This window comes from Gossypium arboreum, chromosome 10 (assembly GCF_025698485.1).
Source record: "Gossypium arboreum isolate Shixiya-1 chromosome 10, ASM2569848v2, whole genome shotgun sequence".
Classification (NCBI taxonomy): Eukaryota; Viridiplantae; Streptophyta; class Magnoliopsida; order Malvales; family Malvaceae; genus Gossypium; species Gossypium arboreum.
Window position 1 is genome coordinate 112,492,632 of NC_069079.1, and position 71,835 is coordinate 112,564,466.

The 71,835-nt window shown below is 33.2% G+C and overlaps 6 protein-coding genes across 9 annotated transcripts; 4 read left to right on the plus strand and 2 right to left on the minus strand.

Annotated features, from left to right (window-relative positions):
• Positions 1-18,866: 18,866 nt before the first annotated feature.
• On the plus strand, positions 18,867-30,530 carry LOC108489096 (protein transport protein SEC23-like). 3 transcript variants are annotated; one of them, XM_053019877.1, is made up of 14 exons: positions 18,878-19,179; positions 19,307-19,382; positions 19,867-20,616; positions 20,687-20,860; positions 20,956-21,117; positions 21,271-21,413; positions 21,914-21,989; positions 22,069-22,244; positions 22,343-22,424; positions 26,841-26,918; positions 28,019-28,180; positions 28,302-28,565; positions 29,500-29,604; positions 30,276-30,530. In XM_053019877.1, the coding sequence occupies exons 3-14, from the start codon at positions 19,894-19,896 to the stop codon at positions 30,414-30,416; spliced, it is 2,286 nt and encodes a 761-aa protein (XP_052875837.1). In that variant the 5' UTR covers positions 18,878-19,179; positions 19,307-19,382; positions 19,867-19,893; the 3' UTR covers positions 30,417-30,530. The 3 variants fall into 3 exon arrangements, with proteins under 3 accessions (XP_017648862.1, XP_052875837.1, XP_017648863.1); XM_017793373.2 differs by lacking the exon at positions 19,307-19,382 and having other exon boundaries at positions 18,867-19,179; positions 19,862-20,616; XM_017793374.2 differs by lacking the exon at positions 19,307-19,382.
• Positions 30,531-31,263: 733 nt separating this feature from the next.
• LOC108489094 (uncharacterized) lies at positions 31,264-36,863 on the minus strand. 2 transcript variants are annotated; one of them, XM_017793371.2, is made up of 11 exons: positions 36,645-36,863; positions 36,227-36,309; positions 35,948-36,133; positions 35,687-35,798; positions 35,540-35,573; positions 35,234-35,271; positions 35,082-35,116; positions 34,814-34,966; positions 32,134-34,649; positions 31,773-31,850; positions 31,264-31,656 (listed from the first exon to the last, which is right to left on the minus strand). In XM_017793371.2, the coding sequence occupies exons 2-11, from the start codon at positions 36,283-36,285 to the stop codon at positions 31,583-31,585; spliced, it is 3,285 nt and encodes a 1,094-aa protein (XP_017648860.1). In that variant the 5' UTR covers positions 36,286-36,309; positions 36,645-36,863; the 3' UTR covers positions 31,264-31,582. The 2 variants fall into 2 exon arrangements, with proteins under 2 accessions (XP_017648860.1, XP_017648861.1); XM_017793372.2 differs by lacking the exon at positions 36,645-36,863 and adding an exon at positions 36,420-36,613.
• Positions 36,864-41,366: 4,503 nt separating this feature from the next.
• Positions 41,367-43,861, plus strand: LOC108487370 (60S ribosomal protein L10-like). Its single transcript, XM_017791691.2, has 4 exons — positions 41,367-41,579; positions 42,110-42,610; positions 43,221-43,303; positions 43,609-43,861. Exons 1-4 carry the CDS (start codon positions 41,570-41,572, stop codon positions 43,675-43,677), a joined length of 663 nt encoding a protein of 220 aa, XP_017647180.1. The 5' UTR covers positions 41,367-41,569; the 3' UTR covers positions 43,678-43,861.
• Positions 43,862-46,384: 2,523 nt separating this feature from the next.
• On the plus strand, positions 46,385-49,648 carry LOC108487015 (uncharacterized). Its single transcript, XM_017791215.2, has 3 exons — positions 46,385-47,194; positions 47,811-48,083; positions 49,166-49,648. Exons 1-3 carry the CDS (start codon positions 46,616-46,618, stop codon positions 49,433-49,435), a joined length of 1,122 nt encoding a protein of 373 aa, XP_017646704.1. The 5' UTR covers positions 46,385-46,615; the 3' UTR covers positions 49,436-49,648.
• Positions 49,649-53,649: 4,001 nt separating this feature from the next.
• Positions 53,650-56,941, plus strand: LOC108489026 (uncharacterized). Its single transcript, XM_017793261.2, has 2 exons — positions 53,650-54,002; positions 54,165-56,941. Exons 1-2 carry the CDS (start codon positions 53,882-53,884, stop codon positions 56,729-56,731), a joined length of 2,688 nt encoding a protein of 895 aa, XP_017648750.1. The 5' UTR covers positions 53,650-53,881; the 3' UTR covers positions 56,732-56,941.
• A 105-nt stretch (positions 56,942-57,046) lies between these two features.
• LOC108487496 (uncharacterized) lies at positions 57,047-59,591 on the minus strand. The gene is made up of 4 exons (XM_017791852.2): positions 59,290-59,591; positions 58,726-58,801; positions 58,194-58,320; positions 57,047-57,495 (listed from the first exon to the last, which is right to left on the minus strand). Exons 1-4 carry the CDS (start codon positions 59,401-59,403, stop codon positions 57,273-57,275), a joined length of 540 nt encoding a protein of 179 aa, XP_017647341.1. The 5' UTR covers positions 59,404-59,591; the 3' UTR covers positions 57,047-57,272.
• Between the last annotated feature and the right edge of the window lie 12,244 nt (positions 59,592-71,835).

Genomic DNA, 71,835 nt, shown 5'->3' on the forward strand with positions numbered 1-71,835 from the left:
GAAAAATCATATCTTGAGTTAAAAAACTCGAAATCAAGATCCGTAAATTTTCCTTAAATCTAGACTCATATATCTATTTACTAAATTTTTTCTAGAATTTTTGGTTGGGCCAATTAATACAGTTTATTAGTTAAAGTTACCCCTGTTTCAGGACTTAACTGGACTGACCTCTGTTTACTACGAACCATATTTCTCTTTGTGAAACGTTTATATGACTATGCCGTTTATTTATTCCGAAACTAGACTCAATAAGGATTCCAAGAATATAAAATACACCACCTAATTATTTTTGTACAATTTATGGTAAATTTCTAAATTTGGAACAGGGGATCCAGAAATCGCTCTGGCCCTGTTTCACTAAAATTCAAATATCTTATAACATATAATTCCTTTACTTGTTTCATTTGTTTTATATGAAACTAGACATACTAGCTTCAATTTCATATTTAATCCATCACCAAATTCAATTTCTATGATTTTTAGTAAATTTTCAAACTCATGTCAGTGTTGCTGCAATATTCTGTTTATGGCAAATTTCATCTTTTCATGAGTTTTTATGATCTAGATAACATATTAAACTTCCATGACATCAAATGTAACACCCCGTACCCGAGACCGTTGCCGGAGTCGAACACGAGGTGCTAACAGACTTAATTCCTTACTTAAACAGCTCATACAATTCATTTTTAAAATTTCCAGACGAGCTGGCTAACTGCATCACAGTCACTCTAAAAATCATATCTCGAGTTCCAAAACTCGAAATCCAATTCCGTAAATTTTTCCTGAAACTAGACTCATACATATATTTACAAATTTTTTTCTAGAATTTTTGGTCAGGCCAATTAGTACAGTTTATTAGTTAAAGTCTCCCCTGTTTCAGGGTTCGACTACTCTGACCTTCATGCATTACGACTTAGATATCTCCCTGTACAGGGCTTCAATACTTATGCCATTTGTTTCTAATGAAACTAGACTCAAAAAGGAATCTGTACATATAAAGCATGACTTCTAATTATCTCTGATTAATTTATGGTGAATTTCCAAAGTCAGAATAGGGGATCCAGAAATCGCTCTGGCCCTGTTTCACGAAAACTTAAACATCTCATAAAATACGGCTCATATGGTCGTTTCGTTTCTTTCATATGAAAATAGACTCATCAAGATTCGATTACATAATTTATTCATTATTTAATTCCATTTCTACTATTTTTAGTGATTTTTCAAATTCACATCACTGCTGCTGTCAGCATCTATTTTAAGGTAAATTTTACCTATTTCATAGTTTTCCATGAATCAACTAGTAATTTGACATACATTATTTCCAAGTATAATCATGATTAGCCATGACATACGTAGCACCAATAGGACCATGATTGGTCATTCCAATGGCTAATCATTACCAAACATTTCCACACCACTTAATAACCATATCATAAGACCATATATACAAAATGATCATAATGTTATACTCAAAATATACAAGCCATTTTCGCATGGCTATACGAATATACATTACCAAAAGATACTTAATTAACAACAAGGGTCAGCCCTATACATGCCATTATCAAGTTCAACTGAAGAGTACCAAAAAGTGGCTTAGATAGTGTGGATGACTTCGACTTTGACATCTCCGAGTCCGATAGCTGACGAACAAAATCTATAATACAGAGAATTTAAGCAACAGAGTAAGCGTTTCGTTGCTTAGTAAGTTTATAAGTAAGGAACTCATTTGAAACAAAAACACAAAAGAAATAGCATTCATAAGGATAAATAATGCCTATGCACAAGATCACGTATTCGTTTTAATTTACACTTTTATCAATAGGTTTATACATTCGAAGTCAAACTTAACTAAATTTCATTTGATTCAATTTCATGTAGCTCGAGTGAGCTATAGACTTCATATAATCCTAAGAAATGGCCGGAAGAGCATTATTCGATTATGTAATCACAACTGACACTGTACCAAATTTTTCCAATGTATATACGATCCATACATGGTCATATTAGGATTATGAGCACATTAATCGGAATTATTACGACAGAGTCGCACCTTTCCAAACATAAATACCTTCGGAATTTGGCTCGGATGTAACAACCAGCACAAATGCCTTTGGGACTTAACCCGGTTATAATAACCCGCACAAATGCCTTCGGGACTCAACCCGGTTATAATAACCCGCACGAATGCCTTCGGGACTTAACCCGGTTATAATAACCCGCACGAATGCCTTCGGGACTTAACCTGGTTATATTTTTTTTTTCCAGCTCATAACCTGCGGACCTTTAGTCCGGATAGATTCTATCAATATACATATCATCATTCACATTTCAACTCCAAAGTTATACTAAAATTCACATGTTCATAACACCATTACAGCTTAACTCCAAATGATCCTCACTATGAATCGCATACCCACATTAATTAATGAACAATTTTATTCAAGTGGCAACCAAAAATTTCGATTCATTTACCATATTCTTATAGGCATCTTTAATTATGTATACTAGAAGAGCCTACTTAAAAACTTACCTCGGTATATTGAAACGGTTGTGGATTGATTACTCTATTGCTTTCTCCTTTCCCCGATCTAACTTTGATCCCCCTTGCTCTTGAGCTTAATGAATACAAGTAGAAGTATTCAATATTTTTACCAATAATGTTTACTTGTTAGTCACATTCGGCAATCACATATCAAACTCATTTTACTCATGTGGCCGATTATACTTGGTCATACATACACATAATCAAAAATAAATTCCAAAATTTTCACATCATTTATGTACTAAGCCGAATTCACTTGCTAAGTTCATATACATTCTTCAATAATTCCTTCTTTGAACAAACACATATTCGGCTAAAACAATGAAAATTTTAGCAGCTTTTAATTTAACACCTAATCAATTATAACACCTCTAAGCATTCTTTTCATTTTACCAACTCTAACCACATGCATTACTCAAGCATAACATTTTCATATTCGGCAATAGTATCAAACTTAGTAGCCGATTCTTCCCACTTTGTATCTATGCACCTATTTGATCATTAGTTTAGTTCAAACACCCATACACCAAGATTCATCCAATTTAACATGAAACAAAAACCTAAATCCTCAATAGCTACTATGGCCGAAAGCTCTAGTCTTCCCAAAATCAAAATTCGTAACATGGGTTACCTAAAGAACTTGGTAACTAGTTTAATTTTATCTAAAATTTCAAGAATAAACATGAATTTCATACCTTAATGAAGACTTGAAATGGCCGAATGGCTCCTTTCCTCCCAACTCCCCTTCACTTTCGGCCTTTTGGAATGAACAAGGTGAACACTTTGTTGTTTTCACCCACTTTCTATATTTTCTTTTCATTAATTCATGATATTATGCCATTTAGCTAATTAAAGTTAATAGAAAATTCATATTTTATTATATAATTTGTAGCATGGCCGGCCACTACCTATAGTTTGGCTAATTTGACATGCAAGTACAAACACTTTCCAACATATATTAATAGGCCACTTTAGCATTTGCCTAGCACATTTCTAAATTTTCTCATACAAGTCCTACTTAATAAATTTCACATACTATATACAAAATTTAAGCATGAATTTTTCACACATGCATATTCATATATAATAAGCATCAAATATGACTGTTAATTATTTTTATGACTCGGTTTCGTGGTCCCGAAACCATTTTCCGACTAGGGTCAATTTAGGGTTGTCACATCAAACATGATCTAACTTAGCATTTTCCATGACTTATCATTATTAAGCATTTTCTCAACCAAATCATGGCCATATCACAAAATTATTTACACAAAATAGGTGTATTGCTATACATGCCATACTTAAGTTTTACAAGCCATTTACCAAAAAGAGTCCTTCGGATATTGTGATCGAACCTTAGACCTGTCCCGATTCCTAAACCGGCTTGTTCAAAACTACAGTGAATGAAAAGGAGGGAATAAGCATAAATGCTTAGTAAGTCATATGCAAATAACAAGTAACATAACAATACAATTATACCAAACAACCTTAGCATGGTATCACCAAAACATATATCACATTTCTAAACATCATTAATCATCTTACCGCCTTATCGTTGTTGTATCTATTTTCAACCCGAAGGTTAAGTACATACCTGTCCAAAGTGTCCATTTCACAATACTTACCAATACGTCACCTGCATCTTAAGTGTTCTTCCATTTCACTAGAAATTTTACCCGTTGAACACATCGGAATATAACTCGGATACATGGATAATTTGCACATAAGTGCCACATTTGTATCCAAGCTACCATGTAACCCGCCCATAAGTGAACTCGGACTCAACTCAACGAGCTCAGGCGTTCGCAACCATAAGTGAACTCGGACTCAACTCAACGAGTTCGGATGCCTAGTTACATCTCACGAACTCGGACTCAACTCAACGAGTTCGGACATTTCACATCCATAAGTGAACTCGGACTCGACTCAACGGGTTCGGATGTTCAACCATCCTAGTGGCATGTCACTTGTATCTTAATCTATTCCTAAGGTTCAAACGGGATTTTCCTCGAACACATCTCCTTGCCATCTTCCGTAAAATACCGAAACCAATACTCGGTAGCACTTTATATTTAACAAATAATACACTTAATTTGCATTTTATTTGAAAATAACCACAAAGCATATACTTCATGATAAAAATCAGCATATCATATATTTAACATCAATAACTTAAAAATAACAATTATGCTACCTTATTTACACATGAACTTACCTCGGTACAAAATTTTTAACAATCGAGCCTATTCCTTGTAAACTTTGTTTTTCCCTCGATCACAACTTGAATCTCATTTCTCTTGATCTATAATACCAAATTAATCTTATTTAGTACATACATTCATTAAAACAGTCCTTAATACGAACTTTGACAAAATTACCATTTTGCCCCTAAATTTTTGTATAATTACACTTTTGCCCCTAGGCTCGGGAATTAAACTTCATCCCTTATTATTATGTTTTATGACATTCTGATCATTTTTCCCTTCTATGGTAACATCAAATTCTCACTCTAACATGTATTTATGACTACTAAATATTTTTACCGATTAAGCCTTTTTACTCGTTTTTACTCAAAACCGTGTAGCACAAGTTGTCTAACAAAATTTAAAACCTCATATTCTGTCATAAAACACCAAAATACACAAATTTCACCTATGGGTATTTTTCCAAATATGAACCATAGGTTGAATTATTGTTAACATAAGCTAAATTGAGCTACCGGGATTTCAAAACATAAAAATCATTAAAAGCGGGCTTGAAATCACTTACTATGAAGTTTGAAAGTTGAAGAAACCCCAGCTATGGAGGAGAGCAAAATCGGCAGAACAATATGGAGAAGATGATCATTTTGGGTTATTTTTCCTATTTTTATTTCATTTAATATCCAAATGACCAAAATGCCCTTACTACTAAACTTTCCAAAAATTCCTTCCATGTCCTAATTTTGTCCATGAACTTAAAATTGGTCAAATTACCTTTTAAGACCTCCTAATTAATATTTCAAAGCAATTTCATACTAAAAACTTCTAGAATGCAAGTTTTGCAACTTATTCGATTTAGTCCCTAACTTTAAATTAAACTCGTTATGCCAAAAATTTCTTCACGAAATTTTCACACAATTATGCAATCATCTCATAAACCTCAAAATAATTATAAAATAATTATTTCTATCTCGGATTTGTGGTCACGAAACCACTATTCTGATTAGGCCTTAATTCAGGATATTACAACTCTCCCCCCTTTAAGGATTTTCGTCCTCGAAAATCTTACCGGTAAACAAGTGTGGGTATTGGTTTCTCATAGTTTCTTCAGGTTCCCATGTAGTCTCTTCTACCCCGTGCTTTTTCCACAATACTTTCATGAGAGCGACACTTTTATTTCTTAGTTTCTTGACCTCTTGAGCTAAAATCTTAATCAGTTCTTATTCGTAAGTCATATCCGGTCGTAGTTCAATTTCTGTCGGTGAAATTATATATGAAGGATCCGAACGATACCGACGTAACATAGATACGTGGAAAACATCATGGATCTTTTCTAATTCAGGTGGTAATGCTAGCCGATATGCTACCGGTCCAACTTTTTCAATTATTTCATACGGTCCAATAAAACGCTGACTTAACTTGCCTTTCCGGCCAAATCTAAGGACTTTTTTCCATGGAGACACTTTCAAAAATACCTTATCACCAACTTGAAACTCGATTTCCCTTCGTTTCAAATCCGCATAAGATTTCTGTCTATCTGAAGCAGCTTTCAAACAATCTCGAATCACTTTCACCTTTTCTTCGGTTTCTTTTATTAGATCAACTCCATAAATCTGATTTTTCCTGAGTTCAGTCCAATACAATGGCGTCCGACATTTACGACCATACAATACTTCATAAGGTGCCATCTTCAAACTCGTCTGATAACTATTATTATAAGCAAATTCTACCAACGGTAAGTACCTTTCCCAACTATCTTGAAATTCCAATACGCAACATCTGCGCATGTCTTCAAGAATCTAAATTACTCTCTCTGATTGTCCATCAGTTTGTGGATGAAATGCAATGTTGAAATTTAACTTTGTACCTAATGCCTCTTGCAACTTTCTCCAAAACAGTGAAGTAAATCTCAGATCTCTATCCGAAATGATTCACAAAGGTATTCCATGAAGTCTAACAATCTCACGGATATACAATTCAACCAACTTATTAAGAGAATAATCCGTACGTACCGGAATAAAATGAGCCGAGTTAGTCAGTCTGTCAACTATTACCTAGATGGCATTTTTCTTCCCCGGAGTTAACGGCAACCCTGATATAAAATCCATGGTAATTTGATCCCATTTCCATTTAGGAACCATGATAGGCTGGAGTAATCCCGAAGGTACTTGGTGTTCAGCTATCACTTGTTGACAAACTAAGCACTTTGATACAAACTCAGAAATATCTCTTTTCATTCCACTCCACCAGTACATTTTCTTCAAGTCATTATACATTTTCGTACTGCCCGGATGAACCGTCAAACAGCCATTATGTGCTTCATACAAAATCTTTTGAATCAACTCATCATTTTTTGGTACACAAATCCGATTTTTAAACATCAAACAACCACCAGAACCTATTCTAAAATCTGATCCCATATCAGCTTCACACTGTTTTCTCTTGGCTAGCAAATCTTCATCATTTTTCTGAGCTTCAGAAATCTCTTGTAAAAACATCGGTCTTGCTCTTATCTCTGCTAGAATCGAACCATCACCTGATATCTTTAACTGAGTATTCATAGTTCTCAAAACAAATAACAACTTTCTGCTTAAAGCATCAGCAACCACATTCGCTTTTCCTGGATGGTAGTCAATAACAAGCTCGTAATCTTTCAACAACTCCAACCATCTTCGTTGTCTCAAATTCAAGTCTTTTTGTGACATCAAGTACTTAAGACTTTTGTGGTCGGTATATACCCGGCACTTTTCACCATACAAATAATGTTGCCAAATCTTCAAAGCAAACACCACCGCAGCCAATTCTAAATCGTGAGTAGGATAATTCCTCTCATGAGGTTTTAACTGCCTCGAAGCATAAGCCACCACTTTTCCTTCTTGCATGAGTACACACCCAAACCATTTAGAGAAGCATCACTATACACCATAAATTCTTTACCTGATTCGGGTTGTACTAACATTGGTGCTTCTGTTAATAACTTTTTCAATTCTTCAAAACTCTGTTGACATTCTTCCGTCCATTCAAATTTAACATTCTTTCGGAGTAGTCTAGTCATAGGAGCAGCAATTATAGAAAATCCATTTACAAACCGCCAATAATACCCAGCTAGCCCCAAGAAACTTCTAACTTCGGTTACATTTTTCGGTGGTTTCCAATCAACAATGGCTGAAATTTTACTAGGATCAACTCGTATACCATCACCTGAAACAATATGACCCAAAAATTCAACTTCCCGGAGCCAAAATTCACTTTTACTAAACTTAGCATACAGCTGCTTATTTCTCAAAGTTTGCAAAATTATCCTCAAATGCTCAGCGTGCTCTGTCTCATCTTTTGAATAAATTAAAATATCATCAATAAATACCACAACAAATTTGTCCAAGTATGGCCGAAATATGCGATTCATCAAATCCATAAACACAGCAGGAGCGTTTGTCAACCCGAATGGCATAACTAAAAATTCATAATGACCGTACCTTGTTCTAAAAGCAGTTTTAGGCACATTCGACTCTTTTACTCGCAGCTGATAGTATCCAGATCTCAAGTCATCCTTTGAAAACCATGTCGCTCCTTTTAGCTGATCAAATAAATCATCAATTCTTGGCAACGGATACTTGTTCTTGATTGTCACCCTGTTTAATTGCCGATAGTCAACACACAATCTCATAGAACTATCCTTCTTTTTCACAAATAACACGGGAGCACCCCAAGGTGAAAAACTCGATCTTACAAAGCCTTTATCAGTCAACTCTTGCAACTGCGACTTTAATTCTTTCAACTCTGCTGGTGCCATTCTATATAGAGCAATCGAGATCGGAACTGTTTCTGGTATCAAATCAATACCAAATTCTACTTCCCTGACTGGAGGCAAACCCGGCAATTCTTCTGGAAATACGTCCACAAATTCACACACAACCGGCACTGATTCAACTTTCTTTTCAACTTCTTTTGTATTAATTACATACGCCAAATAAGCTTCATAACTCTTTCTCAAATATCTTTGAGCCGACATTGAAGAAATCACACTAGACAATGCCTCTGATTTATTTGATTCAACCCACAGAGTTTCACCATTTTCACACTTTAATTCTATAACCTTTTCTTTGCAATTTACTATAGCATCATGCAATGTCAACCAATCCATACCCAAAATAATATCAAATTCATCAAACGACAACAACATCAAGTCAGCCGGAAAGTAATGACCCCGAATTATTAAAGGGCATTTCTTGCATACTTTATCAACTATCACACATTTGCCTAGTGGATTCGACACTCTAATCATAAATTCTGTGTTCTCAACAGGTATATTCATACTAGACACCAGTTTCATACATAAATATGAATGAGTAGAACCGGGATCAATCAAAGCATTAACATTAACATCATAAAGAGAAAATATATCAGTAATCACATCGGGTGATGAAGCATCTTCATGCGCTTTAATAACATAAGTTCTAGCCGGAGCCCTATCTTCAGATCTAACTGCTGCATCTCTGGCACATTCTTACTGCTTGCTTCATTCCCAGCTTTTCTTGGATACCTTCCCCTCGAATCCGCACCACTTGCTTTTGTATACTGAAATTTTTCTTTCTCAGCTCTCTCTGGGCAGTCTCTAATAAAATGACCCGGAGAACCACATCGAAAACATTCATTTGCTCTGCACGGACCATAATGATTTCTACCACACCGCTGGAACTCGGGTTTAACAAATCTCGAGTTCCCTACACTAGCTGCCGAAGTAGTCTGGGACTTAGGACCCATATTTTGCTTCTTAGAATTCCCATATGATTGCCCAGCTGAAACTTGGGAATGAGGATTCATATTTCTTGACTTTCCAGGTTGTTGTGAGGGTGCATTACTCATTGGTCTTTTCTTTCAATTTCGTGTCTCAGGTTATACCTTTTTCTTTTCCTTAAGTAGTTCTTCAGCCTTGCAAGCTCGATTGACAAGTACCACCATTTCTTTTAGTTCAAGGATCCCAACAAATACCTTGATGTCTTCGTTGAGCCCGTCTTCAAATCGTCGGCACATCTTGGCCTCTGTAGGAACATATTCTCTGGCATACTTACTCAATCGAACAAACTCTCTTTCATATTCTGTGACTGTCATATTACCTTGCTTCAGCTCAAGAAATTCTTTACGTTTCTGATCAATAAATCTTTCACTAATATACTTCTTTCGAAACTCTTCTTGAAAGAATTCCCAGGTTACCATTTTTTTCGGTACCACCGAAATCAAAGTCTTCCACCAATTATAAGCTGAATCCTTCAACAAGGATATAGCACATTTCAAACATTCTTCAGGTGTACAAGATAATTCATCAAATACCCGGATAGAATTTTCAAGCCAGAACTCTGCTTTCTCGGCATCGTCATCAATATTTACCCTAAATTCTTCGGCCCCTTGTTTACGAATTCTATCAACCGGAGTTCTGTGAAATTTTATCATATCCACACCCTGAGGCATCGGGGGTATAGGTTGAGGAATTGGGGGAGGTGGGGGAGGTTGTGCATTTGGGTTCGTATGAACGAACTCAGTATATCAAGCATTCATCATTTGGAGAAAGGCTTCCCGAGCCCCTTCTCCTCCTCCTTGACCAACAGTAGGAGGTGGATTTTCAGTTGGCACCGCCCCTTCAGTCGGAGCTGGTGCATTACTCTCTACATCATCAGCCGCAGTTGGATCGAGATCCATTTACTATAAAAAAAAATCATTTAATAGGTCAGAAGTCGTCACACTATCACAATTTATACATATGGCATGTATAGCAAAATCCGTACATACAACACGTAGTCCGAGAAATGACTAAAACTGCTTTAATACCACTAATTGTAACACCCCCACGCCCGAGACCGTCACCAGAGTCGAGCTTGAGGTGTTACCGAACATAATTTATCGAATTAAGAACTTCGAATCATTTATTTCTACATTTACAGCTTTCTAGCTACCTGCATCACAGTTACAAGAAAAATCATATCTCGAGTTACAAAACTCAAAATCAAGATCCGTAAATTTTACTTAAATCTAGACTCATATATCTATTTACTAATTTTTTTCTAGAATTTTTGGTTGGGCCAATTAATACAGTTTATTAGTTAAAGTTACCCCTATTTCAGGACTTGACTAGACTGACCTCTATTTACTACGAACCATATTTCTCTTTGTGAAAAGTTTATATGACTATTCTGTTTATTTATTCCAAAACTAGACTCAATAAGGATTCCAAGAATATAAAATAAACCACCTAATTATTTTTTTACAATTTATGGTAAATTTCTAAAGTTGGAACAGGAGATCCAAAAATCGCTTTGGCCCTGTTTCACTAAAATTCAAATATCTTATAACATATAATTCCTTTACTTGTTTCATTTGTTTTATATGAAACTAGACATACTAGAATTCAATGTCATATTTAATCCATCACCAAATTCAATTTCTATGATTTTTAGTAAATTTTCAAACTCATGTCGTTGTTGCTGCAATATTCATTTATGGCAAATTTCATCTTTTCATGAGTTTTTATGATCTAGATAACATATTAAACTTCCATGACATCAAACATGATCTAACTTAGCATTTTCCATGACTTATCATTATTAAGCATTTTCTCAACCAAATCATGGCCATATCACAAAATTATTTACACAAAAATGGTGTATTGCTATAATGCCATACTTAAGTTTTACAAGCCATTTACCAAAAAGAGTCCTTCGGATAGTGTGATCGAACCTTCGACCTGTCTCGATTCCTAAGCCGGCTTGTTCAAAATTACAGTGAATGAAAAGGAGGGAATAAGCATAAATGCTTAGTAAGTCATATGCAAATAACAAGTAACATAACAATACAATTATACCAAACAACCTTAGCATGGTATCACCAAAACATATATCACATTTCTAAACATCATTATCTTACCGCCTTATTGTTGTTGTATCTATTTTCAACCCGAAGGTTAAGTACATACCTGTCCAAAGTGTCCATTTCACAATACTTACCAATACGTCACCTGCATCTTAAGTGTTCTTCCATTTCACTAGAAATTTTACCCGTTGAACACATCGGAATATAACTCGGATACATGGATAATTTGCACATAAGTGCCACATTTGTAGCCAAGCTACCATGTAAACCGCCCATAAGTGAACTCGGACTCAACTCAACGAGCTCGGGCGTTTGCATCCATAAGTGAACTCGGACTCAACTCAACGAGTTCAGATGCCTAGTTACATCTCACGAACTCGGACTCAACTCAACGAGTTCGGACATTTCACATCCATAAGTGAACTCGAACTCAACTTAACGAGTTCGGATGTTCAACCATCCTAGTGACACGTCACTTGTATCTTAATCTATTCCTAAGGTTCAAACGGGATTTTCCTCGAACACATCTCCTTGCCATCTTCCGTAAAATACCGAAACCAATACTCTAAGAAGACTTTATATTTAACAAATAATATACTTAATTTGCATTTTATTCGAAAATAACCACAAAGCATATATTTCATGATAAAAATCAGCATATCATATATTTAACATCAATAACTTAAAAATAACAATTATGCTACCTTATTTACACATGAACTTACCTCGGTACAAAATTTTTAACAATCGAGCCTATTTCTCGTAAACTTTATTTTTCCCTCGATCACGACTTGAATCTCGTTTCTCTTGATCTATAATACCAAATTAATCTTATTTAGTACATACATTCATTAAAACAGTCCTTAATACGAACTTTGACAAAATTACCATTTTGCCCCTAAACTTTTGCATAATTACACTTTTGCCCTTAGGCTCGGGAATTAAACTTCATCCCTTATTATTATGTTTTATGACATTCTGATCATTTTTCCCTTCTATGGCAACATCAAATTCTCACTCTAACATGTATTTATGACCACTAAATATTTTTACCGATTAAGCATTTTTATTCGTTTTTACTCAAAATCGAGTAGCACAAGTTGTCTAACAAAATTTAAAACCACATATTCTGTCATAAAACACCAAAATACACAAATTTCACCTATGGGTATTTTTCCAAATATGAACCATAGGTTGAATTATTGTTAACATAAGCTAAATCGAGCTATCGGGATTTCAAAAACATAAAAATCATTAAAAACGGGGCTTGAAATCACTTACTATGAAGTTTGAAAGTTGAAGAAACCCCAGCTATGGAGGAGAGCAAAAATCAGCAGAACAATATGGAGAAGATGATCATTTTGGGTTATTTTTCCTATTTTTATTTCATTTAATATCCAAATGACCAAAATGCCCTTACTACTAAACTTTCCAAAAATTCCTTCCATGTCCTAATTTTGTCCATGAACTTAAAATTGGTCAAATTACCATTTAAGACCTTCTAATTAATATTTCAAAGCAATTTCATACTAAAAACTTCTAGAATGCAAGTTTTGCAACTTATTCGATTTAGTCCCTAACTTTAAATTAAACTCGTTATGCCAAAAATTTCTTCACGAAATTTTCACACAATTATGCAATCATCTCATAAACCTCAAAATAATTATAAAATAATTATTTTTATCTCGGATTTGTGGTCACGAAACCACTATTCCGATTAGGCCTTAATTCGGGATATTACACCTTATGGGCTCAAATCTTAAGAAATAAATATTTACTTGACTCAACCAAGAAAAACTCTAATACAATCAGAAATAACTCTTATTCATTGTGAAACATCCTCTATGCTAAATTAATCATTTAAGATAGTGGTGTAAATGAGACATGTGAACTTCTAAGCTACTTAAGTTTGACTAAAAAATTTTGAAATTGATTAGGTAATTGTTGTGTTGAGTCAAGCTCAATCTCAAGTAGCTCGAGCTATCAAGTGAACTAGACTTGAGCACCTTAATGTCCATTTTGAATAGCTCACAAGCCTAATTGAACTTTTAATTTTTAATATATGTTTTTAAATTTTTTATATTATTAAAATATAGTTTACCCTTATTATATCTATCTATAGATATATTAAATCATTAACCGTATTAATGTCACGAGTCAATCAAATACCGACTAGGTTGGGAAAAGACTAAAATACTCTTTTATGTAGAAAGTAAGATATATTATTGTGAGTATGATGCATCAACGGATGGGTTAAACTCATAAATTAATTTCACCAAAGTTGTAAAGTTTCAACTCTAGAAGATCAGTTAACTTGCAATGCATTTTTGGATGGGATCCAAGCATTTCTTGGTTGAAATGTCTTCTAAATGGTAAAATATATATCTCTTAGTTTTGAAATGCACTTTGAATTGCCTTATTTCAATTTCGAAAGCTCAAGATATGGTTGTTGCAGTGAAGATTACACAAGCAAAAAATTTTGGACATGTTTATTGTAGAAATTATTAATTTTAGACTTTGTTTAGCTTTCAAATCATATTAGGGTCAATAATAAAACTTAATTTTGATTATATATAAGTCCAATAATGTATTTATTAAGTCTTATATTGTAACATTCCTTACCCAACCCTATCGTCGGATTTGAGTTATAGGATGTCACGTTCGTTGCCAAAACAACAACTTTCAAAAACATTATAAATAAATCATTTAAACATTCAAACATTCCATAAACACAGTTACCACATGCTATACAAACTTTTCCGAGTCTTAATCGAGCTTATGAAAGCTCTTTTGTTGACCCAAGCATAAAATAGGACCAATTTGCAAAGTTTTAAAATTTTAGGGTCGAAACGGGACAAAGAATATGAATTTGATTTTTGAAGCTCGCGAGTTAGCCGGATCATATGCCATGTGAGCCAAAGAGGAGGCTATTGCTCCTGATGTGATTGATGGTATATTATATGATTAATTATATATTAAAGCTCCCCTTGTTGTTGTGATTTGATATATTAGTCAAACTTTGTAAAGTTAAATAGTTTAATATGTTAAATTGTAAATCGAGGTAAATTTCTCATTTAAACACGTGAACTTACTAAGCATTTGAAATGCTTATTTCATTGTTTTTCCCATTCCATATAGATTTCATCTTGCAAAATGTGTCAAATCAGATCCATTAAGAGCTTACACTATCCTATCTTCGAATTTGTAAATGTTGATCAATTTGAACTTGAGTTGTAGCATGTATATAGGTATCTTAATGCATATAAATGGTTTGGGTACTTAAGTTAATGTTTTAAAGTTCTTTTGAGATGATCATGATATTAAATTTGCCTTGTTGAAATGGTAAATATTTGAATTAACAATGCTTGTGTTAAGTTGGTATGGATGTTTGATTAGCATACTTAATGTACATACCTATATAGCAAATGAAATGGTAAGGTTAAATGGGAATTGACATTAGCAATATTGGTAATGGATGGGTAAATGCATGGATGGTTCGGTTGAATTGTACAAGCTAAATTGTTATGATTTGAATATCAATTGTAGTTGTCTTGAATTTGTTGAATTGAGATGAAATTATGAAATGTTTGGTATGTGTTTTGGTATGACTTTATGCAATTAAGGTTGTGCAATTATGCACCAAACTTAGAGTTTGAAAGCTTAACAAGAAATAAGTACCAAAAGGCCTAATTTTTGCCAAAAATAGAGTTCTCGTCTTGACGACCATATTTCCTCGTCACAACACCGGCAGATAGTATATGGCATTGCAACATTGAGTGGTCTGACGTCGTGATGTGGTAAACTGTTGGTGGACTACTTCGACAACAGTTGTGACATTCGTTGGCTTGGACCTGACGATCGGGTCGGGCGAGGGAGTGTTACATATATGTTGGAAAAATATGGATACCACTTATATGATAAGAATAATTACATGGTATTATTTACTATCATAAAATGTTAGCTCAAATTAAAATTGATACTTTAGTTATTAAATAAAATATTGGCCAAATATGTGTAGATACTCTAATAACTAATTCCTAAATGATGATGGTCTAATTAGAAATTAAGGTTAACGTACAAAAGTTATATATTAAGGTTATGGTCTCAATACACATATGTAACTTTTTTAACATCCCATTTTTAGAAAAAAGAGAGTCGCTTTCTCTAAAATATTTTTTAAGTTAATTTGGAAGTTCAAAACCACAAATATTTCAATATATCGATGGATTCATGTTCTCTTCCTTATATAGTTTTATTATTAATTTGTTTTGGTGATCGACATAACAAAGCCGATTTATTGTTTATATTTTTTGATTTATTTATTACAATTTTTTTCATATTTTAGATTAATAAAAGTTTAATTAGGTCTGAGTAAGTTTATGTTACTTACTTTACAAGATAATTAACTAAGTCTTAAAAGGTTTAGTAATTACTTAGGGTTCAAGGAGGACTTATACATGCTTACTAAGCATGGCCAACCACCATAACACGTAGCATGCTTGATTTTTTATTAATAAAATACTCCAAGGGAGAATTTCTTACAAGATTAGCTTCTTGTTTCTTTATTCATAGCTTTTGCTTCAAATCTTCAAGTTTGTAAAGGAAGTTTAACATAGCTTAAACCTGCTGCTTAATTCAAGCCAATTAGGAGGGTTGATTAAAGACTAGTATAGTTCTTTGTTGGTGCGCAAATTTGCCAAAAGAGGTTAAGCTATTTATCTAACTATTTGTCATCAACATCATCCTATTCTTTTCATCAATCCATCTATCACCTTTTGTTGTTTTTTTTAGTTCTTTATTCTTTATTTTTACCTTGATTTATCATCTAATAATTGTTGAAAATTTTCTAGTCTGAATTCAAGAACTTTAAGTTGCAAGCAATTACTTAGGTTGCAAGAAAGAGTCATAAAATTTAAGTTAATTGTTCAAGTTCTTAAAATTCAATCTTGAACATTTGCATCATTTGGTATTAAAGCCTAGGATTCAATGTTTAGCATCATCCTTAACTTGACACCTCTTGTCCAAGAATAAGCCCTTGAAGCTTTCTTGAATGCCTTAAACTAAAAACCGTCAAGATTTGCTTCTTACCTTATTTCTTTAATTTTTTTTTCAAATTTTGTTTTATTTTTTCAACTATTTTAAATTTTATCATACTTAGTTAATACTTGCATTGACTAAAATAAAAATAGAAAGTAAAAAGTAAAACAAAGAAAAATTATTCATTCAAGTGAACTTTGGGCTAAAATTTCTCAAATCTTACATTCAATATATCCATTGACTTTGTCTTCTTTTTTCATAATGTTTTCCACCTAGAACACCGGAAACTAATCACTCGAAGTTGGATAGTTGTTTTCTAGTATTTTGACCATTATAGCCGATTTTCTTAATTTTTAGATTCAAGGTTTTTTGTTTCCTTACTTTTATTGATTCTTATACATTCACTAACACTTTATCCTTCTTGTGTTAGTAGGTTTAAAGAAAAGTTGCACATTCCTTCCTCCATGTAACTTACTTCATTGCTCTAGCCTCTAATTTCAATCCTAAAGCATAGAAAAACTTTGTTAGCAGAAGTCTTCCCTATTATTTCTCAATAATTGAAGTTTGATTAAGTATTATAAGAACTTAATAAGTTACAAAGTCTTGCTCCCTTGTTAAGCGCTTAGGATTAGACAAACTTTTCTTTTTGAGAGCTAAAGGTGAGGATTTGTTTTACATTCACTTTTTCTTTCTACTTTCTTTGTAAGTGTTTTTTTTTTTTTATTTCAAATAATGAGTAAGTGTCAATAAGATTTGAATGAGAGGTTTAGACTTCACAAAGAGAGACCAGCCCAAAATGATAGACTTCATGCCGATATGAATTAACAAATGGCTTAAATAATCAAATTAATGCACCAAATATCAAGATCCTTGAACAAAAGTCAGTAAGGAAAAACTCAAAGTCCCCATCCTAATTGGGATGATCGAGAGGTTAATCAAAGGGGAAGGAGAGTTGATTGTGGAATAAATTATGATGATGATGACGGTCCTGTTGTAATCACCAGGAGAGATAATGATATTAGTTCCATCAAATTGAAGGTTCCTCCATTCCAAGGCAAGATTGACCTCAATGCCTACATTGAATGGGAGAGTAAATTTGATTTACTATCATGTTTTATTGGGGGTTATTTGGGCACCATAAGATTAGGAGTATATCTTAAATCCATATTAGAGTTTGTCCTCACTATGCTTTAAAAGAATAAATTAAAGTTCTGTTAGTAAATATAATGATTCAACTATTAACTAAATGGCCTGGCTCAATGGCTAGAGCTAAGAAGGAAAAATCAAGAAACTGAAAATAACCCAAATCAAGGTCCTTTAACAAATTATGAAATATAAGTAAAAAATTATGATTATACCAATCAAGTTGAATTTTAAAAATAAGTTGCATTTTATTTATTATTTAATTTAAATTTTATATCATGTAAAAATAAATATTTTATATTTAAAATACTGAAAATAACTTAATTTTTTTATATAAAATATTTTACAAAAAAATATCATTTTCTTGAAATTTGTTTTTAAAAGTATTCATGAAAAAATTTGAAAGTTATTAAATAATTTAAAATTTTTATATAAAAATTATTTTTCATTTATTTTAAAATTCACACATGCATCAAAAATTACTATAAAAAATATAAACATGAATATGTGATTAAAAGTCATATAAATTCAACAATCACATGAATACTAAATATTTTTAAAATAAATCGATTGAGTCTTAGTTCAATTCGCATATGTATTATTATTAATATAGGAGAATGTGTGATGGAGTTCATTTAAACGTATTATTCTACTATTTATGGGTTGAGGAGAAACTAACCATAAATATACATGTAACTTTATATATCATAAAGAAAACTTATAATATGAAATATTTGGCATGACTTTTAATTTAATACAATTATAAAGATAAAATTTTAATTTTATTTCAATTGGACTTAAAAATATAAATATATGTATTTCTTTAATATTGAAGAAATATAATTATACATTAAAATAATATTAATAATTTATAAATATTGAATAAAACCATATTCTTCTTTACAAATCTAAAATAAAATCAAAATTTATATACCATATAATTGTTATTTAAACTAATTCATGATAGCTTTACTGTTTATCATTATAAAATTAATATTTTTATCATATTTACTATTTTTATATAATTTTAGAACTATTCGTGATAAAAAACAATTCGTAGATACCAACTATTTTTTATGTTCTGCTGCGTTAAAACAAATATCAATCAAGTTAATTCTTTATTGGCAAATTTATTTATCAGTAAATTTTGTTGGGATTAAATCTGTATTTTTTTTACTATGCTTTTGTAGGTACATCATAGAATGACGGCATTCTGCTAGTGTCATGTTCCTCTGGTTAATTTAATTTAAGTTAAAATTTAATTAAAATTTACATTTTAAATGATAGTGTTGTTCTGTTCTATGATCTCTCGACATCTTGGAAGCTTCTCCGTCGGATACGATTCTCTCCGATTCCTCCATCAGATCAGAGGCTTTAGAGCCGTTTCCGGTCAGCTGATTATTGCTTTTTCCTTTAATTTTTTTCAATCCTAATAATCTCTCTTTCCTTTGCTTCTTTTATAATTACTGCTTCTCCACTTTCTTCAAAATCCTCACCAAATTTAATCGACATTTAGGCTGGAAACTCCGATGGAATGGCATGATTTTAGTCGCTTTGATTGGGCTAGATCGAGTTAGGACTTAGGCAGACAGGTTTATGAATTTATGCGGCTTAATTTCGTTGTTATTTGTCATTTCATGTGGTCTGTGTTGCTCTTTCCATAACTGCAACTCGTTGATGAACAAGAAATTTCCCTAACATGCCTTATCAATATTCTGATTTTCGATTTTGCCTTTGCCGTCCTTCGAAATCTCAAGTGAACTGGACTATAACACACTATTTTGTTGTGTAACGCGCCTGCCCCTCTTCGTTTTACCCTCAGTAACTGCTTGATTTAGTTCACATTTCTTTCCGCAAGTTTATTCTACAAATTTGAAGGACATTGGTTGCAACTAGCTTTTATGCTGGCAAGTTATTCATTCTCTCAGAAAAAAGAAAAGTAAAATTCATTTAAACAATCGTTTATATTCATTTATATATATGTTGTTTGGTGAACCACTAAATTCCTTTCTTCTAATATTTCTCAATTTTTTTTTCCTTTTCATGAAATGGTAATTTCTTTTCCTTGCAGCATAGGTAGGGCGAATTAGTTGCATAAAGATTATGGCTGAATTCATGGAGCTGGAAGGGCAGGATGGGGTTCGGATGGCATGGAACGTGATACCAGGGACAAAGCAAGAGGCAAGTAACTGTGTGGTGCCAGTGTCAGCCGTCTACACTCCGATCAAACCATTCCCCAACATGCCGGTCCTACCCTATGCTCCTCTCCGTTGCCGCAATTGCCGCTCTGTCCTCAACCCCTTCTCCATCGTGGATTTTGCTGCCAAGATTTGGATCTGCCCCTTCTGCTTCCAGCGCAATCACTTCCCTCCCCACTATGCCTCCATCTCAGACGAAAATCTCCCTGCTGAGCTCTTCCCTCAGTACACCACCATTGAGTACCAATCCCCAGGGGAGGCCTCCTCCATTCCTCCTGTCTTCATGTTCGTTGTTGACACCTCCATTATTGAAGAGGAAATGGCATTCCTGAAGTCTGCATTGTCCCAGGCCATAGGCCTTTTGCCCGACAACTCTCTTGTTGGTTTGATCACATTTGGCACCCTCGTTCATGTGCATGAGCTTGGCTTCAATACCATTCCTAAGACCTATGTCTTCAAGGGCTCCAAGGATGTCTCTAAAGAACAGCTTCTTGAGCAGATGAACTTCTTCCTTATCAAGCCCAAGCCCCCCACTGGTGTCATTGCTGGTGCCAGAGATGGCCTGTCTTCTGAGAGCATTGCCCGATTCCTGTTACCTGCCTCTGACTGCGAGTTTGCCCTCAATTCGGTAAGTTTTGAGCAAAATTTTCTTTTTACCATGTCTAATTCAATGCTAAACCACTGGATTCCCTTTCTAGATCTTGGAGGAGCTCCAGAAAGATCCTTGGCCCACTCCTGTTGATCAACGAGCTAGCAGGTGTACAGGCACTGCCTTGAGTATTGCTGCCAGTTTGTTGGGTGCCTGCGTTCCTGGTTCTGGAGCTCGAATCTTGGCATTTATTGGTGGCCCCTCAACTGAGGGCCCTGGTGCTGTAAGGACTGCTTTGTTTCCTTATTCTTCATTCATCATGATAACAATCTATTTCTATTAGTTTTATTTACCTGTTTACCAATCTTCTCCTTGTAGATTGTCTCAAAGAATCTATCTGAGCCAATACGTTCCCATAAGGACCTAGACAAAGATTCTGCTCCCCATTATCATAAAGCAGTTAAGTTCTATGAAGCTCTTGCAAAGCAACTTGTGCACCAAGGACATGTGCTTGATCTCTTTGCTTGTGCCCTTGACCAAGTTAGTATTTGCTTGCACTTTTTAATAATAACAGCTTTTATCCTTTTTCTTATCTAGTATAAAAGCATTCTAGTTGTGGCTTCTTACCTGCACCCGTCTAATTTCCTTGGATAAAATCACATTCTTCTGTTGTGATATGTTATTTTGTCCTAGGTTGGTGTTGCTGAACTTAAAGTTGCTGTTGAGAGAACCGGGGGACTCGTTGTGCTTGCAGAAAGTTTTGGTCACTCAGTATTTAAGGACTCTCTTAGGCGTGTTTTCCGTTCAGAGGACAAGGATCTTGGACTATCTTCAAAGTAAGGCTTTGTTGAACTTAGTCTTGTGCCTTATGTTACGCTGACTTCATTTTTTCTAAAATACTTTTGTCCACACGAATTCAGACATAGGTATGGAGGGTACAATCCTCTGATTATGTGGAAAAAAATTTAGAAAATTGAGCATACCTGTCCCAGACACATGCTTATATCTGACACTCACCTTCAAGTCTAGTAATGTAACTTGAGCCACCATTGCCTTCCTATAGTTGCATGGTACTTAACACGAACCAGCTCTGAAATATCCATTCTTCTTGATTTTATTAGTCCATTCTATGCAGCATTAATTTGCCTTGATACTAGCTGGTTTATGTTAGCCTATCGAGGACAATGGTTGTTTCTATTTCAAATTTCATGTACTCCTGGATGCTTTGTGTTGTGTAATTGAATTGCCTGTTTAAACGTTCTATAACTTTTCTATTTTATAACTCATGATAGCTGAACCATTGAACAATCTGGATAACTTATTGCTTGGCTTGTAGTGGTATATTTGAGATCAACTGTTCAAAGGACATCAAAGTTCAGGGTATTCTTGGGCCCTGTGCATCTCTTGAAAAGGTATAGATGAAAGACTTACATGGTTTCCTCTTTCTACTGGCCATGCTTAAAGTGTCTAATTGTTAGTAACTATGTGCAGAAAGGTCCTTTGTGCTCTGACACCATAGTGGGGCAAGGAAGCACTAGTGCATGGAAAATGTGTGGCCTCGATCAAGCTACGTCTTTATGTTTAATATTTGAGATTGTTAAGAAGGAGATCCCTGATGCTACTCTTCAGTCCTCAAACAATCAATTTTATTTCCAATTTCTAACATAGTATGAACTCTTACCTTATATACATTATATTGATTCTTGTTTTAATATTATGGTGGTAGCAGTTCAAACATCTTTGGCTCACAGTTATATTTCTACAGTTACCAGCATAGAACCGGCGAAATGAGACTTCGTGTTACAAGTCTTTCAAGAAGATGGGTTGCTGGACCTGGAAGCATACAGGTAGCCTTTGATTTTCTATTGTAATTAATTTATTTTTCTTAGGTACTATCCTTTCATTGAATTATTGATTGTCTCTTCAATGATTTATTGTTTGATGACTTTTGCTCCACTAAAAGACTTTCCCTGCAATTTCATGTTTATTGTCAATTAGCAATAATAACAAAAGGGAAAAGGAAACAACCAAGCCAACTGTCTCTAATTTGCCTTTGATGCTATGCAACTTTCTAAGAAAAAATGAAAATCACAGCTGATATGGATGGGGAAGATATCCTGTGATCTTGATTTGACACTCATTTAATATGCTTGAAAAAAAGTATATAAGCAATCAGTTGAGACTTGAGGCAGTTTACAAATTTGCTTGGATGTTCAAAGGAGAGTATATGTGAAATCTGTTGCGAAGCTTGTAGCGTGTTTAACATTGGACTACTAGGTAGGTACAAATATATAGGTTGGTTGGTGGAACAGAGATGGATACTATATTACATTATTGAAGGTAATTATTTAAATTTATTTGGTGTCTGTGTATTGATTAGAGGCTGAAATTACTACTTGCAAAAATGGGAAAAAAATTGAAATATAGGAAGTAGGAACCATTTATGTGGGCTTTGATATTTGGGATTGATTCTTTGGCTCGATTATTAAAAGGGGAAGCTATGTAGGTTGGCATGGCATCTCAAAACATTAATCTACTACAAACTACAAATGGCTGAAGAAGTTTATCCTTTTCCCTTTTTGATGCACTGAGTACCACTTCATTTGGCTTCAGAGGTTTTACATTCTTTTAAACATTTAATAATGTCTGTTTTCGTCTTCTTGAAGAATAGTGTGAATTTTAGCACTGACTTTAGCCTTGTGTTGTACATGACTCAAGCAATGGAATGACATTAAGAATCATACTAGATAAAATAGTACAGGAATAGATGATGAACTTTATACCATGCAACTTCTTGAATTTCAGTCCTTATTGGAAGTTATTTTGTATTGCCTACACCAGTTTTTTTCCTTTCTCCAACATAGAGACCCTTGATCGATGCACATTGTTGCATACATTATGATAGATCATCACTATTAAGTATATTAGCTTGGATAGTTTGGACTTTAAGGTGATGATATGGCATTGTAGCTAGTAACATCTCTTTATTGAAATATACATTTGAGAACCTGTGTAGTTCTTTGGCCAAATCACTTTAGTTTTTTCATTTCTACTTGCTCTTTATTTGTTTCCCTGTTTCATCCCCCCAAAAAAAAAAAAAAGAAAAATAATAGTAATAATAAAAGGATAAAGGAGCATTCCTCACTTTCTCTGCCCTTGTAAGTTTTCTTTCTGTCTTTTACCTTCAAAATCCCATATCAGCTATCAAACAATGAACACGAAAAAATGAGAGGAATTCCTATGATTTGCTTTTTGTAACAACAGTAAGAAAAACCATCTCAATGAATCTCAAAAGTAACTGGATCAACTAACGAAATAAATTCTGGAGCATAGAGAAACTTTGGCCAAATCATCCAAATAAATCAAAATTTGCCAGTCTACCAACCATCTTCATCTGTTGTCATCTTCTTCTGCAATGCACCAGTTTCAAACTCAAATGTTGGAACTCGCAAACCCAAAGACATGATGTATCTGTGAAATGGGATCTGTATACCTCAAATCTATTGGCACATATGCACATTGTTGCATACATTATGATAGATCATCACTATTAAGTATATTAGCTTGGATAGTTTGGACTTTAAGGTGATGATATGGCATTGTAGCTAGTAACATCTCTTTATTGAAATATACATTTGAGAACCTGTGTAGTTCTTTGGCCAAATCACTTTAGTTTTTCATTTCTACTTGCTCTTTATTTGTTTCCTGTTTCATCCCCCAAAAAAAAAAAAAAAAAAATAATAATAATAATAAAAGGATAAAGGAGCATTCCTCACTTTCTCTGCCCTTGTAAGTTTTCTTTCTGTCTTTTACCTTCAAAATCCCATATCAGCTATCAAACAATGAACACGAAAAAATGAGAGGAATTCCTATGATTTGCTTTTTGTAACAACAGTAAGAAAAACCATCTCAATGAATCTCAAAAGTAACTGGATCAACTAACGAAATAAATTCTGGAGCATAGAGAAACTTTGGCCAAATCATCCAAATAAATCAAAATTTGCCAGTCTACCAACCATCTTCATCTGTTGTCATCTTCTTCTGCAATGCACCAGTTTCAAACTCAAATGTTGGAACTCGCAAACCCAAAGACATGATGTATCTGTGAAATGGGATCTGTATACCTCAAATCTATTGGCACATATGCACATTGTTGCATACATTATGATAGATCATCACTATTAAGTATATTAGCGTGGATAGTTTGGACTTTTAGGTGATGATATGGCATTGTAGCTAGTAACATCTCTTTATTGAAATATTTATTTGAGAACCAGTGTAGTTCTTTGGCCAAATCACTTTGGTTTTTTCATTTCTACTTGCTCTTTATTTGTTTCCCTGTTTCATCCCCCCCCCCCAAAAAAAAATAATAATAATAATAATAAAAAAAGAAAAAAGGAGCATTCCTCACTTTCTCTGCCCTTGTAAGTTTTCTTTCTGTCTTTTACCTTCAAAGTCTCACATCAGCTATCAAACAATGAACACGAAAAAATGAGAGGAATTCCTATGATTTGCTTTTTGTAACAACAGTAAGAAAAACCATCTCAATGAATCTCAAAAGTAACTGGATCAACTAACGAAATAAATTCTGGAGCATAGAGAAACTTTGGCCAAATCATCCAAATAAATCAAAATTTGCCAGTCTACCAACCATCTTTATCTGTTGTCATCTTCTTCTGCAATGCACCAGTTTCAAACTCAAATGTTGAACTCGCAAACCCAAAGACGTGATGTATCTGTGAATTGGGATCTGTATACCTCAAATCTATTGGCACATATGCACATTGTTGCATACATTATGATAGATCATCACTATTAAGTATATTAGCGTGGATAGTTTGGACTTTAAGGTGATGATATGGCATTGTAGCTAGTAACGTCTCTTTATTGAAATATTTATTTGAGAACCAGTGTAGTTCTTTGGCCAAATCACTTTAGTTTTTTCATTTCTACTTGCTCTTTATTTGTTTCCCTGTTTCATCCCCCAAAAAAAAAAAAATAATAATAATAATAATAAAAGAAAAAAGGAGCATTTCTCACTTTCTCTGCCCTTGTAAGTTTTCTTTCTGTCTTTTACCTTCAAAGTCCCATATCAGCTATCAAACAATGAACACTTTGCTTTTTGTAACAACAGTGAGAAAAACCATCTCAATGAATCTCAAAAGTAACTGGATCAACTAACGAAATAAATTCTGGAGCATAGAGAAACTTTGGCCAAATCATCTAAATAAATCAAAATTTGCCAGTCTACCAACCATCTTTATCTGTTGTCATCTTCTTCTGCAATGCATCAGTTTCAAACTCAAATGTTGAACTCGCAAACCCAAAGACGTGATGTATCTGTGAATTGGGATCTGTATACCTCAAATCTATTGGCACATATTCAACAAAAAATTAATTACTAAACAGGCCTAGAGTCCAAATAATGATACAAAAATATCTGTGTATGTGTAAGAAAAATTGAAAGAAGAGACTAGAATTTTAAAGGCAGAACCTATTTTGTGAAAGAGAATGGAAATTAAATATCCATTCACCCTATGTTGCTAGTACCTAGCTGCTCAAATAGCCATGCTATGAAACATTACACAAAGGAAGCTAGTTTTAGATGATCCTTTATCATTTGATGGTGATATTTGTCTTGGTGAATATTACCAGTGATAAATAAATAATTAATTTAATGAATTGTCAAGGTATATTTGTCTTTCACTATTTGCACTCTTAGAGTTGGTACTTTATTATATGGCATGTCATTCATTATTTTCACTCTTAGATTTGGTACTTTTATGTATGGCATGTTATTCATTATTTTCACTCTTAGATTTTGTACTTTTATGTATGGCATGTCATTCATTATTTATATTGATAAATTAACATCATCTAATACATTGTTGACATAACAGTTGCAAACTAACAAAATGGATTGAAGTGAATATTGGATCTTTGTCCTTGGCTAAATCGGGAGTTTAGCCATATATGAAAAAACATTAAAAAAAAAGAAGCTAGTTTTAGATGATCCTTTATCACTTAATCGTGATACTTTTCTTGGTGAATATCACAAGTTTGCTAGTTCTCTTATCCCCTTCATCAGGTAAACTTGAATAATTTTGCATATTTTTCCTTCTTATCTATTGCCTTTTAATTCCTTATCCCCTTCGAAGATGGGGAATTGTTTACTAGGAATATTTATCAGGTGTCAGGTTCTCAACTTTACTTTTCAGTATTTCACAGGATTTCACCTAATCAAGCGACATTTAATGCTGTAGGACTTGATTGCTGGATTTGACCAAGAAGCAGCAGCCGTGGTGATGGCACGCTTAGTGTCTTTCAAAATGGAAATTGAGGTACTCTTTATATCAAACATAATGTTTTTCAAGTTTTTTTAATCCAGATGATTCTTGGAAGAACCGGTATTTCATGCAAGCCAATATTTTACACGACACACACATATGTAATTATTTTTGAATGTATTGCTTCACTGATACTAGCGGACTTTTTGAACCTTTCTCCTTGGGTGATGTCAGGGTACATGCTTTTAACCACAGTGCCTAGTGTGCTTGAGGTCACTGACAAACTGCCTTTTAGATTTGAGGAAATATTTTTATAATTGTGGGACTGCTTCCTCCATGCCCCCTTTTTTTTGCTATGAAAGGTAATACTAGAGGAAAATGAAGGAAATTCATAAAGGGCACACTACCTAATTACATTGGAAGTATTCCAAGCCTCGCATTAAGAAAGGAAAGGAGTGTGGTTATAAAGTAATCCGATTCATTTAAGAAAGGGATCTGAAACCGTTAGTTTAGGACTTCAAGATTCTTCCTCCCTCTGCACCAGGTAGTGCAAACAAGACACTGAGACATAGTCCCCAACATTTCTTAAAGAGTAAGGTACATACATTTTGGAAGGAAACTCAACCTAAAATCTCAGCAGCACAATACTATTCTAGTCATCCTGCAATATGCAGGAAACCACTAACAAATAGACCATTGTTCTCTAGCAACAATGCAAGGAGCTGAGAACTGACATCATCCTGTTGAGATTTTTTTAAAATCTTACCCTGTATGCAGAAAGATGCTTGGCTTTTATATGATCTGGTGTTTGCATCTCCTAAATGTACTCCCTGTTTCTCCATATTCGTTTTTTTTTTTTTTTTTTGTACAAATTAAGGTTGTGTAGTACATTTTTTACTTTTTTCTATCCTTACCGAGTTACAGACTTCTTCATCTCCTTATTGTATCATGTGTGATGTTTTTTTCCTGGCCCAAGCAACAGCTTTTCATTAGATGTTTAAAATTGGTATATGGGTACTTGAGAGCTAGGAGAGATGAATGGGCTTTTCCCACAGCCTATTCAAATACTCCTTTAAGTGTTGTTTTCATTCCTCTCTGCAATTTTTTGACCTGTGTGATTGTGGTGTTTACTGTTTTTAAATATTGGCATGCAGGCTGAATTTGACCCTATAAGATGGTTGGATAAAGCATTGATACATATGTGTTCCCGTTTTGGGGATTACCAAAAGGATAGCCCATCTTCTTTCAGCCTGTCTCCAAGGTTCTCAATATTTCCTCAGTTCATGTTTCATTTGCGACGTTCACAATTTGTCCAGGTAGTCCATCTTGGTTTTTATAAATCACATACTTTTTCATCACAGTAACTGAAAAGTATGACCTAATATAGGTTATGGGATATTGGAATTTTCTTCAAATAAGCTGGTTCATGCCTTACAGGTTTTCAATAACAGCCCTGATGAGACAGCATACTTCAGAATGATCCTGAACCGGGAAAATGTTGCCAATTCGGTTGTGATGATTCAACCTTCTCTGATTTCTTACTCATTTCAGTCTGCTCCCGAACCAGCACTGCTTGATGTGGCTGCAATTGCAGCTGACAGGATCCTGCTTTTAGATTCTTATTTCACCATTGTAATTTTTCATGGCTCAACTATTGCTCAGTGGCGGAAAGCTGGATACCACAATCAACCTGAGCATCAGGTAATATTTCTTGAATTTGGAATTTATATGTTCAGCTGAACAAGAAAAGCAAGTCTATATTTATCCAAAAAACTGACAAGGAAAGCCAATATCTGGAGGTCTGATGTTGGGCAAAACACAGATTGTCCACGTGGGGAAAGTGTAATTGCAGAAAGGCACCAAAAGTTAAGAAGTAGATACTATCTGAAAATTTAATCCTTTCATTGGTACCCATAAGTTTAGCCAAGGCTGTTTGTTGTCTTTTTTTTCTTGACCAGTATGGTCTCATTATCATGGACAGAGAATTACATGGACCTCCACTATTAAACAAGAAATATTGCTGCTGGTCATGAAATATTTTGGCCCGTAGTTTTAGAGTCGTTGGCCTCCAATTCCGGAGTTTTTTTTCCCCACTACTTTTTTGCATTGGTAACATTAGCCTGTGTTTTGCATATATACTTAGACTGGATTATTATAATTTTATTTGGCCCTCTAATTATTTGTCTTAGGTTATAGAAACTATCCATGTTTAAGCAAACGGAAGACAACAAATATAACCTAATGCACCAGTCCTTGAAAAAAAAAAAGCATTAATATAAAATAGCCTAATCAGTTTAAAATATCCTAAATCTATGTACTAGAGTTCCAATTAATCCCTTGAAGTTAAAATAAAACAAAGCAACAAAATCAGTATTAATATTGCATCATTTTGCCTGCATATTTGCTTAGGGAAAAAGTAATTTAAATATTTACTAATCTCATACAAGTTGTGATAGAAAGTCTTAGATTATGCGTGAACCAAAAAAGAATAGAAAAAATACATCCTAAGAAATGCTCTCTTTTTTTTTTTTCATTTTATTTGTACTTAAATCGAAAGATTTAAAAAAATAAATAAGAAAAACTGAGCCTTGGATAGTGCATATTTGTTATGAACATTTTCATTTGTTCCGTGTAGGCATTTGCCCAGTTGCTGCAAGCTCCTAGGGATGATGCAGATGCAATAATCAAGGAAAGATTTCCAGTTCCTCGTCTAGTCATTTGTGACCAGCATGGCTCACAGGTCAGAATCTGTTGTTCTTGTTGCTTGTATATTAAGTTTTTAATTGTGGATATAATATAATTAAGACTTAAGAGTACACAGTTGCAACTAGAGATGTCAAAAAACTCCGAGATGTTTAGGCTCCAACCTGCCTTGAGCCTATAGGGGTGGGATTTTCTTTGAACATGGGATTTCAGGGTGGAGCTGGTCAGTTTATTCCCTTAGAATTTTCAGAGTCTGGTTTAGGTAAAAGCTGCCTGCCTCAATATATTTACTGAAATGCCTTCAATTTGATAACTATATTTTTTTATTAGAATTTATAAGCTATATTTTAATTTTATAAATATATATTTTTATATTTTGATTACAATTTCTTAATTTTATAAGATCGTATAGCATGGAGTTGGTTTAGTTTTGTAAAAATTAATATAATCTAAAATTTCCATGTGAGTCGAGGTAGAATCTGGGAAATTATTTCAAGGTTGAGGTTGGAGTTGGAGTTGCGTGCTAAAGTATTAAATAAAGTTCCAGGCAGGGGCGAGGGTGGGGCAGGTTCAGGTTTGAGTAAAAATCAAGTGCGAGCAAAAATCACCCTTTGCCCTCTTTAATATAGTATGCAACATTCATTCATCTTCTTGTTGGAAATCTGGTGTTATTAAGAGAGTGTGTGATGAAATGATTGTGGATGTCAGGCCCGTTTTCTTCTAGCAAAGTTGAATCCTTCCTCAACATACAACTCAGACGGTCATCATCCGGGCGGAGATATAATCTTTACTGATGATGTCAGCTTTGAGGTGTTCTTGGATCATCTCCAGAGATTAGCAGTTCAATAATCTTTTAATGAATATGATAGAGCTGTAGGGAAAGGGAATTTTGTAAAATTTATTATCATTTAAACTTTTGTATAGTAATTTTAATGCAAAACTCGTGCTCTTTTTTTTTTTTAATTAACGAATTTCAGTCACAAGGAATGGAGGGAACACAGTCTTCTTTTTTTTTCTTTTTTTTTTTATCATGTGGAGGGATACATTCGAACTTCGAAGATGCTATATGGTTATTAATTTGTAAGACACTTCTCTTTTTGGTGAGAAAATGAGGAAGTGGTGAGTTCATTTTAGGACATACCCTTTTTTAAATATATATATATATATATTAGGACTAGAATCTCAAATATTTGATCTATCAGAAAAGGAGAAATAAGTTGGAAAGTACGACACATTGTTAGGTAGAATAATAGAAGGAAAGAGCATATGTTAAGTCTCTTTAAGGGGGTAGAGAGTTGGAAAATTTTATTAGAGATAAACCCATCTTATGACTTATAACAAAAATAAAATGTAATCACTGCAGCGATAGTTGGTTCTTAGTTCAATGGTAAGATCGAAGTCCTGAGAATGTATGAATTTTCTCTTCTTATATTTCAGGTTCCAGTGAATCTTTATAGTGAAAATTTTGTATTTAATTGTTCAGTTGACGTTTCATTTAGCTTTGTTGACACGTCGAGTCTTGTAATTGGTTGCATGAATTTTATCTCTGAATGCTATATTCTTAGCCATTTTAGATCACAAAAAAGTTGTGCAACGCGCCACTCTAGCAGTCACTACGGGATTCCACAGTACAAGGCTAGAATTTTTTGAATGCTAGCTCTTATAATTTGTGCTGATACCAAAAAAAAAAAAAAAATTAAATTAAATCATTATGGTTTTATTATGTCCTTAACATAATGGTTAACATGGAACAATTTGGTTTAGCAGCATGGAAATCCTAATCCTGCAAAGTACTGTATCTACATCAACATCTCACCAACACAATACAGAGCACCAGATAGAGATGATCTCCCACAGCTGACATGCAAAGCAACACCAACACACCAAAAAATAATAATAATAATAATAATAATAATGGTAAGAGAAAAGCAGAAGTTTTGGCCATTCAGCCAAGCTAGTTCATTTTAGCTTAAGGACTGAGAGAAAATGTCGATAACCTCGTTTTTATAAATGTCCTAGCTTTGGCGAATCTTCATGTCACTTGGTTTACTACCCCTAAACGCTGAAAGGGAGAAGAAAGACCTTGGCCCTGAAAGAAAATAAAAGGCAAAAAATATTAGAATTGGGAAGGAAAAAGAAAATAAACATTTTATTCCAGAAGATTAAAAGGAGAGGAACTGGATTAATAATGACATGGATGTTGACCTTTGGTAGTGGAGGCAGCTGCAGAGACACCTCCCTTTTGCAATTTGTGTGCATCAAATGTGCTAATGCCTGATTGAGCTGCATAACCAAAATATGCAGTCCTTTCATAAGAAATAGGTGAAGATTCAAGGAATGTAATATTTACAATTATTTTTGTATTTTCCAGAAACTTGAGCAAAAACTTGAGCAAAGAAGCCAAAACAGACGACCAATAGAATAATGAACCACAGGACACAGGCATGAAAGCAGTTACTCCTATGATTTTGACCTAGAGCCACCTCGATTCTATCCATATGAGACAAACAGTTTGACAGAAATAAGAATGTAATGATTATGGAAAAAGAGAAAAATCAAAATATACCAGATGGAAGCTCATGAGCATCCAAGTGATTTTCATATCCATCCGATAACAAAGTCTTTTGTTGCCCATAGTTCTTTGCATGAAGAGCAGCCTTTCGTAGTAGGTTATCAGCATTTTTCTTAATATAAACTTTTGATTCTTCTGTGTCATCCTCTCCTTCAGAAAAGACAGACGGGCTAGACCAACCCGACATATTTGCATCCCCCTTACTCTTCCGAGCAAACTTCAACAGCCTCTTCAATCCCTTGGGTGCATCCTTTTGGTAGACCATTGCAGGAGGATTTTCAGCATTTCCCCATTCGGTAGTATCAGCTTCACTACTTTCTTCTTGCAGCATCTGTGACAATGAGTGACGGACACGAGGACTAGCCGATCCAACAGGTGCAGTGCAACTTGAAGAGGTAATTTCACCCATTTGGTCATCACATTGGTCAGGCAGTTTCTGCTGCTCTTCTATTTCTACCCAGGCAGTTGGTGAGATGGTTGATTCTTCCGCACCTTGGGAAGAACCACCTACATTTTTTAGGTCCTCTTCAAAGTCAGGAGCAAGTTCATCAACACTCTCAGTCACATCACATTTCTGGTGGTCGTTTGCCTGTGTTTCTGGTAGAATAGCATCATCACTGTGATCCAGTGATGAAAAATGCTGATCTTCGAGGTCATTCACCAAGACAGAAGAATTAACATTGACATCACTCTCTTGAGCATCAATTGAATTTTCAGTGTTTTTCAAAGGGTCCTCCAATTGAGAAGGATTTTTTATCTTGTTAACGGCACCAACAGTAGAGGTCAATCCAGAACCTTTGCGGAGAAATGGCTTTGATTCCAGTGGAACTACAGTACTTTTCTTTGTTACCTTGTTATACAAACTAGGCTTTGCTGAAACCACACTGGATGAGTCTCCACGTGCTACTGCAACTTTTGTCCTGGTTGTTTTGTTGCTTTTCATTGAATTTTGCTGCTGCTTCTCATTCACACCAATTGAACCTTGTTTAGAAGTCTGCGTTGGGTTCACTTTTCTTCGTTGCGGCTGGGAGTTTTCCACTTTAGGACTCAGTCGAGGTACTGATTGTGCTGACTGAGGTTTCCGACTTGTTGGCACAGTGCCAGAAGAAGAGATTCCTGCAGAAATTTTAGCTGGTGATGTTCCTCTTGTTCTTGGTGATGGCGTTGAAGGCCATGACTTACGAGTAGCAGGCAATGGGGATGTTCTAGATGAGATCCTCTTTGCACTTGAAGCTTTTGTGGTTTCTTTTACTGTTTCCTTCATTGTAGCTGGCTGAGGACTCTTTTGTACCTTTTGGGAATTTTTAACAGATTTTAGGGCCTTTGTTGGAGGATCCTTTTTACATAAATTATTAACTTTTGTGGAAGCCATTTCTGCTTTCCTCTCATCAAGAATTTTCTGCATTGCTTTAAACGTTGCTTCTTTTTCAGCACGCTTTCCAGCATTTTCTCCTCTAAGTTTTTTATCCCTCTTCTCCTTGTAATGGTCATAAAATCCACCTCTCTGCTCTGGAGGCAGATTTTGTCTGACTTTAGTTTGAGGCTTCTTACGGCTAGCGGGCTGATTTTCCATCATTCTTTTGAACATTTGGTTCAACTCCACTTCCTTTTTCCGATTCCATTCAGCTGAGCTTTTTGACCTTTCATTAGCTTCCTCTTCTTGGATTATATCTGTGACCTCATGAACATCTATTGGACTAGCCAAGCTCTCTTCCAGCCTTTCTAAATTCTTATCAACAGTCTCATCGACATTGTGTGCATCGGTTCTAGTATCAGGTTCCAAATTAACTTCTGACCTCATGATATCATTATTAGGAGGCTCCAGAACAGGATCTTCAGAAGCATTCTGTGATAGGCATTGGGAGGAGGATTCATTCATACCTGCACTCCATCTTCTCAATACAGACTTACTTGCACCAAGAGAGATGTTTGCTAATGAGTTCCTTTTAGGAACATCAGTAATCTGGTCCCTTTGTTTTCTCTCAAAAAGATTGATTGCATCTTGAACACTCATACGCTGAACATTATTCTCAGGTTTATTAGCATGTCCTGATCCTTCCTCTTCACTACCATCCGAAGCTACATCTCTTTGAGGAAATATCTTTTCTCTAGGAGGAATGTAACTAAGGCTCTTAATGGTCAGAGCAGGGGCCCTACGTGAGCCACTCCTCCCTATTTGAACCCTTCGCATGGGAGACGCTGAACGTCTAGGTGATGCAGATCTTATAAGAGCTCGACTTCTTTCTGCAGACATTTGAATCTCGTCGCTTGAGTCAGAAGATTCCTCACTTTCTGTTGAGCTCTGACGTTCAACTTGGGCAGCTTTTGCTGGTGAAACACCATACTTAACTGGCGTTTCTGAACTGGGTGGCTTTGATATTTGATTATTTCCACCAGTCTTGTTTATTCTGTCAGTCATTGAAGCAAAAGTGGATGAAGACTTTTCATCATCAGACACAGTAGCAACTTGATTCTTTTGGCTCAGCTCTTGAAACTTATAAAAAAGATTCCTGCAATAGACTTACTAAGATTATTTTTTGCTTATAATTCATTTCAATAAACAATCTATATATATAAGAAATTCAAATGTTTTGGTAAAAGTATTGCATTACAAATTGTTCAAGCAAATAAGAATTTAAAAGATCCATGCACTTTCTTTTGGAAGGCAACTTACTTTACATCATTTACTCCAAAATTTTCAGCAAATTTGGCTATGTGAGTGATTTCTTTGTGGGAGCAGGTTTCTCCAACGGACTGGTTAAAAGCTGCAACAAACTCACTTCTTAATGCTGTAAGTCTTGAGTCCATAGCACGTAAGAGCTCATTCCTAGCAATAAACTTTCCATAGGTTAGTTACAATTTTCAGGAGAAATTAAACACCCTGACAAACAAACCATAATACATATATTATATATACATAAATATTATACTAGTGAACTTACTTTGAGGAATCTGACAATGAATTGTGACCGTCAATCTGCAGAGATCAAGTGCATATATTAGTGGCAACAACATAAATTAGAATAATAAGAACAACTACTAGAGGACCTAAAGGAAATTTTGATTACAAAAAGTTGTGAAGAACAGCGGTTACTTTGGATGCTAGTAGCACGTCTCCTGAGTTGCAAGTATCTGTTGAACAAGGAAAGAGAACAATTAATCTCCCAAGGCATTTAGGTTCAATTGGAAAAACACAAAACCAGGGAGATAAGCAAGACAGACAAGGGACAACACTTCTGTTCCCAATTAGTTTAAAAAGAAACCTCAATCATATGTTAAAGTCTTCAGTTTATTTGCAATGCAAATAAATAGAAGGCAATAAGATGAATGAATAGTACTCCTTTTATACCAAGTATCTAAGAAAATTGTAACATTAAATTCGCTCGAACATAACATTTACCTTTTTCGCTGCTTTGAATATGATCTTGGTGACCCTGAGAAGAAGAAGAAGAAGAAGAAGAAAAAGAAACTTTTGTTAGCGATGACTCCTACATATAATTAAAAATCTAGAGACAGTCAAAGACACAGACAATATTTTATCACTTACCTGAGCATATAGAGAAAGATGAAATTTTCTGGCTTCCTCCAAAAGAGACATCTCACCTTCAATACCTTTAGCAGTATCCACTAAATCAGTTGAACCAACAAGATGTACGAATCTGAGAAAGTACAAAGGGGGTAAGCGCATGCAGAACTAAAATGCCCCCCGATTCAGAGGTCCGACCCAGCTTGACTCCTGATTAATCAGGACCCTATCAGATGTAGGAGGACCTCTGACAAAAAAATGGAAAATGAGAAAAAGGAGAACCTGGTGAAAGTAGATTTAGTAAACCAGTGAGCATAGTTGAGATTGTTAGGAGGTTGGAGTTTGTAGTCAGCTTTGGAGCCTTGGGTGTACAAGTTTTGTAGGTCTGGTAAATGGGGCAAGAGCTTCTCCAGAACCCCAACTCCCACTTTTTCTACTTTGTTGTCACTACAACTATATGCCTCATACCTAATACATATAATTCAACATAGCAGAGAATGAGTATTCCATTGTAGATAAAAAGAGTAAGTGAGTTAGTGACATTGGAGATGCAGGTTGAACCTGTTTTCAGCAGGTAGGATCTGAATGGTGGCGTAATCTAAAGGCGAATCTCCATCCATCTCTTGAAATTCCTTTTCGGGTACCTAACAAAAACCAAAAATAGAAACAAAATGGTTAACGGAAATGGCGAAATCAGTCGCAACTCAGCTGCTGCATTATTGGATTCGGATCTGAAAGAGTTAAGAATGCACACCACCACTATATCTACAGCTACAAAGCTTTAGCTTTTTTGAAAGGGACACAAGCAATAAAATCAATCGCCTTTCAACTGCAACTTCACCTTGTACTAGTAGTAGTAGTAACAGCAATTGAAAGCGCAATTTTAGTTCTGACACCCCCCAATAAAATGCAAAATTGGTGGTTTGATTTTGATTTGGTTTCCATGAAATAGAAATTAGAAAAATAAAAATAAATTTACCTTGTGAAAGTTGAAACAGAAACAAAATGACGCAGTGGCAGTGACAGAGCCTCCTCTCCTCTCCTCTCCTGAGAGTGTATGGAGATAGAATGTGAACTGAAATCTGAAAAAGTATCAAGAGACTGGAAAACCAGATGTATGGTTTCGTCATTGGTGTTGGATTTTCTGTGTTTTTTTTTTAAAGAAAAATTGGATGAATTATTATTTATTATTAATTATCAATATATTAAATTAATTGAATATGTCGAAGTTATTTAGTTAAATAGGACTTTTCTGTTGACATACCAGTAAAAGTACTTGTATTTGGATGCATTTTTCGATAATTACACATTTTCATACTATTGTGAGGAAAATATGTTCAATTGGATTTTTCATGTTTTTCACCAAAAATGATTTATTTTAAAAATTTTAAAAATCGATTTATTTCACCAATTAACTTCTTTTTCATATAACTAATAAAATATTATTATTAACAGTAATAATAATAATTGGAACGTAAATGGTGTTTTACCTTTAATTTTGTCTCTATCTGTCTAAAGATCCCTATCAATAAAATTAAAGCGGTAGACACACCGATTACTATTTATTAACTAATTTTTCATTTAATTTTAATTTTAATAAACAATTTAATTTCCTACTGAATTTTAGTCAACGGACCCAATTAATCGGCCAAAATATTGACTTTGACAAAATAAAATCCAGCTATGGGCTTATTATTTTTTATCTCCTTTTTTCCTTGAAAGGATTTTTCTTCTTCTTCTCCTCCTCTTTATTTTTATTTTATTATCATATATTTATATTATAAATGAAATATATATTAAGAAAAATCAAATTTTAAAATAATTTAAAATAATATTGTAAAGGTCTTTCTTTATTTTAATATCTTTATTTAATATCATTTAGAAAATAAACATATTCTTTAAAAAATAAGTATTTATTTTGAGAAATTATACATTAAAAACTCATATATATATATATATATAAACTAAATTGTGATGAAGCCAAAATAGATAATTTATTTTCTTTGTTTATTTTTAAATCTATTTGGTTTCTTCTCACATTCTAATATTTGTTTCTCGAAGTCGAATAATTTGAATTTGAATTTTCTTTCGTCTCCTTTTTCCGCTTGTATTTCTTATCATTTGGTATCAGAATGGAGAAAAGAGACAGAAGGAGGATCGAATTCAAGTTGCTTGACTAGATTTGATATGACATGAAAGGAGTCCAATTAAATCATTTGAAATATAAATCCTAACAAACTCAATCAATGACTCTAATCAAGAAAATAGTAGCAATATAAAATAAGAGTTTTACAATATTTTACCCAGACAATAATAAGAAAATAGTAGCAATATAATAACAAAATAACAACAAAACAACAGAAGAAAAGAAAGTTTAGGTTGATTCAAACCGGACTTGACCAAAAATCCTACTTGAGGCATGATCCGTTTAAAAAACGAGCCTTATATTTTTGTGCAAGCCTATTTCGAGTCTATATTTTTACCTAAATTCTCTCAATTTTCAAGTCTAAACAGATGACTTAGCCTATAATCAAGTTTAAAGGCAGATAGAGGCCATGCCCTCTCCCTCTCAAAATAGAAAATTACAACTTTGTCCTCTTATAAACGTTAGATTATAAATAAATATATGATAAAATTATATTTTGAATCCACAAAACAAAAAAAATGTTTAGTCTCATTTAATTATGATGAAACTATAAATTAATATATAATAAAATTATATTTTAAAAAATAAAATTTATAATTCAATTTTAACTTCCTAAATTTTTTTCTAGATTTTGCCCTAGTTATAATCTAGTATATATATATATATATATTAGTTTTTTTCTTATTGATGAAGGGAATTTTTAAGAAGATTTTTGTATTGTGATTTGAAATAACAAGTGTGTGGATGGTGAAGGAAGGACCACATTGGGAACGTAAAGTGAACATGAAAAAAGAAAAAAAAATTCAAAAATTCACGATTTGTAGTCATATGCTTATTCCTTATCCTCCTATCCTTACCTTTGCTCCACTGCTATTCCACCACTTCCTTTTCTTTTTGCTCTACTTTGCGTTGCTTATCATTCAAGTTTCCTAGGGGTTTCAAAACAACCTCCACCCCCCTGCCCTCTAATGCTTCACTTCAAAACAACTCAACCCAAATCAATACATTCATGCACGCATACAAATACTAACATTTTTTCAATATTTCCTTGCAAGATATATCATGATCTCTTCAAAAAGTGAAAAGAGTTTAGTTAAAAATATAAGTTTAAAAATTATATTTGGGCAATAAATAAGAACTGTTTAAAAAACGAGTCGGGTCTTGAGTAAAAATTTTTTTTGACTTAAGCCCAACTTGACCTAAATTAGCAAAAGACAAAAATTCTATTATTTTCTTGTTATTTTCTTACTATTTTGCTGCTATTTTTATTGTTATTTTCTTACTGTTTTGCTATCATTTTATTACTATGTTACTACTATTTTATTGTTATTATTTGGATATTGTATAACTATTGTTTTATTGTTGATTTTGTTACTATTTTAGAGGCATTTGTTTATTAAGTTACACCTATCTTAGTTTTATTTATTTATTTTTAATTTGTTGAGAAATTTTCGTTTTAATATTTTTAGTATTTTGAAATTTTTTCATATAAAAAATTTAATTGATGACAGTCAAACCGAGTCTAAATTTTAGCATTTCTATCCAGGTCAAATTTGAGCAAGATTTTAGGCTCATTTTTCAGACCAAATTCGGGTCTAACAAACGGGCTTAAAATTTTGACAAAATCCAGCCCGAACCTAACCTGACCCATGAATAAGTCTAATTGTGAGCGTATTGTAATACTTATTTTTAGTTATCGAAAATATAAAATTAAAGATAAATTGGAGAATTGAAATTGTTGTTTTATTAAGTATGCATAATGCATGTCTTAATTGAACTTTTTCCCCTCTAAATGTGTATAATAGTAATAGCTATCATATTAGGTTTGACGTTGAGATATAGTTTGAACTAATTAGGTATTAGTTACATACCTAAATATAATTAGTTTTGAAAAGAAAAATATATTCTATCACCTTTGAACCTAACTTCTCTTTCGTAGCAATAGCAACAGTATTAACTAAACTAATATTGAATTAATTACATTAATATAATTGAAGTATATCAATTACATTAACGTTCAAAACAGAGCATAAAAGAAAATGTAAAATTATGTTCTCTTGTTGTGTGGAAAGCAAAGGTATACCTCTTAAATTTGTTGAAGAACGAAATCATTGAAGAGCAAAAACATGGGCTCTATTTAGTTCAAATCCATGACATTTAAAATATAGAGATTTATGGGCTGGTAGCTATATTTTGGTCGCTCATCAATATTGTATGTGATAGAGGTTATATGTTTTAACCACCACTTTATGCGTATTATTTTTTAGTTTCATGAAATCTATATTAACAACTTAATGTGTGTCTTTAGGTTCTTTTCAAAATTAGAAGATAAAATTTTGAGCGTGTTAATTTTTCAATGACACTTAAAGAGAATAATACATTCTAAAGCCTTACAAAAGATGAACTATTTTTCTAATAGTCAACCATATTACTAAAATGTTTCATTCCAAGAGAGAATTCAATCATACAAGGAAATCTCCATGTTAGGCTTTTGAAAATTGATTCACGTCAATATTTTAGCTAAAATAATTAGCTATTTGAGCTAATTAATGACACTAAAAATTAGAGAGACCATATTATGCGAAGTTAAAGTGTAGAGATTAAACTCAAATTTGAATATATTAAAGTGACAAAAACCATATTTTGACCAAGGAAAATTATATTTAGGAAAACCAAAGATAAAAGTGAAACAATATATAATAAAAATCCAAAAATAATAAGAGAAATTCGCTTTTAAATTTTTTTATATTTTACCAAATTTGGTCGTTTTTCTAATTTTCAATTCAATTGATGTTATTGAATGATCAAATGAATTTATTTTAAGTTCACTCATCAGTATGATACTAATTTTTTATTCTTGGGAAGAGGTTGTGATGAAAACCAAGTGAATTGTATAACAAGAATTAAGAGTGAATTATGTTCGATTTGGTCAAATTTTTTAGAATTTTTTGAACAATCCATGATATTCTAATTTGATTCTTGATATTCTATCTTAATTTTGAATTTTAGACTTTATTTAATAGCATTTAGGCATTATTCGGTAATGTTCCAACTGTTGTTCATAATTTAAAAAAAAATTAATTTGTTAAATAAAAAATAATCAATAAATTTTATATAGTATTTTTGGAATTTATTTTATATAATAATTTTAAACATTTTAAATATATAACTTTTTACATTATAAAACTAAAATTAATTACAAATTAAATAAATAATTAGATTTCAATTTAATTTAATTTGATTAACCACAATTTTATATTTATATTCCAAAAATCATCTATTTAATTTGGTTTTGATTTTTTCCTCCACCTAGCACAAACAATATCAAAAGTAAAAATTTTCAAACATAATTTTATTTAATTTAATTTTCGGTTTTATATTGATTTTAAATTTTGATTTTAAAATTCATTTTGATAGAATGATTTTTATTTTATGCTTTTTTCAAATATTATTTGAAAAGTTTCTAAATTTTATGAATACTTTTAAAAAAATTCAAGTAAATAAAAATATTCAATATTTTATGGTTTTAAAAGTAATTTTATATGGAACTTTTAAGTCATCATAGAAAATTAAAATTAAATAGAAATTAAATAAAAATAGTGTTCGGTGCATGAGAAATTCGAAGCAGATGCGGACTGCTTTGCTTGTGCTGTGACTGATGTTGTATGAGGCAACGGATGATATAAAATGAAGAAGGGCACAAAATCAGGGTTTGGGATTTTGTGCTCTCAAATCTCATCTGAGCACGACACGACGACATGGGAAGGAGTGAGTAACTTCGTTATCTTGCTTGCTTACTTGCATTCTATTAGAATTCTTCTTTGAATTCTTTACTGCCATAATTATTCTTATATTAATTGTTCTCTAATATCCTTAGAATTCTGTTTTGCTTTCATTTTTCTAGTATTTTATCTTTTTTTCCCTCAATTAATGTGTACACTTTACATTTACATTTAAAACACTATATTTCGATCTTATATAGAGAAAGCTCATTTTTTTTGGAATGTGGAAATAGTTTGTACCCATTAGATCTGTTTAATGTTTTCTCATTTAGACTTTCTTGTGAGGTTACTGGCAATGGATTTACTTATGTTTTTTCTTTTTTCAGTTTTTATTTTTTAAATATAGTTTAAGGATATCTGGATAGTTATTTATTTATTTTTTTAATTCAGCTTGTGGAGTTAAATGGCATAATGATCTAATAATTTTTTCACCTTTTCTTCTTTGTTTGGTATTATTCACCACATTCATCCTAACTTTACTAAACTGTGCTGGTTTTCTAAAATTCTTTCCTTTAGGACCGGCAAGGTGTAATCGGCAAATCAAGAACAAGCCATACCCCAAATCTCGATACTGTCGTAGTGTCCCAAATCCTAAGATCAGAATTTATGATGTTGGGATGAAGAAAAAAGGTGTTGATGAGTTCCCTTTCTGCGTCCATCTAGTCAGTTGGGAGAAGGAGAATGTCTCGAGTGAGGCATTGGAGGCTGCCCGAATTGCCTGCAACAAGTACATGGCCAAGTATGCTGGGAAAGATGCTTTCCATTTGAGAGTGAGAGTTCATCCCTTCCATGTTCTTCGAATCAACAAGATGCTTTCATGTGCTGGAGCTGACAGGCTTCAGACTGGAATGAGGGGTGCTTTTGGGAAACCTCAAGGAACATGTGCTAGGGTTAACATTGGTCAGGTCCTGCTTTCGGCTCGTTGCAAGGACAGCAACAGCCACCATGCGCAGGAGGCGCTCCGCCGTGCAAAATTCAAGTTTCCAGGTCGTCAAAAGATTATCGTTAGCAGGAAGTTCGTTTCTTAGAAATTGAATGAATTCTGAAACTCCTCGATCTATACTAGAGGATCATAGATATCATTAATCTCTGCTGTAATTTACATTCTAGACCATTTAATTTAGCCTGGATTTTCATTTAGGTCAAAACCTTTAATTTCATTAAATTACACTACGAAACTTCTATTATTAACAAATTAGGTAGCTTATGCTAACTTTGTTAAGTAATTATAATGGAAAAGTTAGCTCATTGTATGTACGTTAATCAGCATACAGTCCCGAAATTAATTCTGTTTTGAAAATAAAACAAGTATGCATGCTAAGACAGGTTTTACAATAAAACTATTTAATAGAGGTAGTATAAGTGACCTAATCTTTTGATAATAAAAGTTCAAGTTGTATAATTTAATGAAATCAAAGGTTTGTGGCTTACATGAAATGTAAATTGCCTTTAATCTTTGCTTGTGAAAGCATAAATGTGTATTACGGAACAAAAGGTCTGGTTTTTGCTCTAAATTTTTCTTGTTGTAATTGACTTACATGACACATGCACAATAAGTCGCCTGTGTTCTCAAAATAAGGTTTATTATATTATTATAATTTCATTGTTATTGTTGTCGTCATTGTGAGGGGATTTACCAAGTATAGCCGTGCTGATTATCTGAAGTGGAAGTCTGAGAACAGGATTGTGCCAGATGGTGTCAATGCAAAGGTAATACTAAGAAAACTAAAGATATAGTCGAATATATTATCTCTTTGAAACAAATGCTTTGTTCTCTTGTATCTATTCAATACATTATGGCTATTTGTAGCTCTTAGGAAGAATGTGCATCGCAAAGTTGTGAACTTATTTTGGTGGTAGCTTCTTTCTCTTCATGTATCTGTGTGTGTATATATATTTCCTTAGACACTCTTTTGAAATGATATTTGCTTTTGATCGAACTTAGTCATTGATTTGGGACTCCTTGTGTTGTTTTTGGCTTTCTAAAGTGGAACTTTGTGATTTATAATGTGCAGCTTCTTCGATGTCATGGACCTTTGGCTAATCGTCAACCTGGAAGAGCTTTACTACATGCAACAGCTTAGATCGACTCTTTTGAGTCTCTATCTAGAAAATTTTGAAGCTTAAGATGGACCTGTTTTATTAGTTTATTATCATAGTTGGGTTGTTTTTGAGTTGAGCAAATTTGTGTAGGTTCAAAATATTTGGCATTTTGAATTGGTGGCATTGAGAGCTTAATGGAATTGCAGTTTGTTGTTTCCCTGAGAAGCCTAGTGTTTATTGTCTTTCATTTCATCTCATTCATTTACTGTGGTTCTAATGCATTTTGCCCTTCCATCTTTTCGCTTCCCTCCATTATTTTTGTGCCTATTACTATCCGATACACTTTTAATATATAAATTAGTCTGTATGAATATTTAAGTTTTAGGAGTATAAAGACGTTTGAGTTTCTTGACGTGATGAATCAGCAAGGATGGAGGGTGGCGAAGGTGGCGGTTCACCTTGGCAGGGCAAAGAGCTGTAGTGTTGGGTGGTAGGGGAAAGGTGGAGAGAATGGTTGATAAAGAGTGGATTGGGAGGAAAGAGTGTATCCGGTGATAGGTCTTGTGATTCTAGTGGCGGTAAAGTTACATCTTGTCTTCTTAAAGGGGCATCGATTGTCCATCTGACGTTTTAGGTCGGTCAAGCAATTAATGAGCTCAATGTTCCACATGCTCTTGATGAAGATAGCTCGGCATGAAGGTCTTCTAGGTTCACTGTAGAGTTACTTGTTGAAGGTCCGCCCAGTGCAAGATTCGCTTGGAAAGGGTACGTGGAAGGCTCACGATGGTAGTGTAACAATTGCCCCCAAATGAGGAGAGATTATAAAGTGAACTCCGGGAGCTTGTTGATTGAGGAGGTCTATGAGTCTGTTTAGTGAGAAGGTCCGTCGACGGTATTTGGGACTTATTGAAGTTGATGGGTGAAATTTGTAACATAATTGTACGTGCGAATCATGTAATAAAGTTATGAGAAGAGTTTGTTCTCACGCCATTAAGTATCAGTTATTTAATTTTAACTAATCTAGATTAATAAAATAAATTTTAATTACTATTAAAATTAAAGTAAGTAAATTATGAAGATTTTCTCAATCAATTTTAAAGATTTGAATTTCTAATTTCACCCACTTTAATTAATTCAATCTATGTAAATATTATCTCAAAATTTAATGGCATTAACTAGGTTTTTTCAGTATCTAACAAAGTCAATCCACCTTCCTCACTAGTTATATTCCTATCTTCGTTGCAAATTACTTTATTCATTAGTATTACTAAAGTTAACATTAATTTATTCAGTCTAGATCTCATCCGAATTAAGTTAATCTTAATTTATTTAGTCTAGAGCTTAACTTAAACTTTTTCTTCCAAAACAAATTAAGGTCATCAAATTGATTAAATAAACACAGGGTTGGATAAATAATTAACGAGGATCAAAACAATTGAAGAGAAAATAAATAAATTAACTAATAAATAAGATTCATCATCGTTTGAAGAAAATAGAATTTAATTAAACAACGCAAAAAATATTTAAAACAAATTTACATTAAAAAAATAAAAGAAATAATCTAAATTGAAAATGGTCAAATAATTAATGTCTAGCTCTTTAATTTTTTTTCCTTTATCTTTACAAGTTTGAAGATTCCTTTTGGTGTGTTAGTTTTATTTAATTTCCAAGTGATATTTCGTTCTTTTCTTTTCTTTTTCTTCTTAAATTTTGTTACCTTTATTTTTAAGGTTTTTTCCGCACCACTTCACCGCACACAACATTTGCAGTGAAGTGAACTATTTGTTACTAAAGCTTCGTTTGGGGCGGCGGTGTGGCACGTTTAACTTACTTTTTGTCTCACGCTATAGTATCGTTATAGTATTTAACTTCACCGCTACCGCTATTTTTACACTAACTACAAATAAAAGCACTGCCTATCCAAACTCACTCTAAGAGTTCTGAATTAAAGAGCATATTTCACCACACTAAATTAGATTTAGCTAAGTGGAAGGCTTTTCTCCACCCTTTTTATCTTATTTTCCAAGTCTTTAGTTCTTTATCACGTAGCTATAATAGTAAAAGGGAAATAACAAATAAGTCCAAATTAAGTCTAGAACGTGATAAAATTTACATGAAATTGAAATAAAATATAATAAAAAGTATTTAAATGCTAAAATATTATGAAAACAACTTATAACACCTAAGTAGAGATGTTCATAGGTTAAGTCAGACCTAAGCATGATATTAACATATTTTATATTTATTTAAGTTTGGTCCAGTCCAAAATATGAGCTTAAAATTGTCCAAACTCAACTATATTTGCAGAAGACTAACTTAAGCTTATTGTAGGCTCAACTATATTATTTTTTAATTTTTTTAAAATATTTATATTATATTATATTAATATTTAATAATTTTATATATTTTTATTTCTTGAAATTTTTATAGAGTTATCATAACATTATTTTAATATTTATATTAGAGTAATATTATATATTTAGTATAGGTTTATTTATTTAATGTGTTCTAAATTACATAATATATAAAAATAACATAATATAAAGAATATAAACTTAAAAATAAGTCGGGCGGACTAAATTTAAGCCTTAAGTATTCAAATCAAAATCGATCTATATTTTAAACGAATCTAATTTTTTATTTAAATCTATTTTTAAAACCTAATATTATTATTCAAATATTTCTAATTTTAGAATGAATAACCCAACTCGTAAACAAGTATACACCAAAACCTCGTTAGCTTTTTAGTCCATATTTTGGTCCAATCTCTCATTTTTCAAACCTAACATAAACAATTGAACCGTTCAGATTTTGGTTCACCTGATTGAACCATCAGGTCCAGGTTTTTTCAACCATGCTGGTCTACTGTTCTCCGTTTCCCAGTTTTTGATAATCGAATCGGTGAAGGAAGCTTATTTTGTTTTTGATCGTCGACTGAGTTTGTGCGTCCTTAGAATCTAAAACATTCTGACCCCAAAAATGTTGAAGCTCTCTTCTTCTTCTTCGTCGTCATCATCATCATCATCTTCTTCAAGAATTGTCGCTGCTTTCCTCAAGCTTCACTTCAAACGTCTTCAAGTCAACCCCTTCTCCTCCTCCCACCACCACCACCAACTCCCTTCAAATCCCACTTCCTCAAATTCCGCTCTTTCCCACTTCCTTTCTCGCTCTCCCCACCCCCACTCTCGCACTACCCCTTTCTCTAACCTTTACATTGCTAAGCCCAATCATCCCTTTTCCCCTTCTGGGTTTAGGTTCTTTTCCTTTAAATCCTCCAATTCTGCTCCCAAATTCGATGCCCATTTCGCCAAAAACCTTCTTCAGAAGCCGGCCAATGTCTTCGCTTCCGCTTTGTCTAGGTACCGGGAGGCTGTTGCTTTGCATTTCGATGCTTTTTTCAAGAGGAATTACTTGTTTCTATTTGGTGTTGGAGGATTTCTACTCTGTGCTTTGCTTTGGAGGATTATGTTTGGCATTGCCAACACTTTTGTTGGCCTCTCTGAAGGAATGGCCAAGTATGGCTTCCTTGCTCTTTCCACTGCAATTGTTTCTTTCGCTGTAAGTTGCTATATTTTGTGATCAGTTAGCATTGTCCTTTGGGTTTTGGATTGATTGAGGTTGAACCATTGACACCATAAATGGGATATTTCTGCATTCTGCATACGCTTAATGTATGTTGCTAATTGCGAGTTGTTCATGCATTTGTCAGTGACTGCCTATTAACTCTTTTTATATACCAATTTTGATTCAAGAAGTTTGGGTAAATTATTTACTTTGATTTACTAAAAGTAGAGTTTTACAACTTCAGATCAGATTCTCTGGTTTTGGAGTTAGTATTCTATTATACTGTAAATTAGCAATAATAGCATGAATCTGCGCTTAAAGGGTGAATGTTCTTGGATAACAAAATATAATAAAGCTCTAGCCGTTGAGCTGACTTTAATTCATTGTCCGTCATCTTATTGAATACTTGGTTTTTACTTTTCTTTGTTGACTAATGTGTTTCTATACTCCAATAAAAGTGAACATTGCTTCTCTTAAACACCCATGTTTGGTTCTCGATTTCATAAGTACGACTATTTTGCTTCTTGCCTGGATGGATGGTTCTGCCATTTTTATTGGAAAATGACAGTATCTTAACTGTTTGCACTTCGTGCTTATTCATTATCTTCAGGGCTTGTATGTTCGCTCAAGATTAACAATAAATCCTGACAGAGTCTATAGAATTGCCATGAGGAGGCTTAACACAGCTCCTGGGATTCTTGAGGTTATGGGTGCACCACTTGCAGGAACTGATTTAAGAGCTTATGTAATGTCTGGTGGTGGACTTACACTGAAGAATTTCAAACCAAAATTTAGGAGAAAGCGGTGTTTTCTTATCTTCCCCGTCCAAGGTTCTGAGAAAAAGGGTCTTGTGAGTGTTGAAGTCAAGAAGAAAAAGGGCGAGGTTTGCTTCTAACTTCCTACCCATTTCTACTTTCTTGAGTAAACTACACATGAATCCTTGCACTGTGGGCAAAAACCACTCTCCTTTTCCCTTTGGTTCAAGAGATGATGTGCAAAACTATGTAGTTTGCAACGTTTTTACTTTTTTTCTTTTTGAAATGACAACAGCTTTGAACTACGGTCATATTAATCAATTCATGGCTAAGGTTTTTATGTAGCTCATATACTTATAGATGTTATTTGGTCATTTCATTAAAATCAACTGTTAAGCCCTTCTCTATATAACTACAGAATGTTAAGTATAGATTTCTAAAGCTGTTTGGATGATCAAAGTGTAATTTACCAATTTTTATTAAACCCTCATATGGTAGAGAAAGCACCTTGTATGGTTATCCAACAATGAGATAGATAGCAAAACTTCCATTTATAGCTAGTACCGCATTTTAAGCATGTGACTTTACTTGTGAATTTTCCTTGAAGGTCACACTGACTTAGACCCTAAAATAATTTTTCATGTCTTCTTCTTCTTTGAATAGAGAGCATCTGTCTGCATGTCTTCCAAAGATTTAGTCCAGGTGTGTTTGTAAATAGTTAGGGGGAACCTTTTCTTTTTCTACTGATTAATGATAGAGAGGGTGCTGGTGAAGTGGTTTCTCTCTGTCATTCTTCAGTAAATGAAATATTTAACGTCTTAACATTTCTAGGAAACATATAAAATCTTTCTTGTATCGTACCCTGGCTCCCTTTTGTTTCCTTGTGGCATGTACCTTAGCATTCCCCGCCAGCCCAAATACACACACACACAAACACAGACACACACAAAAGAACAGGAATAAAATGGAAGAGTACAGAATGCTTATATGCTATTATAGTGGTAGTTATGATATATCCCTGTGACTAACATAATAAAGAAGCCCTGAATTGAATAGGATAAAGGACCTATTTGGGTTCAAATCAAAGGATAAAGGCTTAATTGAATGGTATAAAAGCATAGGATTGTTTAAGAAAGTGAAATAGCATGAGGTTTTCTTAGTATTTTAGCCCATTCCTGTATATCAGAGCATTTGTTATTCTTGTTTGCAGTATGATATGAAGCTATTAGCAGTAGACATTCCAATGGCATCAGGACCTGATCAGCGGCTATTCCTGATTGGAGATGAAAAAGAGTACAAGGTTGGTGGTGGATTGATCTCCATGCTGAGAGATCCGGTAGTGAAAGCAATGGCTGCAACCAAGGAATTTGATGATCTTGACCAAATTGAGGAGGAGGAGGATGCTGAGCGAGAACTTCAAGAGGCCGAAAGAAAGCGCCGTGAAGAAATTGAAAAGCTTGAAAAAGATGGCAATCAATGATGGCTAGCCATATTTTGTTCTTCTTTCTTGCTTTTGTTTACTGAAGTTTCCGAAAGTTTGCTTGAGGCTTTAACAATGCCGGATATTACTTGATTTTATGAGGAATGCCCTTCATTATACTGATTGTGGCCATTGCTTTTTCCAAATCAACTTCCTTGTACTCAAATGCCCCAGTGAAACAAATAAATTGTACAATTGACATACTGTGCATAACATGACATGGTTTTCAGCATTTGTAGTGTTCGTCTTACCATGTTTAGAACATTATTTCTATCTTTGATGATATTTATCATGTTACTATGCCTTCTCATCCAATGACTCCTTAAGCAGGCATTTCTGAATAGATATTTGTATCGACTCTCTTGGATAGCACATGCAAGGAAACATTAGTTTTTATTTTGAGGGTTACCTTGCTTCCTACTGTTGCTTTCTCTCCAGGTGAGTTTGAGCATGCGGACTGTGAAAGATTCGCCCGAGTGTGCATTTCGCGCAATAGAGTTCAAAGGCCCCATCTCCACAGGTTACTTCTGGCAGAGACAATCAGACAAACCTGAATTTTGCAATCTATTCAATGCTGAACCTTATTTAAGATAGCCATCCTTTCATAGTATGCTTTTAGGATATGTTACTGGAACCGGAGTAAGCTTTGCTGGTCCAACTAATACAGTTGTAGTAAGAGTGAGTTATCCTGCATTTAGTTTGAACTTACTGATTGAGCTCTGTAATAACATCTCTCTCCACTAAAAAGAGGATAGATAATACACACAAAGGTGTCTAATGTTCCTGTGAGGTGGTAAACTTTATATGTGGCCAATTCCATTCACCATGTCTATATATTCCTTCGTTAACTTGCATATTCTATTTGTACAGTGGGAGTTGTGAATGTGGATTAATTCAATTTGTAGGTTGCAGACTATTTTGCTCAGAAATTCAAAGCCGTTTAAGCGTATTTTTGTAAGAAACATTACTCTTGTCTGTACCCTATGTATGAATGCCATGCTGGAAATGCTGACATCTTAAATTCCAACTCTGTTGAGTAGTTGTTAGATGGTCCCGTGATGATTTCTGTTTCTATTAATGAAAAAAAAAATTATAGTTGGCAGAATTCATGGGAAATGGGAAAGTGCACACATGGTGTATTTGAATTAACGTGACTGCAATTACCACACCATTTGCATGTTCAAACCTGTCATATTTTATTACATTCTGGAATTTCAATGGTTGCTTGTCCCTTTCTGTGTCTCTGCCTCTGTCTCGGTTTGGACATGGTCATGGTATATTTTTTAGCTTTGCAGGAGGGGTGTTGAATGATTCTTTTCACCTCCACTCCATAGTGTATAAATTATTCTATTTCAAGTGACATAATTTAGTAATTCTCATGGTCAACTAGGCATATTTCTCACTTAAGGTAAAAGGTGAGGTAGGCAGGTATTTTTTGACACCGGAACAAGCATAAGCATACAAATTTTATATTAAAAAGGGTGTAAAAAAGTAAACAATATTTGAACCCTGAAGGTGATACCAACAAACTCGGAACCCAAACAAATGTATGGCTTGAAATGAGGTTAAAGTGATGTGCATGAAAAGGCGTTGCAGGGTATTAGTGGTGGAATAGTCGCATCAAAATAGCTATTGACATTTAATGTTGGAGATTGCAAAGCAATTATATCTTAACTTGCTGTTGCTATTGCTATTGCCGGTCATCAAAGGCAAAAGCAAAGACTTGTTCTTTATTACAGCTGTGTATGCACTGTCGGTCTCTTAATCAATCAAACATTTGACTTTTCCATCCCATACAGTTGACTACTTCTTCTTCTTCTTCTTCCTATCTTGAATCCCAATGAAACTGAAAGAAACTTCTTTCAAAATTAAAAATAATTTGAAAACCGAAATTGGATCCTATTCCTAGTTCATTCTGGGTCATGGAAGATGGAATCTACCTGGATGTTGGAACCAATAAGCAGGTAGGGCTGCCTGTGCTACATTTCTTTATTTTCTATTTGAAATATTGATAAAATTAATCAACCTTTGTATGTAACCATGCATGTATTATTATTATTATTATTAATTGTAGGATACATTATCCATCTTAATTCTTTAATTTGGATTTCAGATTTGTTATCATATTATTATATATGATTTTGATCAAATCAAACCCTTCAATCTATGTTGGTTTTTTTTTTGGAATAAATATAATTTGGATAAAAGATACATGGAAAAATTAGGTTGAATTCTACTAATAGTCCCTATATTATGCGGAATTATGGATTTAGTTCATATACTCTAATTTGGTTATCGTTAGTCTTTGTACTTTTTAAATTTTAAAATTTTAGTCTTAACCCGAATGATAGCCGTTAAATTTATTAAGTTAAACTCAGATGTTTTCAAAGTCTTATGCATAAAATATATTATTACATGCTTAATGCCATTTTAACTTTCTATTTTCATATAATATAAAAAAACATATTATTTTAATAAAATATATAATGGCTTATCGATTGAGTTGAGATTGAAATTTTAAAATTTAAAAAAGATTTAAGGTGATCAAATTGGAGAATAAATACTAAATTCACAACTTCCACGTAGTAAGCAGTGGTGGATTAAAAAATATGATTTAGGGGGCAGGCAAAGTCAAAAAAAATTTTTGGGGTCGGAATTAAATCATATATTTTTATAATAGTAAAAATATAATTTTGTCATTTTAATAGCTTATATCTTTATAATTTTAAAGGATAAATCAAATTTTTATGATTTGGGGAATGCAATTTTGCTCTTATTAATTTAAATTCTTATAAATTATAAAAGTCCTAGATAAAAAAAATTATTTTAAAGAGTGTTGGGGCCCCTGTCAGCCCCCCTTAGATCCGCTCACAATAGTGAGGGACAAAGAAAAGAGTTTGGCCTGATGGATTTAATATTTAACATTTTGATTAGAACTAAAATTTCAAAACTCAGACAGTACAAATATTAAAATTGACCAAATTAAAGCATATGGACTAAATCCATAACTTAAACATAGTAAAGGGACTAATAGCAAAAAAATTGACAAAAAGTTACTTGGGAAATAAACAAAAAAGGGAAAAGCAAGACTTTTTCTTTTGGCAATTTCATATTCATTTTCAAGAATCGGCTTGGCAGACAAGTCAAGTAACAAATCTTACAAAGACTTGTTTGTTTTATTTAAAAACGAAGCTGTAAATATAGGAGTTGACTTGGTTATATTCCTATTACTTTAAGTTTACAATTCAGACACACCTCTTCCCTTGTCTTTATTTTTAAAAAAATCATCACGCGTAATATTTTTATTGGGATGATGTTATTTTTTAACGGTAAATTATAAAAATAGTCATTTTATTTATCTTAAATTATATTTTGTTATTTATGTTTTAAATATTACGTTTTAGTCATTTATATTATAATTTTGTTATAAAATGGTCATTCTATCTTTACGTTCCGTTATCTCCCTAACAGAAATTTTACGTAACAGTCCAAATGAGTTTTAAATACCGACTTAGATGTCCAACTAGGACGAGAATAGATTTTTAATTAAATAAAATTAATTAATTAAAAAATTTAAATTAATTACACTTTGAACTAAAAAAGAAAAATCGTTTGTCTCTTTTTCTTTTAATTTTCTTTTCTATTTTGACTGAAAAAACTATTTTTATCCTAATTAGATATCTAAGTTGGCATTTAAAACCCATTTGGACTGCCATGTAAGATTACCGTTAGGGAGATAGTGGAGTTTAATGGCAAAGTGACTAATTCATAATAAAACGATGACATAAGTGGTAAAACATAACATTTCAAACATAAGTTACTAAAATGTAATCCGGGGTAAACAAAAGTGACTATTTTTGTAGTTTAACCTTTGTTATCATTAAGACAAAATTAATAGTGTAAACACCAATTTTGAAAAAAAAATTAAGAACCAATTTAAGAATTGAGTATAGTTTTGGGGTTAATTTACTAATAAAGCCAAAAAGAATAAAATGAAATAGTTATAGCGTGTCTGTTGGCAGTAACTTTAACTGTACCCTTCAAAAAATACCAAAGTAAAGACATGTGGCATACCAGGTCATCACACAATATTCAGTTTCCGACGCACAATGTGGAGCAATAAAAAAAGAAGGAAAAAAGATATGACCTCTTTGGGTTTTGGAAGTCAACCCTTGACTTGTTGTTATTATTAATAATAATCCATCAAAATAAATATAAAAAAAAACCTTCATTAAAGATCACAAGCAAGACAAACTCCATATTTCTAACAGTTCTTCTCTTCTCTTGTTATCTCTTTCCTATATTCCAACCTGTTTCAATTATGCTCCACATGCTGTCTGTTGTTTCTGTTTATTTTGAGTAATTCAATCACCAAATTCATATTGGTTGAGTTGAGAGATCTGAGAAGAATAATAATAAATAATAATATTGGGTTTGGAATTGTGTATGGCCACTGAAACAGCTCCTAAAGTTCGATTTGTTAGGTGTCCTAAATGCCTTTTGGTTCTTCCAGAAGTGCCTGATGTTCCAATATACAAGTGTGGAGGCTGTGATGCAATTCTTGTAGGTAAGCATCACCAAAATTACTAATTTGGTCTTTGAAGATTTTGATCCTTTTTCCATGGTTGATGAATGTTGTTGGTAGATTTTATTGTGACCTGCAAAGTAAAAATGGGAAAACAATGGCTTCCTTTTTAGTTCCTTATGTCCATTTCTTGATGTTTTGCAGCTAAAAATAAAAAGGCCATTGCCAAAACCACCTCTGTCTTGCAAGAAGCTGAAGCTGTCGGGAATCAATCGGTTCGGTTGTCGGAACGCGGAGAATCTAGCGGCTCAGGTCTGCAAGATGTTGTTCCTTCCCCTTTGGAGAGTCGATGGAGTCAAGAAAGTGGAGGGAATCGGGATGTTTCTACCGGCTCTCATAGTGAGGAGCACGGTGAGGACGTATCGGTAGAAGGTCGCTATGAGAAGGATCAAAATACATCCAGAGATAGTGATGGTGATGGTGAAATGCTTGATGAAAATAGATCTACTGGCTCTCATAGTGAGGAGCAAGATCAGCACTTATTGGTAGAAGGGCGACGTAATGGTTGCTATGAGAAGGAACAAAATGCATCCAGAGATAGTGATGGTGATATGCTCGATGAAAATAGATCTACTGATTCTCGTAGCAAGGAGCACGGTGAGAAGCTATCGGTAGAAGGCCAACGTAATGGACGCTACGAGAAAGATCAAAATACTTCCAGAGATGGTGATGGTGATGGTGATATGGTTGATGAAAGTAGGTCTATTGATTCTCATAGCAAGGAGCACGGTGAGAACTTATCGGTAGAAGGCCATAATGGTAGCTACGAGGCAGATCAAATTGCGTCCAGAGATGGTGATGGTGATATGGTTGATGAAAATGGACCAAATGAAGGGCAGCAAAATGGAACAGGACTGTTGCAGACAGAATCTTTAGAACATTGCGATGTTCGACTGCCAGGGGTTTCAATTGACGGTTCTTTATCAGCTGAGCTTCATCATGAGAATGAAGAGTTAGTGTTGGAAGCTGAAACAAATTTAGAAGCAGAGGCAAATGACATGAGCTTGCAGTTAGAAGGTGCAAATTCACAATTAGAGACTAATGACAAGGTTGATTCCAACACCGGAGGCTCTCCAAAAGGTGAACATCATCGGTTTAACAGTGTGAGGTCTATGGATACTTATGGAACTGTCGATTTTGTCAGTATTGGTTCTGAGTTTAGTGGTCCTATTGAATATTTGTCGAAATCCACGACAATCAGAAGCTCCCATGCTTATGATGGCAGTATCTCTTCTTATGATGGAATGGATGATCACTTCCCTGACCAGCAATTACATTCCTTTGAGAACAATTATAAGCCTGCTAACCTTTCATCAGATTTTCCCAATAAGAAGCATTATGCGATGAGGAGATACGGCAAGTGGCACCGAGATGAACCACTAGAACCTGTAACGCATCACCGTCCACCTAGGAACTGGCCAAGACTGGAGAGAGATCAATATCCATCCCAAATTCCTTTGTCTCAAAGGGTTCCCTTGCATGGCTATGAAAGTGCTGGCCCTTCACATGAATCGCGAGATGAGTTCCCTTTTGATTCAGCCTTCCATCCATTCAAGAAGGCTGAGTATGGTAAAGAAGAAAAGATGAAACTGTTAAAAATGGTGTATGAACTCCAGGATCAAATTAGCAAGACATGCCAACTGAATGAAAAGACCAATGGAAATGCTTCCTCTCATGTACCTTGGAAGCAAGAGCATTTTTCTACATATAACCATCAGGAGGAGCGACCGGAGGATGAGATTCTTTATCCTACTTACTATGGAAGACATGGACCGAGGAACAGTTGGAGCCAGCAAAGTAGATTCTCGCATGTACCTTTTTCAGGTGGTGCAATAAACACTAGACATGGCATCGATAACACTTGTTTATGCTGCCATCCTCAAGCCTGCCAGCGTTCAGAGCGGTTGCCTCCTCCCGTTTTCCCACATAACCGAGGATTTTGTAGAGCCTATGGCAGTCATAATTGTTATAATTCCTTCAGATCTTGCCCCTCTAGCCCCCAAAGGTATTTGGAATCTGATTTTTCTAACTGGATCCATGAAAGTCAACCTGATGATCAGAGGTACAGAGATCATGAAATGAAGAGGTATTTGAGGGAGAAACATCATTCAGCTAGGCGACATATCCGGCCCACAGAAGGTGGAGCACCTTTCCTAACGTGTTATTATTGCATCACACCGTTGCAGTTACCTGCAGATTTTCTACTTTTCAAAAGGAGATTCCATCGGCTAAGATGTGGTGCTTGTTCAAAGGTGCTTAAGCTTTCACTTCAGGAAGGAACTCATATAGTGCCTTATGATCTGGTTGCTGAAGCACCTCCACCGAGTGAGGTTGAAGACCACAGTGAGGCGATTAATGTAGGAATTTCGGGATTGGCATCTTCTAGTCATGGTAATTTGCAAGCGGATCCTATGTCTTACTCTGATGATTATGGACACTCTTTCTGCATAAGCTGCTCCACAGATGGAGATCCTGTTTCTCATACAAAATTTCATCATCTTCAGGGCAGCAATGCTGATTTCAAAAATATGTCCAGTAGCTCTTCTAAAGCAGGGCCTTCCAGGTCGAAGAGAGGATCGTCAGAAATTGAAGGGTTGCCACCGAAACCTGGAGGGTCGCCACTTCATCGACTGATGGGCTATTCTTCTCTAAGCCAAGTGCTAAGGGCCATTGGACCATCCTTCTCTAGCAAAAGAACTCAGATTGAATAGCTGAGTAAACAGTAATGTAACTAATTTTGCATATTGGCAAGGGTGGGAAATATTAGCATTCATCCGTTTAATTTGTTTAATGATTACATATAGGAGTTTATAGTGGAGATATTTACTTGATTTGTTTATTCATGTATAGTGTATAAATGATTAGAAACTGTTTACAAAATGTATTTGATGTTTCCTTGTTATTACACAATCATCATCATACATTGCCATTCTTTTTTCTTTTAGTCAAAGCAAGCAAGAAAAGATGATAGGAAAGTGTAGAATTAATCATAGAAATTGAATAAATCCTGTTTTAACAAAATCAACTTTGAACAAAAATGAAGGAAACTTTTTCCTTTTCTTTTAACACAAGATTTTTACATACACTGGAAACAAAAAAAAAAAAAAAGTTCAGATAGAAGAAGCTAGCACAAATCTGTAAAGACAAAAGATGTGGGTACTACTTGTGCCTACTTAATGTATTTTTTCACTCAAGAGATTGACTGTGAAAATCGTGCGATTGGTTTATGAGATAGTATGCTACAATCATTAATCAATCTGTATCAGATCCTGAGTCGGACTCTCTATCCGATTGCAACTCAAAAGGCCTTATTCTGTTCAAATTAGCTTCCAATGGTGGAAGCCCATCCTCATCACTTGACTCAATCTCATCATTTACTTCAATTGGCGTGGTATCTCTCTCCAAACTTTCTGAGGTGGCACCTCCATCGTTTTCATTTGAATCATCTAGATTTGAGGATTTGAAAATTTCAGGCCTGTAGGAAATATAAGCAAGAATAGGATCAAGTACAACAGAAAAAGTAAATTTCAAGATTAGAGAATTTGGGACCAAACGAAGACAGTTGAGTGGCAAATGCAAGCATGTTCATACAAGTCATTTCTAGCAACTTCAAATTTTATAGGTAGTCCTTCTTGCATACCTTTAGTTCTTACATGGACAATTCATAACCAGAAGCTATATAAAATTTTACTAGGATGACAAGCCCAAAAGTTGTAACTAACATATACAAAAGATGTAGAAAAACAGATGGGAATGAATATGCTAGATGTAAAGAAGAATTCAGTTGGAATTGCCTTAGATAAGTGTGCTGTCATCTTTATTTATTTATTTTATCCCATCATCACTACAATCAGAATGCAGGAAATTAAACATAGTCTGCTGAAACCAGTGCACATGATGGGACAATGAAGATGAACTGGAATATTACAAAATGTAATCTAACAAGAAAAGGACAAAGGGACTCCAGGCAATTGCAAACACAGCCAATAGACACCCTAAATTATTAGCTAAGGGAAGTTCAATGAAGTTGGTATTTACCAACTCAAGCAAAAGAAGCACCCATCAATCAAACCTTAAGGTGTTGTATCAAGTTCAAGTTTCTGAAACCCAAGTATTAAAATTAAAACAAGAAAGACGCAAAATGATGGCAGGCTAATGGAAACGCAAACGCACCATTCAGGAGATTTCTGTAGCACACGAACTTGGTCATAAAACAGAACTTGAGAAACAATGCATGCCACCTTGCAACCAGACTCAAGTGCCTTTTCCTTTCCACTTTCATCAACTACAACAAAACTCCCTATAAATTGAAGAAGCAACCAAGACATATTAATAACAATCAAATACACATAAAGAACGATTCATTAACATAAAATTAATCATTCTACACTGCAAAACTAACCAAGATTTACTCCAAGGCTTGAACAACTATCTAAAGAGAGAAAAGAAGAAAAAAAATTGGGGATATAAAAACTACACAATCAAAATGCTGGATTTGGATATCAAAGCCAGGCAGGCAACCAATTAACTGAATGGTTCAGACAAGGAATTTATGGAACACAGAGAAATATGACATCAATAAAGAAAAAAAACAACTTATAGCAGATTCCAAAATGACAGTAGATGTTTTTGCATATTCAAATGAAGCAAAACTCAAAAAATTTTGATTAAAGCAATGGTCAAGTGACATTTATTTAAAACGAACCTCGTTTTATCCACATGCTCTTCTGAAACTTAGCTGGAAATAATGCTAGTGATTTTTGTCCTCGAGCATCTATTACCTTCATAAGGTAAACGACCAAAAAAAAAGTGTTGCAACAATCAGAACAAGTCAAATGAAAACCTGAATGCAATGGCAATCTGATGCAGAGTACATGGCATTAATGCATCATAGAATATAGAAATTTGATATACCACTCGGCACCGTAAATGCCCTATATGTCATAGGTCATGATCGAATTCAACCCTAAGCAAACTCTTCAGTGTGACTATTCAGGTATTCCCAGGCCCTCCCAGCATGTGAGAGAGTGCCGAGCTCTCTCGGCACAGTAGGGTACTGAACTCATAATCAAATTAAAATAGAAAGGGAAATAATTTCTCTTAATGACTGAACATGACCTTTTACCTTGAATAGCAATCGAAGTCACATAGTTTCATCAAAGAGAAATAAGAGTGGATTTGATTGAAAACCCAGACTTTAACTGGGAATTTGATACATTAGTCTACTAACAGTAAGAGGAAATTTGAGAAGTGAAATAACAAAGTGTACCTCAATGAGATTGGATCCCCTTAGAGACAGCACTTGCATAACGCTTTGGCCATGTTGAAGGTTCAATATTTGGTCTTTTGCCGCCCTCTTTAGATTCTTCCTCCCTCCTTTCATTGCTTCTGTCTTTCTGTTCCTAAAACCAACTTCTGTTTTAGGGTTTTTCTCCAACGTTAATGAAAAAGGCGAAAGAAGAGCCGAAAGGAGAGTTAGGAGAGAACAAACGACTGGTCCATTCTGTAATGCTGCCACCGAAACAAGTGATAGACCAATAAGAAACGAGCTTACCGTGGTTGTGACCAATAAGAAACGAGCTTAGGTTTTAGGTTTTTAGGTTTTATAAGTTCGCTTTTAATATTTTATTTATACCAATCGAGTTAATATTTAATTAAAATTTATTTTTTAAATAATAAAAAAAGAATTTAATTACTATAAATATTTTAATAATCTAACCTTTTGAATTTATGAAGATATTTTTATTTTTCATACATATAAATTTTTAAATTGATTTGATATCTCTATCACATAAATTTAAAATATTTTTAATTGTTATATTTAATGGTTAAAAAATTTTTATATAAAAAATAATTAAAAATTTAATTCATTTCAAACTTGATGGGCATTATCTAAATGAATGAGATATAAAATTTAACAAATGGATTGTTAAAATATTACTAGTATAAAAAGTATTTTATATTAATATTTATAAATTTTATAATTAAATTTAATTAAAAATATTTTTATTTTTTAAATAATAAAATATATTTTTTTACAAGTCGAATCAGGCTCAAGCTTAATTTTTTAAACTAAACCTAAACCCGACTCAATTTGGCCTATAAACACCTTTAGATGTGACCCATAATTGTTTATTATCTCTATACATATTCATTAAATAAACAAATCATCAAATTGATTGTTTATGGAAATAAACAAATATTATTCATTATCTTTATGCTAGATTATCCTCAATAATTTTTGCACATAAAGCAAATGAATAAAAATATTGACTTATTAATTACTTGAGTCTTGAGTTGCATTATATTGATAGATTATAATAAAAAAATTATATTAATAGGTGATTGAAATTGTATTTAACACGTAAAATCAAATTGAACAAATGATTCAAATAATAAAGGGTTATTATGTTGTTTATAAGTCCAATCGGGGTGATAGTTTATCTTAGCTATCGAAGTTAGATTAACTCCCAAAAATAGATATATATATATATATGTATGATTGTTTAAACTGGCAATACATTGGATAATGCCCAAGCTGAATTTGTCTTAGATACATTTATAGATTTATTCGTTTGTGATGTTCACGGTGCAACTTGCCTAAATCTTAAGTAAGTGACAGATCATGTGTATATAACTCATACTTTGATATATTGAAATTTTGAGCTTTCATGGTAGTGGTTGAAAATTGATATGTTGGGTATGTGAATTGTACAAAACATGACATTACTTATAATAGTAAAATTTATAACTCAAATAAAGAGTAAATGATATACTTTCATTGTGTAAAACCCCAAATTCGGCCTAGATGTTATGGCCAAATATAAAGCTGTTACTTAATATGATTGAAATTTTAGCTTTTGAGTAACTGAAAAATCAACATATGTAACACCCCAAACCCGGCCCAGACGTTATGACCGGATCCGACATGCGTTCAAAACATTTTATATTATTGGTCCAGAAAAACTTACTTAGTGTTTTAAAAGATAATTTCATTATAGGTTAAAGTGAATGGAAGTCGTGCAAGGGTAGGAAACCGGAAAAGAGGTGGTGAGTCCATCGATCGCTAAGTACCAAGCTCCTTCGGATCCAATCCTAGACATGCATACCGCCATTGCCACACCTTAACGTCATGGATATTTCTAGGAAACCGATTTGATTAAGTCATTTTAGGAAAAGTGATTAATTTTGGAAAATACTTTCATTGCGAAGCTTTATTTGTTGTCGTGTTATTTTGAAATCAATTGTTGTTTTTGAAAACGCGCCTAAAGCTATCCAATTTCAACAATTAAAATAAGTAATACCTATCTTAGTAATACATATTAAAACCATCAAAATAATTAAGCGACCTTATTACATTTAAAACCCAAAACTTCAAACGTAAATAAAAGGATGTCCAGTTCACGGAAGAAAATCAAACTTTCAGAGCGGGTGGCCACTCGAATTCCCTCATAGCTCCAAGCCCACTATGGTTGGGGATTTCTGCGTGGATGAAAATAAAAGGAGTGAGTTTGGGAAACTCGATGTGTAAGGAAAACCCATTCAAAGCCCAAGTCACTCAAGCCTATTGGGCCTAAGCCCATTCAGTGTGATGGTATCTTGGGCGAGCCCTTTCAGATTACAATAAACTAGGCCTTAGCCCTTATTCAGATAACAAGATGGCCCATAGGCCCATTTCAAAATACATGCAACATCAAGTAAACATATGCAAGCCCATTTGGGAGACTACTCAACCCACCAACCACTACACTCCACCCGTACCAGCCATACACTCCATGTGGGAATAGCTCAACCCACCCAATTAACACTCCACATTCTTGACCTTTTGTCGTCTCGATTATCAAATAAATTGAGGCAAAGCCTCCAAGACGTGGATAAGCCACTTTCAAGTACTTCCTCCGTCAATATCCCGGTCCATGCATCGATAATAACAACATGGCATGCAATAAATAACAACAATCAAACATGCATTTAGGTCAATTTAACCCTAGGGGTATTTGGTAATTTTGCACCTAGGGGTATAACGGTAATTTTCCATACATAGGGTATTATAGTAATTTATCTATTCTTAAGGTTTTTCATGCATATTCCTACTTTTCACGTACTAATAGAATCACGTACCGAAGGTTCTTATCGAATTGGGTTCGTTGGCCCATCATTCCAATTTTGGCCCATTAAGCCCAAAAATATCGAGGGCACAGAAATCATGCCCTTTTCAGTCCAAATTTTGCAGCTTACCAAAAACATTAATCGATTTACCTCACGAGTATTCTCACACTCGCAAATCTACAAAATACCGATTTTTGGCATTTCGACTTTTCGACTTTTGCCTATCCAGACTAAGAAAGAGGGTGTTAGTTACACACCTGTTTGCGACGATATGCTGACGAGATCCATACACGAACTGCCTACAATTGGATTACTAACACGTTAATCTAACTATTCAAATACGAACTACGTATTAACCCCTTACAATATTCAGCCAACCACACCTACAGATCATAGTAAGCTTATAAGAAATCAATAAGCAACTCATTAACAAATTTTTGTCAATGTTTACCACATAATCATAATTTCACTGCAAGCTGTCTTCCTGAGCAACAGTCACTAAATCATTTATAACTGGAGCTACGAAACTCCAAATCAAGTGCCGTTAATTTTCCCTGAAAATAGACTCATATATCTTCTATCCATAAAATTTTCAGAATTTTTGGTTTGGCCAATCAATACCAGATTTTTCTTAAAGTTTCCCATGTTTCACTGTTTGACTAATATGACCACTCTTCATTATGAATCAAATTTCTCTTTGTACAGAATTCGAAATATGTTCTTGTTTATTTCATTTGAAACTAGACTCATTAAGCTTTAATTACATAATTTATTCACCTTCTAACTCATCTCTCACAATTTATGGTGATTTTCCAAAGTCACATTACTGCTGCTGTCCCAAGCAGATTTATTACCAAATCACTCTTTCACACATAACTTGCATGCATGTTATTTAAACATGTATATCACCAATCAATCATCACATATCTATGATTTTACTTAAGTATAATCTCCATTTCATCATTTTAAAGCACAACATATTAGCCGATTTTTCCCCTTAGCATCTAAGCACATGCATGCTCATTTGTTTGGCTCAACTTCAGATATCTTCCATTTTTCATCAAAAGAATATGAAACAACAACCATTTCCTTCATTTTAATTCATGACCAAATGCTCACAACACAACCAAAAACCAAAATATGCTTCAAGAGTTAAGGTAGAATCAAGAACTCATGAACATTAAGATAGAAGCAAACTACCATGAACTTACCTTCAATTTTCTTCCCCAAGTGACCGAACATTCAAGAGCTTTCTCCTCTCCTTTCTCTTCTCTAACTTTAGGCTATGATGAACAAAGATGGACAAAACTTTGTTCTTTTCACCCCTTTTTCTTTTAAAAAAATTTCATATTTCATCCATTTAATTCTTTAATACAAAAGACATGAAATGCCCATCATGAAACATTTACCTAAACCATTATCATGGAACATTTACCTAACCCATTATCATGGAATATTTACCTAATCCATTATCATGGAACATTTACCTAACCCATTATCATGGAATATTTACCTAATCCATTATCATGGAACATTTACCTAATCCATTATCATGGAACATTTACCTAATCCATTATCATGGAACATTTACCTAACCCATTATCAATTTGTACCATGAATTATGGATATCAAGCGCTCATATTGTCTACAACAACATGATGGCTAGCCACTTCATGTAAAATGGGAGGTTTGTCATGCAAATCCTCCTATTTTGCACTCCTATTTATTTGGCCATTTCAATTTAGCCTATAGCATTTTCAAACATTTTCACATAGGTCCTATTTCATAATTTCACTCACAAATGACAAAATCAAAGCATGAAATTTTGCCAACATTCACAGAATTCCCGAAAATTAGGGCGTTACAACATAAACGTTCAAAATCCCAGTTTTATTCAAAATCATTTCTTGTTGTTCTATTTAATAAAAACATTGTTTTGTTTTTATTTTTTAAAACTTATATTCTTTTTTCAGCATAAGACTGCATAAGAAGGGATATTTGAGAAACACAGTTCGTTGTTTGAAAGCCTTTAATTTTGTAGAGAAACGAACTTTGTCAACTAAAATATTTGAGTAGTAAAGCAAAATACGGAAATAAAGTTTAAAAATCTAAACAGTCCAAAAAGTCCAGAGAGCTTAAAAATTTATAGAACCAAAATACCAAAATTTAAATAAATCAATTTAAATAGATTATGACATTAACTGAGCTCCCATTTGCACCGACCTGCCTAAGTCTGAGGATTACCTGAAAATATCAGTCAAATAGAGAGTGAGTTTTTAGTGTATAACTATTAACTTAAAACGGTTAAATGCATATTAAACATATTTGTTAGAAATATATTTACATTGGAACAGATACAGACATACAATCCTACTTCCAACCGCTACACACCAACTCCATCCATCCCAACACACCATATAGGTGTAAAACACCCATCCAACCCTACACACCACTTAGTGTCGTTAGGACACTTTACAAAATAGTTACAGCTAAGCTGTCGGATCATTAGACGAACTGTCGCCATTTTACAGAAACACTTCCTCCACATATTAATATACCCTATCCCAAATGCAAATACATAATATAGCATATATCAGACATGCTCTCAGTATAAACACATAGCATAACATATAAAAAAATGTTTAATCAACACGTGACAATTCAGTTATATGAACAGATATTAAAATTCATGCAAATAGTTGGCCAGATTTCATATTTTATAACACATTTAATCTCATACAGTGTAATAGTCCTTTTTTTAGTGGTGCCGGAAACAGTGATTTTGGGCCCACCAAATCTGATGAGTAAGTTCGTAAATATTGTTATTTAATATTTACGAGTCAAATGTGATTTTTAAAAAGGTTTTTGATTTGATAATTTATGTTATATAAGTGATTTATTAAGTTCAAGTGATTTTAGAAAATAAGGTATCGGGACATTGTTTTTATAAACTGAGCTGTAAATATTTTTATAAATATTTACGGAGTGTCATTAAGGTGGTATTAAAGTTTTGTTAAGAAATTTTAACGTTTCGATAGTTAATTAATTAAAAAGGACCAAATTAAAAAAATGCATTCCCGGGACTCCGTTCTCGTAAATCAGACTCGTAAATATTTTTAATAAGTATTTATAAAGCTAGTTGTGTAGTTAATTAGGTTTTGGTTAAGTGAATTTGCTTGAATTAAAAGTAATTAGGTATAAAGACTAAATTGTATAAAGGGTGAAAGTTGAATTATAGATTAAAGAAAAATTAAAGGAATTAAATAAGAAATTATGCCATTTCTCATAAATGAGGCGCAATAAGTGTTTATTATTAAAAAATTTAAAGTTAAAATATATATTTAATATTATAATATTGTATCTTAATGTTTAAGTATATATATTATATATATTATATAATAAAAAAAGAAATAAAAGAAAAAGAAATAGAGAAAGAAACAGAGAAGCAAAAATGAAGCACAAGAAAAAGAAAGAAAGGAGAAAATTAGGGTTTCAAAGTTCCAAGTTCAATTGGTTAGTCAATTTAGTTCCTTTTCTTGTAATTTTTATGTTTTTGGAATCCCGATGTTAAATACTACTTGACCCATGTCAAAATTTTAGAAATTATTGAGTTTTTAGGTGTTGTTAATGTTGAATAATTTTAGTATTAGGGACTAAATTGATAGATTTTTAAGCTAGAAATGAAAAAGGATTAAATTGTAGAATAAATAGTAAATTTTGTGTAATAGGGACTAAATTATGAAAAATTCAAAATTTAAGAATTTATGTGAAAATAGAGAGTTGAATTTAGTCTAAAGTGGAATTTTTATGAAAATAAAGAATTAAATTGTAAAGAAATGAAATTAGTCTCGGTTTAGGGACTAAATTAGAAATTAGGCAAATATTGAGTAAAAAGTTGAAATATTCAATATGAAATTTAAATTGTATTCTATTGATAGATTTTAATTGTTTTAATTCTATTAACGTCGTACCGGAATCCTCGACTAAAAAAGGGAAAAATAAAGTTGACGAGCAATAACTCAGAATTTCTGGTTTGTATTTCTATAATCCGAATTTAGTTGTTAATTGTTATAATTCAATTTAATGTATATGGTAAGTGTTGAGGTGAGAATTATTGTGTTTTTCAATTGAAATGGATTGATTTAGTATGTGATGAATTTATTGAATTTATATTGATTGAATTGGTATATATATATTGAATATATTGATTATTTGAATTGAAATGAATATTGGTTGTATTTGATAAGTGAATTGGAACCCTGTTAACTGTATCGAGCTAAGTCAGATATAGATGGCATGCCATAGGATTGAAAGAGTTTAGGGATTCCTTCGACTTCGAGTCGATGAGACACTGGTTGTCAATTTACTACTACGGATTAATTCGATGAGGCACTGGGTGCCAATTTACTTTGGTTTAGCCAATGAGACATTGGGTTTCAAATTATTACTTCGAATTATCTGATAAGGTACTGGGTGCCAAACTGGTGTGTTTTGGTTAGATCCGTGTATCCGTCCAAGTCCGAGTCATGTTAATAGGGGTAAATGAATAATAAAGTTTTATAATTGATAGTGAAATGGTATGCTACGAGAAATGGAAGTGAAATAGTGAATTGAAAATAGAATGTGCAATATGTTGCAAATATATGGAATATATGAATTATATACTCATGAAATGACTATGGAATGGATATTGCAATTGTATAATGAAATGTGAAATAAATTGTGAAAAGCTATTTATATAGCAACTATGAGAATTGAGATGTTTGTGAAACAAATGAAATATGATATGGTTGTTGTAATAATTAAATATTAATATGTGTTTATATTTCAATTGTATATTTGAAATTTCTTATCTTTAAATATTTGGATTATAAAAATACCACTAAGTTTATACTCAGCATACGGTTTTGTTTCCCATACGCAGGTTAGATACTTAACTTTTGATCACCGATTCAGCATCCAACAACGATCTTAAACTCAAATGTGGTGATGTTTGTCCTTTGTGTCGGCATGTACCTAGGGTGTCTAAATAATAGTTATTTTGTAGTTTGATTGTAAATGAGGTTATAAGTTTAATTTTGGTTGGTTTTATACATATAAATATGTGTTTGTTTTTGAAGCCATATCATGGTATGGTAAATTGAACTCAATCTAGATAGATGCATGTGAATTTAATTCTATGTTTAAGTGCTCATGAACTAGGCAAATTGATTTGGATTTGGTATGTTATAATTTGGATTAAAATGATGCTTTGATGACTTGTTTTAATGATATGAAATGTTTGAAATTTCTGTCTGTTTGATCTGTAAACTCTGGTAGTGCTCTGTAACTCGGTTTCGGCGAGGGATACGGGTTGGGGGTGTTATATTTAGTGGAATCAGAGCTTTACAGGTTTAGCCAATTCTTGGACTAAATCGAGCTCGAAATTGAGTTTAAATGTACATGTCATAATTAAGTTGAATTGAGTCGGGATTTGGATGCTGATATATTTGTTTTTTGTTTTATAGTTGAAAATGTCAAATGACTATAATGATTATGTTGATGATAAATGTCATGTTATACGTGTGTATATATAAAAGTAAAAATTTAATGCTTTATAACCTTCACCCCTTCACTTGTACAATCTTATATAATGGAATTTACAAGATTTATATTCATTAAGTTTACAAATGTGAAACTGAAGAGTTCAATAGTTGAATGAATAATAACGTGGCTAGAGCCGAGGATGAGTTAGCAGGTAAAGAGAGTTCTAGAAGAGATACCAGATTTTCCTGAAGATTATTTGGGATACACAATGTCACTATTAAGGAAGAAGTTATTCACGAGTAATCGACTTATTCAGGAATGGTATTTAAAGAACGGGTTAACCAGAATTTCTTTTGAATTGATTTCTTTAGTGATTGAGATAATATGGGATCATTGATGACTGTAGTAGTCAATGGAATAATGTTGAAATTGCAAAGAAATCTGAATGCAGTTATTATAGTCGAGTATCTTATAGTGATCTCTTCTGGGTATTCTATATGTTCTTTTATTCTCACAGAAATATGTAACTGTTCATTTTCAGAGGTGATTCTTATCGTAAGATAATGGTAGCAAATCATAATATTAGACGGAACTATTGTTAGTCTGGTTGATTCATAATCGACATTGCTCTATCTTTCTTTAGTTTTCTAATCCATTATGTTCGATAGAAGACTTGATGATAAGACTCATATGATGCTATTTTCTATTTCACTACAGGAAAATAGGGCTTTAGCGGTGTTTTTAGCGGCGTTTAAACAAAAAACGCCACAAAAAGTACACATTAGTGGCGTTTAGAATAAAACGCCACTAAAAACTGAGCAATAGCAGCGTTTCAGGTCCAAACGCCACTAAAAATCGAGCAATAGGGGCGTTTCAGGTCCAAATGCCACTAAAAATAGAGCAATAGCGACGTTTCATGTCCAAACGCCACTAAAAACCAAGCAATAGTGATGTTTCAGTTCCAAACGCCACTAAAAATCGAGCAATAGCGGCGTTTCAGGTCCAACGCCACTAAAAACCAAGCAATAGCGGCGTTTCAAGTCCAAACGCCACTAAAAACCGAGCAATAGTGGCGTTTCTGGTCAAAAAGCCACTAAAAACCGAGCAATAGCAGCGTTTCTAGTCAAAACGCCGTAAAATTTTTTTATCTATAGTGGCGTTTTTGGTCCAAACGCCGCAAAAAGTTGAGCATCCATTTTCGAGTAGGTTAACCGATACCCGTTTCGATTTGATCCGATTTAATTTTCATATTATTTTCTTATTTTTGTTTTGAATTTGATTTTATTTTGATATTTGAAACTAACTTTATAAAAAATATAAACTACACTATTCACTTAGCTATGAGAAAGTTTCATTTTAGTTACTTAATTATGAAAAGTCACGAATTGATAACTAAACTATTTAGAAGTTTTCATTTAAGTTATCAAGCTGTTAAAATCGACGCCATATGGCTTTCTCTAAACCCTTAAACCCTAAACATAGACCATATATAAACATTAATCTATAAATCTCAAAACCCTAAACCCCCCCCAAAAAATCATATGGATGTTGATGTGTATATATATAGATATTAATGAAAAAGCTTATGTTCATTATAAATTATGGAAACAATACTTAATATTGATTAAATTTATTTTTGGGTTTAGGGTTTAATATTTAAGGTTTAAGGTCTATGGTTTAAGGTTTTATAGTTTAAGCTTTAATAGCCATAGGCCGATAATATGTTAATCTCAAGTGAATCATATTCAATTAAATCCTAAACCTTATAATTAATATATATTTAGGGGCATAACTAGGGGAGTGTCTCGACCCCTCTAAAATGAAAAAATTTTCATTTAGGCTTTTTGAAATTTTAAAAATTTTAAAGGTAAAATTGCACTTTATCCCTCTAAAATGGAAATTTTTTATTTAATCATTTCAAAATTATAAAAATATATGCTATCAAAATAATAAGATTGCATTTTACTTACAATTTAGGGTTTAATGTTTAGTGTACATATTTTAAGTTTATGGTTTAAGGTTTGTTATTTTGGGCTTGGGGTTTGTTATTTTGGGTTTAAGGTTTAGGGTATATAATTTTAGGCTTTAGGCTTTAGATTTTAGGGTTTAATGTTTAGTATTCAAGGTTTAGGGGTTATGATTTGTTATTTTGGGTTCAGGGTTTAAGGTTAATGGTTTGTGGTTTAGCGTTGTCTTAGTGTTTATGGTTCTAAAGGGCTAGGGTATTAGAGTTTAAGGGTTAGGGATTTTGATAAAAATGATAAAATAAAATTATTTTAGGGTTTAATTAAACAATAAGATTATTTTAATAACTTTTGTACCTTGTAATATATATTTAGAGTTTAGAGATTATGATTTTAGAGTTTAAGGTTTGGTTTCATTTTTAAGATTAATTTCGTCCACAATTTATAAAATTATACAAATTAATTTTATTTTATTAAAAGTTTAATAATTTTATTAAAAGTTTTAAAATTATACAAATTAATTTTATTTTATTTAAAAGATTAATAAAATTAATTTACTTTTAAATAAAATAAAATTATTTAAAAGTTTAAATAATTATACAAATTAATTTTATTTTATTTAAAAGTTTAATAATTTTATTAAAATTTTATAAAATTATACAAATTAATTTATTTTATATAAACTTTTAATAAAATTATTGAACTTTTAAATAAAATAAAATTATTTAAAAGTTTATATAATTATACAAATTAATTTTATATTATTTAAAAGTTCAATAATTTTATTAAAAGTTTATAAAATTATACAAATTAATTTTATTTTATTTAAAATATTAATAAAATTAATTTACTTTTAAATAAAATAAATTTATTTAAAAGTTTAATACAAATTATTTTACTACATACCTTGTAAAACGACGGCGTTTCATTAGTGGCGCTACCTAATAAACGCCGCAATAGGTTGATTTTTAGCGGCGGTTGTTGAAAACGCAACAAAAGTTCATTATGTTTACCAAAACGGCATCATTTTGGTTTCATCAGTTTTATCCCTACCACTATACTGAAACTCATTATTTTTCCCCCCAACAAAATTTCCCTTAATCCCTAAATTTTTTCCAACTTAATACCCCAACGATCGGAACCCTCAAATCCTCAAAAATTCTCCCAATTCGAAATCCCCAAATCTATTTCCCACAATCCCCAAATCGAAATCCCTTTTACTTACGCGAAGTCCCTTTTAAGTGTTTATGAAATTGGATAGATGGGGTTATGAAGTTAAAACCTCTTACGATTCTTGCATATCTGTTCAACGCTAACTATCACCAGGTATTAGCTCTTCTCCATCTTTTACAGCAAATATTATGGGGGTTTGCCATCATTGGGTGTTTTAGAAACAGACTTAAAAACTCTAGCAGTATAGCCAATTTTAAAATTTGAATATAATGCTTGCTTTCATAACCAAACAATGTTAATCAAGTGATGTGTCCAATCAATTACATTTTCAATTTTTATATTTAATCACTTCAATTCAAATAATTACAATATGTTATATAACAAAATAGTTAGAGTTAGAGATTTATATATAATTAACTATATACATTTTGTACCGTTTCAATCAAAATGAGAAGATAATATATCAAGCTGGGAAGCTAAAATGTCACTACCTAGCTGGTTTTGTTTTCTTGACCTACTTTGCTTAGGAAGATAATCTATCAAGGGAACAAAATGAGTGACAATGTGTGTTACGACACTTGAATTTAATGTTATGTTAACTCTTCTCTTTGCCTACATTTGTAAACATATTACTAAAATTTTTAAACTTCACAGCCTAAGTTAGGTTTACTGTAATTAAGTTTGAGATGAAGATTTGGGAGTGAGAACTAAGAAATAGGAATATTAATAGGATGGATTAAGCAATATCACATCAGATAAGAAGCAATTTTGAGTTTACTGTAATTAAGTTTTTACCCTTTTTGGGGTTGTAATGATATAATTTCAAATTTAACTTTCAAATTTACATGTTATTCTTTTTTTTTAGTTAAATTTGACTTCAAGACTATTACAAGCCCAATTTGCCCGGCCCAAAACCCAACTATCCCTTAAACCCAACTATCCCAAAACCCAACAACCCAAAACCCTTTTAACCCTAGCCCACAATAATTAAAAAAAAACCTAAGAAAACCCTAAGCTAAGCCGCCGCCCTGGCCTTGTCAGCC

Bases quoted from the DNA above. Each gene is read 5' to 3' on its own strand.
- LOC108487370 (XM_017791691.2), top strand. The intron at 42,611-43,220 runs TCGTTTCTTAGA...TCGTCATTGTGA, and splicing joins GATTATCGTTAGCAGGAAGT to GGGGATTTACCAAGTATAGC. The intron at 43,304-43,608 runs GTAATACTAAGA...TATAATGTGCAG, and splicing joins CAGATGGTGTCAATGCAAAG to CTTCTTCGATGTCATGGACC.
- LOC108489094 (XM_017793371.2), bottom strand. From the start codon at position 36,285: ATGGATGGAGATTCGCCTTTAGATTACGCCACCATTCAGATCCTACCT. The intron at 35,799-35,947 runs GTTCTCCTTTTT...GTACTTTCTCAG, and splicing joins ACTAAATCTACTTTCACCAG to ATTCGTACATCTTGTTGGTT. The intron at 31,657-31,772 runs GTCAACATCCAT...ATTTTCTTTCAG, and splicing joins AGCTGCCTCCACTACCAAAG to GGCCAAGGTCTTTCTTCTCC.
- LOC108489026 (XM_017793261.2), top strand. From the start codon at position 53,882: ATGGCCACTGAAACAGCTCCTAAAGTTCGATTTGTTAGGTGTCCTAAA. The intron at 54,003-54,164 runs GTAAGCATCACC...GATGTTTTGCAG, and splicing joins CTGTGATGCAATTCTTGTAG to CTAAAAATAAAAAGGCCATT.
- LOC108489096 (XM_017793373.2), top strand. From the start codon at position 19,894: ATGGCTGAATTCATGGAGCTGGAAGGGCAGGATGGGGTTCGGATGGCA. The intron at 21,118-21,270 runs GTTAGTATTTGC...ATTTTGTCCTAG, and splicing joins TTGCTTGTGCCCTTGACCAA to GTTGGTGTTGCTGAACTTAA. The intron at 26,919-28,018 runs GTACTCTTTATA...ATTGGCATGCAG, and splicing joins CTTTCAAAATGGAAATTGAG to GCTGAATTTGACCCTATAAG.
- LOC108487496 (XM_017791852.2), bottom strand. From the start codon at position 59,403: ATGAAAGGAGGGAGGAAGAATCTAAAGAGGGCGGCAAAAGACCAAATA. The intron at 58,802-59,289 runs GTACACTTTGTT...TACCTTATGAAG, and splicing joins GGGGATCCAATCTCATTGAG to GTAATAGATGCTCGAGGACA. The intron at 58,321-58,725 runs GTTCGTTTTAAA...TTCAATTTATAG, and splicing joins GAGCATGTGGATAAAACGAG to GGAGTTTTGTTGTAGTTGAT.
- LOC108487015 (XM_017791215.2), top strand. From the start codon at position 46,616: ATGTTGAAGCTCTCTTCTTCTTCTTCGTCGTCATCATCATCATCATCT. The intron at 47,195-47,810 runs GTAAGTTGCTAT...CATTATCTTCAG, and splicing joins CTGCAATTGTTTCTTTCGCT to GGCTTGTATGTTCGCTCAAG. The intron at 48,084-49,165 runs GTTTGCTTCTAA...TCTTGTTTGCAG, and splicing joins TCAAGAAGAAAAAGGGCGAG to TATGATATGAAGCTATTAGC.